The sequence below is a fragment of the Gadus morhua genome, chromosome 2 (genome assembly GCF_902167405.1).
Source record: "Gadus morhua chromosome 2, gadMor3.0, whole genome shotgun sequence".
In the NCBI taxonomy this organism is placed as follows: domain Eukaryota; kingdom Metazoa; phylum Chordata; class Actinopteri; order Gadiformes; family Gadidae; genus Gadus; species Gadus morhua.
In genome coordinates this window covers 28225528-28297257 of record NC_044049.1, presented here as the reverse complement: position 1 = coordinate 28297257, position 71730 = coordinate 28225528, and the positions used below count along the sequence as shown (strand labels likewise).

Sequence of the window (71730 nt, the reverse complement as noted above, 5' to 3'; positions counted from 1 at the left end):
TATATGATAGGGTATCTATCATTATATGTAGGGTATCTATTTGATAGGGTACCTATCATTATATGAAGGGTACCTATTTGATCGGGTACCTATATGATAGGGTACCTATCATTATATGAAGGGTACCTATATGATAGGTATAGATATACATATTCCCAGAGCACAACTGTAGCTGATGCAAGCATGTACATATGCACGTACACACTGCATAAGAGGAAGCAGTCGTTTAAAGGGAGGAAGTGGTAGCAAACACACACACACACACACACACACACACACACACACACACACACACACACACACACACACACACACACACACACACACACACACACACACACACACACAAACACCTACTCTTACTTCTTGAATTGCTTCAGAGTGCTTCAGGATTTTTCAAATCGTTCCCTAAGTTATCCATGTTAAGTTTTTATGTTGCTGACCAATGTTGGGTCATGGGTCATCAGCTCATTTAAAGGGTTAGGCTGGTTGGATGCCCCCCCCCCCCCCCCCCAACACACACACACACACACACACACACACTATGCACAGCGCTTTGCACTAAATAAATGCCAGTAATATGATTATAACCACAATGTCTTCCCACAAGATGTGGTGGACTGTGAGTGCGTTGTGGGGTTTGTTATGCCAGCAAGGGGTCACAACTCGGGAAAGCAGTCTGAATGTGGTCTGAATGTTTGTGAATGAACATCCTCCGCCACCAATGAGGAGATGGTAGAAACTTCTGGCTGGTGTCAAGTACCAAGTGGGTGCTACATATTGGTGGTGGTTAGTGAGGTCCCCCCTTCACTTTAGGCGTCTTTGAGTGTTATTAATTATTATTCTTCTTCATGTTTAACCTCTGTTTTCCTTTTATTCCTAGTCTGTTTTACATAGTTTTGAATGATGACTATATGCTCTGTAAGGTGACCTTGGGTGTCTTGAAAGGCGCCTCTAAATGAAATGTATTATTATTATTATTATTATTAAGTCTGTGTGTTGAAGCCATGCTGACACACACACACACATTCTGCATCTGCGTGAGTTTGTGCGCGTCATTTTTTGTTGGACAATTCTAACATACAGAATACATTTTTGGCGTTTACTTTTATTCTGTAATGCACTTTATAATATCTCAGCGTGAAACAGACAAAGAAAAGACGGGGGAAATAAATAAATAAAATAAACCACGGTGTAGAAATAATAATGACACCAATGATATACATGCAGACAGAAATTAAGACAAATAGACGATTAGTGTGTGAGTCACAAACAGACCAACAAATTCTCATACAGGCTAGACGGCACATTGGAACACAGCATCAACATCATCAATCATCATATTTACACACCAAGCCATTATATACGGCCATAGATTAATAATAATGAATAGGAGAACAAAGCTGGATGGACTCTAGCTCAGGAGGTAGAGTAAGTAACAGTCTTGTAACCGAAAGGTTGGCAGTTCGATCCCCAGCTCCTCCTAGCTGAGTGTTGATGTGTCCCTGAGCAAGACACTTAACCCTAACTGCTCCTGCAAGCTGGCTGTCGCCTTGCATGGTTGACTCCGCCGTCAGTGTGTCAATGTTTGCATTAACCGATGTGAGTCGCTTTGGTTAAAAGCATCTGCTAAATGTATGCATGTAGACGCCTCTAGATAAAGGGGAGGAGGAACAGGAACAGGAGGAACAGCGGTGCCATGAAGAATCAGAGCGATACAAATGAAAAGCAATGAATTCAAGCCTAAAAGTTGAATCAGTGTTTTGATTCAGATTATTGTTCTCATCATAAGTCATGTGTTGTCTGTGCAGGTCAGAGTGGCCTGGGGAAGTCCACCTTGGTCAACACGCTGTTCAAGTCCAAAGTCAGCCGCAAGTCCTGCTCTCCAAACTATGAAGAGAAGATCTCCAAGACCGTCCAGCTGCAGTCGGTCAGCCATGGTGAGTCAGACTCTACAAACCCTAAAGTCCCTACAAATCCTACAGACCCTACAAACCCTAAAGACCCCACAGGAACTACAGACACTACAGACCCTACAGACACTACAGACCCTACAGACACTACTGACCCTACTGACCCTACAGACACTACTGACCCTACAGACCCTACAGACACTACAGACCCTAAAGTCCCTACAGAAACTACTGACCCTACAGACACTACAGACCCTACAGACACTACAGACTCTACAGACACTACTGACCCTACAGACCCTAAAGACCGTACTGACCCTACTGACCCAACTGATACTACTGACCCTGCAGACCCTACAGACCCTAAAGACCCTACAGGAACTACTGACGCTACAGACCCTAAAGTCCCTACTGACCCTACTGACACTACTGACCCTGCGGACACTACAGACTCTACAGACCCTAAAGACCCTACAGGAACTACTGACGCTACAGACACTACTGACCCTACAGACACTACTGGCACTACAGACACTACAGACCCCACAGACACTACAGGAACTACTGACCCTACAGACCCTAAAGACCCTACAGACACTACAGACACTACAGACACTACAGACACTACAGACTCTACAGACCCTAAAGACCCTACAGGAACTACTGACACTACAGACTCTACAGACCCTACAGACACTACAGACCCTACTGACCCTAAAGACCCTACAGGAACTACTGACGCTACAGACACTACAGACACTACAGACCCTACAGACACCTCTACAGACCCTACAGACACTACAGACTCTACAGACCCTAAAGACCCTACAGGAACTACTGACGCTTGAGACCCTACAGACTCTACAGACAGACTTATAGACTGACAGGCCTTCAGACAGACCTACAGACAGACCTACAGACAGACAGACTTACAGACAGACCTACAGACAGACCTACAGACAGACCTACAGACAGACAGACCCTCAGACAGACAGACCTACAGACAGACCTACAGACAGACAGACCCTCTGACAGACATACCCTCAGACAGACAGACCTACAGACAGACAGACCTACAGTCAGACAGACCTACAGCTACAGACAGACCTACAGACAGACCTACAGTGAGACAGACCTACAGTGAGACAGACCTACAGACAGACCTACAGACAGACCTACAGTGAGACAGACCTACAGACAGACCTACAGACAGACAGATCTACAGACAGACTGATCTACAGACAGACCTACAGTGAGACAGACCTACAGACAGACCTACCGACAGACAGACCTACAGACAGACCTACAGACAGACAGACCTACAGACAGACCTACAGACAGACCTACAGACAGACAGACCTACAGACAGACCTACAGACAGACAGACCTACAGACAGACAGACCTACAGACAGACAGACAGACCTACAGACAGACCTACAGACAGACAGACAGACCTACGTGTGGCCCTGCAGAGTTCAGCAGAGGAAGGCTCCTTCAGCGCTCTTCAGAGGACGGCGTTCCTGCAGAACGGGGCGTCTGTCACAAACAGTTACTCTGCACTGTTTATCTGTGACATTACGTTTAACCCCCCCTCACCAAAAGCATGAACAAAATGTAAACATTTCAAAGATCCCATATGCTAATACCTACCGTTCAGTGAGAGCAGCCACACCGCTGGCTCTATGGCTAACTGTGGTTATGGCAGATTCAACTGAATCTAGTGGACTGGTCTAGAACCAGAGAAACCAGTCACCTGCAGGCTCACCCCTTATGGGTTTAGTGGGAAACGCTTTAGACAAAGTAAAGTGATTTGCGTATATTGACAGATCCATGGAAACCAGCTTTTACTGATGCATTCCAGACAGCAGTATATCTGGTCCATGTTTGATACCTTCATACTAACAACACTTCTGTACGTGATGACCGACTGGGCAGGGTCGTCTAGTGGTTGGGGTCCCAGCTGGAATGTTGTTGGTTCTAAGCCCGATGGAAGCCGTCTAACCCCAGCTGGTCCTCATGTCAGGCACTCAGCTAGTACAGTTGGCTTGTTGTTAGACAGGTGTGTGTGTGTGTGTGTGTGTGTGTGTGTGTGTGTGTGTGTGTGTGTGTGTGTGTGTGTGTGTGTGTGTGTGTGCGTGTGCGTGCACAGTGAGAGCAGACGCATTATTACAGGTTAGGGAGGCTCCTGAAGGTATTCTCTCACTCTTCCACTCAGAGGAGATTCCTGTGCTTCCACCTCGGGTCCACAGACAAAGGGAGTGCACTTCTGACACATTCTCCGAGAGGTAGAGGGAGACGTCTTCTCCTGTCCACCTAAAAGGTGTTCCCATGACCTCCACGGCGATCCGCCCTGAGCCTGAAGGAATATAAACACAGGAAGTAGGCTGAAGGCCTCGCTCACGTCCTCTGCTCAGCCTCCCGCTGAATCAAGATAATACTAATCATACCCAACGCCCAAGAGACCGGGGAGGCCGAGGAGCTGGAGGAGCAAAGACACATCGCTCTGTGTTCACATCCCCGAGAGTGCCCCCGCGCCTGGGGGCCCTCAGGACCCTCTCTCTGGTCCTCTCTAACCTCGTCTCCCCCCTCTCCCCCCTCTCTCTGGTCCTCTCTAACCTCGTCTCTCCCCTCTCCCCCCTCTCCCCCCTCTCTCTGGTCCTCTCCAACCTCGTCTCCCCCCTCTCCCCCATGTGGATCCAGTCATCGAGGAGAAGGGGGTGAGGATGAAGCTGACTGTCATCGACACGCCAGGGTTCGGAGACCAGATCAACAACGACCGCTGGTGAGCCAGGGGGGGGGGGGGCACGAACAGGGGCCACACAGCACCAGCCCAGGGGCCACCCAGCACTAGGCCAGGGGCCACACAGCACCAGGCCAGGGGCCACACAGCCCTAGGGTGGGGGGCCAGGGGCCACACAGCCCTAGGGTGGGGGGGCCAGGGGCCCCACAGCCCTAGGATTGGGGGGCCAGGGGCCACACAGCCCTAGGGTGGGGGGCCAGGGGCCCCACAGCCCTAGGGTGGGGGGGCCAGGGGCATCACAGCCCTAGGGTTGGGGGGCCACACAGACCTCGGGGTGGGGGGCCAGGGGCAACACAACCCTAGGGTGGGGGGGCCAGGGGCCACACACCCATAGGGTGGGGGGCCAGGGGGCACACAGCCCTAGGGTTGGGGGGCCACACAGACCTAGGGGTGGGGGGCCAGGGGCCACGCAGCCCTAGGGTTGGGGGGGGCAGGGGCCACACAGCCCTAGGGTGGGGGGGCCAGGGGCCCCACAGCCCTAGGGTGGGGGGCCAGGGGCCACACAGCCCTAGGGTTGGGGGGCCACACAGACCTAGGGGTGGGGGGCCAGGGGCCCCATAGCCCTAGGGTTGGGAGGGCCAGGGGCCCCACAGCCCTAGGGTGGGGGGCCAGGGGCCCCACAGCCCTAGAGTGGGGGGCCAGGGGCCCCACAGCCCTAGGGTGGGGGGCCAGGGGCCAGACCCTGCTGGGGTTGGGTGTTGTGGAGGCAGTGAGCACATTGACACCTGACACCCGGAGGAAGGCCCTCCTTCCAGGGGTCAGGGGGCCGGCTGACGCCCGGAGGAAGGCCCTCCTTCCAGGGGTCAGGGGGCCGGCTGTGGCTGATGTTCACAGACAGCGTGTCTGGCCCTCGTTGGTCCTAACACCTCCTCTATCCCCGCCAGCTGGGAGCCCGTCCTGAAGCACGTCAACGAGCAGTACGAGAAGTACCTGAAGGAGGAGCTGAGGGTGAACCGCCAGAGGAAGATCCCCGACACGCGCGTCCACTGCTGCATCTACTTCCTGCCTGCGTCCGGACACTGGTAATGAAATAACATCACATCACATCACATCACATCACATCACATCACATCACATCACATCACATCACATCACATCACACTGGTAATGACATCACACATTATACAACCCAGTCGCCAAGAAAAAACGTTGACGGTGTACGTTTCCATGAACACTGGATACGTAGAATTTCAACGTAAAAAATAGCGTGTTATACCTACAGTATCCACGTGTGCCGCTGTGGAGGCGGGTTTCGGGGTTTCGGTTTCACGGCTTTCGCGGCAAATTGTGGACACGATTGTTTAGGGGGGGAGGGGGGAGACTGTTGTTGACCGGGGAGGGGGGGGGGGGGGAGACGCGTTTGTTGAGGGGGGGGGGGGGGACACACGATTGTAGGGGGGGGGGGGGGGGGGGGACGACACGTTAGTTGAAGGGGGGGGGGGGGGGGGGGGGGGGCGGGGGGACACGTTTGTTGAGGGGGGGGGGGGGGACACGTTTGTAGGGGGGGGGCACGCTCGACAACGAGAGTTGGTTTTTATTGAACGCTCGACAACGAGAGTTGGTTTTTATTGAACGAGACTTCAACACGGAACAGCTGCACGACACGATGGTCACGTCACTCTCGGTGACGGTGTCGACAACAATGAACACACGAACAATGTTAATAGAACAACACACAACCACATAACATCCCGAACCCATTAACCCCACTTAATCCTAACAACAAAACAAGTTAACAAAAGCCCCATTTGTCAACTGAGAACCCCAATTCCCTGAATCCCCCGCGGCTCCGGAACACGGCGTAGCTTATATTAATCTTTATTATCTGAATGGGAAATGCAATATTTTAGGACAGATACACCATTAAACGCGTTTCTAATGACATTTCTAGCGAGAAATGTACATTTTCCTTACATAATCTTCAGTCAGTGAATGTGTATGATCTTTATTAATCTTTATTATCTGAATGGGAAATGCAATATTTTAGGACCGATTCGCCGTTAAACATGTTTCTAATAACATTTCTAGCGAGAAATATACTTTTTACTTGCATAATCTTCAGTCTGTGATTGTGTCTGATCTTTAGTTTTATAGTTATTAGGATTTGATCGGCTCGCTCGCATGTTTCAACGACGTCAGGTTGCTTTCGCTAAACTAGCAGCTCACGTGCTTCCTGCATTTGTGTTATTAAACTGTTACTTTATGTAACTTTTAATGATATCATCTTGTTAGAAACACGTATATCTGAGAGCCAACCCAGTCGCCAAAAGCATACCTACGTTGACAGTGTACATTTCGTGAACACTGGATTACGTCGCATTTCAACATAAAATAGCGTGTTATACACACACACACACGCACGCACACGCACAGACACACACACACAAGCACACACAAGCACACACACGCACCTAGCAGTAGTAGATCAGTGTGCGTGACATAAACACCTAGCAGCAGTAGATCAGTGTGCGTGACATAAACACCTAGCAGTAGTAGATCAGTGTGACATAAACACCTAGCAGCAGTAGATCAGTGTGCGTGACATAAACACCTAGCAGTAGTAGATCAGTGTGCGTGACATAAACACCTAGCAGCAGTAGATCAGTGTGACATAAACACCTAGCAGTAGTAGATCAGTGTGACATAAACACCTAGCAGCAGTAGATCAGTGTGCGTGACATAAACACCTAGCAGTAGTAGATCAGTGTGACATAAACACCTAGCAGCAGTAGATCAGTGTGCGTGACATAAACACCTAGCAGTAGTAGATCAGTGTGCGTGACATAAACACCTAGCAGTAGTAGATCAGTGTGCGTGACATAAACACCTAGCAGTAGAAGATCAGTGTGCGTGACATAAACACCTAGCAGTAGTAGATCAGTGTGCGTGACATAAACACTTAGCAGTAGTAGATCAGTGTGCGTGACATAAACACCTAGCAGCAGTAGATCAGTGTGCGTGACATAAACACCTAGCAGTAGTAGATCAGTGTGACATAAACACCTAGCAGTAGTAGATCAGTGTGCGTGACATAAACACCTAGCAGCAGTAGATCAGTGTGCATGACATAAACACCTAGCAGCAGTAGATCAGTGTGCGTGACATAAACACCTAGCAGTAGTAGATCAGTGTGCGTGACATAAACACCTAGCAGTAGTAGATCAGTGTGCGTGACATAAACACCTAGCAGTAGTAGATCAGTGTGCGTGACATAAACACCTAGCAGTAGTAGATCAGTGTGCGTGACATAAACACCTAGCAGTAGTAGATCAGTGTGCGTGACATAAACACCTAGCAGTAGTAGATCAGTGTGCGTGACATAAACACCTAGCAGTAGTAGATCAGTGTGCGTGACATAAACACCTAGCAGTAGTAGATCAGTGTGCGTGACATAAACACCTAGCAGCAGTAGATCAGTGTGCGTGACATAAACACCTAGCAGTAGTAGATCAGTGTGACATAAACACCTAGCAGTAGTAGATCAGTGTGCGTGACATAAACACCTAGCAGCAGTAGATCAGTGTGCATGACATAAACACCTAGCAGCAGTAGATCAGTGTGCATGACATAAACACCTAGCAGTAGTAGATCAGTGTGCGTGACATAAACACCTAGCAGTAGTAGATCAGTGTGCGTGACATAAACACCTAGCAGTAGTAGATCAGTGTGCGTGACATAAACACCTAGCAGTAGTAGATCAGTGTGACATAAACACCTAGCAGCAGTAGATCAGTGTGACATAAACACCTAGCAGTAGTAGATCAGTGTGCGTGACATAAACACCTAGCAGTAGTAGATCAGTGTGACATAAACACCTAGCAGCAGTAGATCAGTGTGACATAAACACCTAGCAGTAGTAGATCAGTGTGCGTGACATAAACACCTAGCAGTAGTAGATCAGTGTGCGTGACATAAACACCTAGCAGTAGTAGATCAGTGTGACATAAACACCTAGCAGCAGTAGATCAGTGTGACATAAACACCTAGCAGCAGTAGATCAGTGTGACATAAACACCTAGCAGTAGTAGATCAGTGTGACATAAACACCTAGCAGTAGTAGATCAGTGTGCGTGACATAAACACCTAGCAGTAGTAGATAAGTGTGCGTGACATAAACACCTAGCAGTAGTAGATCAGTGTGCGTGACATAAACACCTAGCAGTAGTAGATCAGTGTGACATAAACACCTAGCAGCAGTAGATCAGTGTGACATAAACACCTAGCAGCAGTAGATCAGTGTGACATAAACACCTAGCAGTAGTAGATCAGTGTGACATAAACACCTAGCAGTAGTAGATCAGTGTGCGTGACATAAACACCTAGCAGTAGTAGATCAGCGTGACATAAACACCTAGCAGTAGTAGATCAGTGTGCGTGACATGAACACCTAGCAGTAGTAGATCAGTGTGCGTGACATAAACACCTAGCAGTAGTAGATCAGTGTGTGTGGCATAAACACCTAGCAGTAGTAGATCAGTGTGACATAAACACCTAGCAGCAGTAGATCAGTGTGACATAAACACCTAGCAGCAGTAGATCAGTGTGCGTGACATAAACACCTAGCAGTAGTAGATCAGTGTGCGTGACATAAACACCTAGCAGCAGTAGATCAGTGTGACATAAACACCTAGCAGTAGTAGATCAGTGTGCGTGACATAAACACCTAGCAGTAGTAGATCAGTGTGACATAAACACCTAGCAGTAGTAGATCAGTGTGACATAAACACCTAGCAGTAGTAGATCAGTGTGCGTGACATAAACACCTAGCAGTAGTAGATCAGTGTGCGTGACATAAACACCTAGCAGTAGTAGATCAGTGTGCGTGACATAAACACCTAGCAGTAGTAGATCAGTGTGCGTGACATAAACACCTAGCAGTAGTAGATCAGTGTGACATAAACACCTAGCAGTAGTAGATCAGTGTGACATAAACACCTAGCAGTAGTAGATCAGTGTGCGTGACATAAACACCTAGCAGTAGTAGATCAGTGTGCGTGACATAAACACCTAGCAGTAGTAGATCAGTGTGCGTGACATAAACACCTAGCAGTAGTAGATCAGTGTGCGTGACATAAACACACCAAAGCAGTGAAGAGCGTACGACAGCCGTCAGATCCAAAGCCCTCTGCCAGCTCCTAGGTGAGCCTTGAGGCATGCGTTGTGCGATTATGTACCAGGTTATATTATATTATTACAAACACAGCAGCTGGGGGGCCTGTGATGGAGTGAATTCAACAGACAGACGTGGTGCTGTGGCTCCTGAATGAATGAATAGCATCCACATAGCATCCACATGCTGCCACAAGGGGGCACTGTTCAGGACAGAAGGTCATCGCGCATGTTTTTGTTCCAAACTTCCATCATCAAACTATATTTATTATGAACTATAACTAACTGTATTTCATCCAACAATTGTAACACAAGCATCAGTTATATTTGTATTGAACATTGAATTGGACCCTAAGTTCTGTTCAGTAGAACAGGGCTAGGGTTAGGGTTAGGGTTGGTAACAGGGCTAACCCTTTACCTTCAGTAGAGTCTAGCGGAGGCATTTTTAACGTGTGTGTGTGTGTGTGTGTGTGTGTGTGTGTGTGTGTGTGTGTGTGTGCGTGTGTGCGCGTGTGTGCGCGTGTGTGCGCATGTGTGTGTGTGTGTGTGTGCGTGCCCAGGCTGCGGCCGATCGACGTTGAGTTCATGAAGCGGTTGGGGAAGATCGTCAGCATCGTTCCTGTCATCGCCAAGGCTGACACGTTGACCCTGGAGGAGAGGACCGAGTTCAAACAGAGGGTAACACACAGGCACACGCACACAGGCACACACACACACAGGCACACGCACACACACACACATATACGCACTCACACTCTCAAACACACACACACAGGTGCACGCACACACGCATACGCACTCCACTCTCAAACACACACAGCCTTCAAAGTGGGTTAGGTTTCAAGAGGTTTGGATAGAGTTTATAGAGGTCTTTGAAGAGGGTTGATAGAGGGTTTAAAGAGGGTTTATAGAGGGTTTAAAGTGGTTAAAGAGGGTTAGGTTTCAAGAGGGTTGAAGAGGGTTAAAGAGGGGTTATAGACCACTTTAGAGAGGGTTTATAGAGGTCTTTAAAGAGGGTTTAAAGAGGGTTTATAGAGGGTTTAAAGAGGGTTTATAGAGGGTTTAAAGTGGTTTAAGAGGGTTAGGTTTCAAGAGGGTTGAAGAGGGTTAAAGAGGGGTTATAGACCTTTTTAAAGAGGGTTTATAGAGATCTTTAAAGAGGTTTCATAGAGGTCTTTAAAGAGGGTTTGTAGAGGTCTTTAAAGAGGGTTTATAGAGGTCTTTAAAGAGGGTTTATAGAGGTCTTTAAAGAGGGTTTAAAGAGGTCTTTAAAGAGGTCTTTATAGAGGGTTTATAGACCACTTTAAACAGGGTTTATAGAGGTTTTGAAGGGGTCTTTATAGAGGGTTTATAGACCACTTTAAACAGGGTTTATACTGTAGAGGTCTTTAAAGAGGGTTTATAGACCACTTTAAACAGGGTTTATACTGTAGAGGTCTTTAAAGAGGGTTTATAGACCACTTTAAACAGGGTTTATAGAGGTTTTGAAGGGGTCTTTATAGAGGGTTTATAGACCACTTTAAACAGGGTTTATACTGTAGAGGTCTTTAAAGAGGGTTTATAGACCACTTTAAACAGGGTTTATACTGTAGAGGTCTTTAAAGAGGGTTTATAGACCACTTTAAACAGGGTTTATAGAGGTCTTTAAAGAGGGTTTAAAGAGGTCTTTCAGTTTGGGCGTTTCTGATGTCTTTATCGGAACTCAACCTTCCCTAGCCGGACACTAAACGTTGGCGAGCTAACCTATTTCCCTCGGGGGGGTGGGAGGGGGAACCCTTGGGTGACCGTCCAACCTGAAGGCTCCAGTAATGACCGGTCTGTTGACCATCTGCTGTTCCAGATCAGACAGGACCTGGTGGCCAACGGGATCCAGGTGTACCCCCAGAAGGAGAACGACGAAGACGCGGAGGAGCGGCTCCTCAACAACACCATCAGGGTATGACCACGTCCACCTCGTGTTAATGAGCCGGGTCTAGAGGAGACTCTAATTATAGCGGAGATATGAATCATATGGTAACAAAAGTCTGGCTATGCTGGGCCAACTGGGTTATGGAATCACAATGAAATGAGGAAGGGACAGGATCATGGAGGCCACAGAGGTCATATGTGTGTGTGTGTGTGTGTGTGTGTGTGTGTGTCTGTGTCTCTGTGTCTGTGTCTGTGTCTGTGTGTGTGTGTGTGTGTGTGTGTGTGTGTGTGTGTGTGTGTGTGTGTGTGTGTGTGTGTGTGTGTGTGTGTGTGTGTGTATGTCTGTGTGTGTTTCAGGAGAGCATCCCCTTTGCAGTGGTGGGGACGGACCGGGAGCACCAGGTTAACGGCCACCGGGTCCTCGGCCGCAAGACCAAGTGGGGAATCGTGGAAGGTAAGGACCTCACACTGTTCCCTTAGTGAGTAATGAGTGTGAACCGTTCCCTTAGTGAGTAATGAGTGTGAACGCTGTTCCCTTATTGAGTGATGAGTGTGAACGCCGTTCCCTTAGTGAGTAATGAGCGTGAACGCTGTTCCCTTAGTGAGTAATGAGTGTGAACGCTGTTCCCTTAGTGAGTAATGAGTGTGAACGCTGTTCCCTTAATGAGTAATGAGTGTGAACGCTGTTCTCTTAATGAGTAACGAGTGTGAACGCTGTTCTCTTAATGAGTGATGACTTTGAACGCTGTTCCCTTAATGAGTAATGAGTGTGAACGCTGTTCCCTTAATGAGTTATGAGTGTGAACGCTGTTCCCTTAATGAGTAATGAGTGTGAACGCTGTTCCCTTAGTGAATAGTGAGTGTGAACGCTGATCCCTTAATGAGTAATGAGTGTGAACGCTGTTCCCTTAGTGAATAGTGAGTGTGAACGCTGTTCCCTTAATGAGTTATGAGTGTGAACGCTGTTCCCTTAATTAGTAATGAGTGTGAACGCTGTTCCCTTAATGAGTAACAGACATGGGGGACTCGAGTCACATGACTTGACTCGAGTCAGACTCGAGTCGCAAATTTGAGGACTTGAGACTTGCTTGACTAACACTGATAAAAGACTCGACTTGACTTTGACTTGGTCTTCATGACTTGAGACTTGACTTAGACTTGAGACAGATGACTCGAAATGACTTTTTTAAAGTTAGATTAAATGTTGGATATGGGATTTGCGATACGCCAGCCGATTTTAAAAATACGCAACTCAAATGGTCCTACCCCCTCTCGTTCAACGCTGACTCTGACTCCACCCATTCAAAGAACATGGACGCGCAATCACGCAAGAGCGCAAACACAGATGCGCGAGTGTGAGCCAGGCTAGCTAGGTTGGAGTTTAGGGTTGTCTTCTAGTGCTTGGTCCAAATGTTGATTAGCTAGTTAGCTAGCTCCAGTAGCTACCGCAGGATAACAACAAACAGAAGCTTGCTCTGCGTCACGAGCTTTGAGTACGTGCACGTGCACGAAGTGGTCACTCGCGGGGAGCGGGGGAGGGGGAGTGCATTACGATTTTCATGTCAGTAGGCTACTTCTAACTCAGTGGCTGTAAGTGGGTTATAATAATGATTTCAAGTAATTTTCAAGTAAAATTACACCGTCAGAGCCAGAGTGGGCTGTTCTCAGTATACCGCAAAAAAATTAAGAGGGTTCAAGTTCCAGTCCCAAAATTCAGTTGAACCACTACCTGGACATTTGTGATGGACAGAGCTGCTTTCAGTTTTGGGCCTATTCACATAATGGTTTTGGAATGTTTTGAATAGTTTGAGTTATTGTTAATGTTAAGACATTTTTATTGTTCATGTTGAAATAAAACTCAACTTATAAACCACTCACTCTACCGATTTTTAAATGTGGAAACTGGGTTAGATGATCAGATTTTTGTATGACTTGACTTGTGACTTGCTTGACCTGAGCAATGACTTGACTTGTGACTTGCTTGATTCTCACCGCAGTGACTTGGGACTTGCTTGAGACTTGAAGGTTATGACTTGAGACTTGCTTGTGACCTGCTCATGAGTGACTTACCCCCACCTCTGATGAGTAATGATTGTGAACGCTGTTCCCTTAATGAGTAATGAGTGTGAACGCTGTTCCCTTAGTGAATAGTGAGTGTGAACGCTGTTCCCTTAATGAGTTATGAGTGTGAACGCTGTTACCTTAATTAGTAATGAGTGTGAACGCTGTTCCCTTAATGAGTAATGAGTGTGAACGCTGTTCCCGTAATGAGTTATGAGTGTGAACGCTGTTCCCTTAATGAGTAATGAGTGTGAACGCTGTTCCCTCAATGAGTAATGAGTGTGAACTCTGTTCCCTTAATGCAGTCATAAGTGTGAACGCTGTTCCCTTAATGCAGTAATAAATGTGAACGCTGTTCCCTTAATGCAGTAATAAGTATGAACTATATTCCCTTAATGCATTAATAAGTGTGAACGCTGTTCCCTTAATGAGTAATAAGTGTGAACGCTGTTTCCTGTCTAAAGTTGAAAACGTGGCCCACTGTGAGTTTGCCAACCTGCGGGATCTCCTGATTCGGTAAGTTGTGTGTGTGTGTGTCTGTGTATGTGTGTCTTTGTGTGTTTGTGTTTGGAAGGCCAGAGGATCAAAACGATACCTAATTGTAGACATGTATTAATTCAAATTAGGGCCCGTCCGATATTGATTTTTGAGTGCAGACGCCGATGCCGATTATTTTCAGAGAAAAATTACGATTGCGATTTAATCGGCCGATTAAAAACAAAACAAAAAAAAGCCTATAAAACGTAGTTTTTGATACCTTAAATATACTTTAAACACTTTTGACGAATATGTGAATTGAATGCAGAACCTTTGAGGGTTTTAGAATACATTTACAGTCAAAAATGAGTGTAATGTAAAATGTAAAATAAATAACTAACTCCCAATGTGCTGCGCTCGTGAGCAGTGACTAACACGTGCGTGCTGAGCAGTATGGTCTCACCGTTAGAGTCTACAGTATAACAAAATAACATGGCCTGGGACCTAAAGAAAAACAGGCACAACATGCTCAAACAACACGTCTTGTGTACATTGGTGAGGTGAGCGCGCAGCTGCCTGAGCGAGCATGCTTTCATGTTGTACGGTAAATTTCAATCTCCTCTTTTTTACTCTAGCTAAAGTTGTTAGTTAGCAAGGCGAGTAGGAGCGCAATCTGCAGGATACTAAGCGCAATAACATTTCTAAAAAAAATAAAATAATCGGTTGTAATCGGCATCTTTTTGGCAGATGTCGATTATTTTCAAAAAGGCTATTCATCGGCAGGCCGATGAATCGGTCGGGCCCTAATTCAAATCGACCTAAAATGCACTGTTTTTGTGGGTAATAATGCTGTAAAATGCAGCCTTAAAAAAGTGGAGAGAGACAAAGTAAAAAATCGAACCCATTAAACGAGTCCTAAATAGGGTAAAGGTGTTTCCGTGTAGTAATGTGGAGGATATTGCGTATCGGGGAAAGCCAATTGAAGGCTTGTGTTGTTGACCCCGCCCAGGTCCCACCTGGAGGACCTGAAGCAGGTGACCCACGACGTCCACTACGAGACCTACCGCGTGCAGCGCCTCACCGCCGGGGCTGTCCACCAGGGGGGCCCCAACGGCAGCGACCTGGAGAGCCACCTCTAATGGGGGGGGATGTGTCTGTGTCTGGGTGTATATGTGTGTGTGTGTGTGTGTGTGTGTGTGTGTGTGTGTGTGTGTGTGTGTGTGTGTGTGTGTGTGTGTGTGTGTGTGTGTGTGTGTGTGTGTGTCTGTGTCTGTGTCTGTGTCTGTGTGTCTCTGTGTATGTGTCTGTGTCTGTGTGTGTGTGTCTCTGTGTCTGTGTCTGTGTCTGTGTGTGTGTGTGTGTGAGTGTGTGTGTGTGTGTGTGTGTGTGTGTGTGTGTGTGTGTGTGTGTGTGTGAGTGTGTCTGTGTGTGAGTGTGTCTGTGTCTGTGTGTGAGTGTGTCTGTGTGTGTGTGTCTGTGTCTGCGTGTGAGTGTGTCTCTGTGTGTGTCTCTGTGTGTGTGTCTATGTCTGTGTCTGTGTGTGTGTGTCTGTGTGTGAGTGTGTCTGTGTGTGAGTGTGTCTGTGTCTGTGTGTGAGTGTGTCTGTGTCTGTGTCTGTGTGTGTGTGTGTGTCTGTGAGTGTCTGTGTCTGTGTGTGAGTGTGTGTGTGTGTGAGGGTGAGGGTGCGTGGGCCTTTGCAGGCAGCCTCCGTTTCTATGACTGTGAGCTGAAGTTCTATTTTTTATATTTGGGAGAGAATTGCAAGAATGTTAGAACGAAAAAGTGGAGGAATAGATTTTCGTTTTTTATTTCCATTTCTTTGACAAATTTCTATTGAGGTAAATGCGTTAAAGGCAAATACATTTTAAGTATATATATATATATATATGTTATATATGTTCAGCAATGTGCACACATGTCTGGAAGGACGGACTCAAAGGCCCGTTGGTGAACACGCCGTTCCTAAGTATTTTGTACTATGAGTCTTACTGAGTACTACGTTCATTATTTAGTCTTACAGGTGAATATGATCAAAGATAACCCTAATTCTCAAGTGCTTTAATGAGAAATAAATATGGTTCAACTATGGTTAACTCAAAGCTACACTTTGGTCCAAGCTGAAAGCAACAAAAAGTTGCCCAAATAGTTAAAGTGGGCATAAGCGCTCCCTGCAGCAAAGTAACTCTTATAACCCTCTTTGTGAGAACATTGTTCTCTAAAGTTAAGCAACTAATAAGAATTTTTAGATCTGTCCTATTTTGATTGATTGTGTCTCGTAAATGATCCAATAGTTTTAATGATGAACAATGTACGAAAGATTGAATTTTTTGATAATGATTTGGCATATTTCGTCTGGAGAATTGGCTTATGTTATATTTTCATACTTCTATCATTAGCCACATATAAGTATACATTAATGTGCATGTGTATTTGTCATATTGTTACTTGAGGCAATCAATAGGAATACAATACCGATTTTGACACAAGCTATCAATGATATCGTAGGCTGTGTTAAACCAAATATACAAAGACCCGCTGAATTGAATTGATTTGGGGATATTCATGGTGCATACAGTATGTAGCAAGAATAACTGCCCCTGATTCTTGCACAACGTTACTGTTCAAATGAAACATTTGTTTAATCTTTTCTTTCTGTCATTACCGCCCCCTGGTGGCTCAGGAAGGTATGAGTCGAAATAATCAGATGTTCAAATGGTTTCTTTAAATCTGCTCTTTGTGACCAAAGGGAACAGAGCTCACCCACTTTCCACAAGTTATTTTCAAGTTTCATGTCATGGCCCAATTAAAACATGTTGATGTGTTAGAGCAGCCAAACGCAGTGTTGCTCTGCCAAATGCTCTGTTCTGTACCCTGAACGTTTGTATTGAATATGAACAATGCCTATGCTAACGTGATTCTTGCCTTTTCCTAATATTACCAATAGGCTTATGTTAACACTGATTTACAATTAAATGATTGTCACTTTCTTATTGTCTGTTTTCTAGTATTGTTTTATGCTTAGCGGTTCTGTTTAACTGGATTATAGTGTATATATCTTAATTTATAAAAGGTAATGATATGCTAGAGCTTTTTCCCAGTCAGCAAGCTGAGGGGTTAGGTTAGAAAGTATTTTCAAAACTGCTGCCAGAGATTGAGTTTGGGATATTTTGGAAATAACTCTGAATAGAAAACACATTACAAATACCATAGCCATCAAATCAGTGAATCCAACTGTGAATCCAATAGTTGGTGATGTTTCTTAATGCAAGTCATTGTATTACAATGTATTATTATACATATATATGTCATTGGATTAAGATACGAAAAGGAGTCACAACCGAAAACAGGACCTCAATTGGTTCAACTTTTAATTTATAATAGCAAGGAATGAAACCTCCATAAAGAGACTGGAAAGGAAGGAAATAGTTCCCCCTTGTAATTGCCTTCCAACTGTCAGGTGAAATACATCGATTTTCTCAAAGATACTTTTTAAGAAATGTATATTAGAGGCTGTACTACAAAAGTCAGTCTCTGATATACAGTATATATGTGACGCATATTTCAGAGCAAATATAAATAATAATAAATAAAAACCAGCTGGCGGATTCCTCTCGTTCCCCGGCTAGCCAACCTGTGTTCACGCTAATGGAGCCATTAATATTACTGTGCCCAAGATCCCATCACCCACAATACGGCTCACCTCTCTGGCAAGAAGCGCTCCAAAAGTCTCCCTGGTTACGTCCGTTTGACCAGTTACAGCTTGCATAGCGGCGCAACAGACGATAGCATCTGGCCTCACCGGGACAACAGATAACAGATGACAGAGTAGAGAGGACAGACAGTAGGACAGAGGACAGCGTCTGGCCTTTCACCGGGACAGAGGACAGACAGTAGGACAGAGGACAGACAGTAGGACAGAGGACAGACAGTAGGACAGAGGACAGCGTCTGGCCTCTCACCGCGACAGAGGACAGACAGTAGGACAGAGGACAGACAGTAGGACAGAGGGCAGACAGTAGGACAATGGACAGAGGACAGACAGTAGGACAGAGGACAGCGTCTGGCCTCACACCGGGACAGAGGACAGACAGTAGGACAATGGACAGGGGACAGACAGTAGGACAATGGACAGAGGACAGACAGTAGGACAGCGTCTGGCCTCTCACCGGGACAGAGGACAGACAGTAGGACAGCGTCTGGCCTCTCCCCGGGACAGAGGACAGACAGAGGACAGACAGAGGACAGCGTCTGGCCTCTCACCGCAACAGAGGACAGACAGTAGGACAGAGGACAGACAGTAGGACAGAGGACAGACAGTAGGACAATGGACAGAGGACAGACAGTAGGACAATGGACAGAGGACAGACAGTAGGACAGCGTCTGGCCTCTCACCGGGACAGAGGACAGACAGAGGACAGCGTCTGGCCTCTCCCCGGGACAGCAGGGGAGCCAGGTGAAATGCTCTGCGTTGAGCTCCATGGTGAGGTCTATAAGGACCGCAGGCTGGTCCCACCGTGACCTGAGGCCTCCCTGGAGGACGGGGGACCTGGCCCGCCCGGGTCCTCAGTAGAATACTGTTAATACTTATCGTCATTGTGTGTTTATCGTATCCAAGCACAGAGGAGTACATGAAGCATTGTACAGCCAGTTAAACACAGAGGAATTTGCATGGGAAAAATACAACTTAAAACTTGAAATTTGAATAAATACATATTCCTTATGCCTTGAAACAAAGAAAAGAATCAGCAGCATATCTTTCTTTGTTTAAATTCTTTAATCAGTGTGCAGAACATTGATAAACAAGACTTTGAGTCCTTTTTGCACACTGTCTGCACAAAACAAAACAGTTTGTTTTTACAAACGGACGTAACCTGGCCTATATTATTTGCAAGTCAAAAGCTTTCAAAATATGGAAAAATGGCACATCAACCAAAGCAACAAAAAGGAACGATTCACCAATCTGTGGCAGAAATGAGTCGCTGGGCCAATTCACCAAACATGAGAACGACAGCAATGCTTTGTGGGACAGGTTGCCAGCATAAAACGACCAGTGCTTTACCAATTTCAACATTGGTTGTTACTCCTGCTTGTGTTTCACTGTTAACCATCAGTGGGACGACATGTGGGACATGAGCAAGGGGAGTCCGGTTAAACAATGATGTCTTTGATCGGAAAGTCATAAGAGAACAATGTATATCTTTCTTTCATGGTGCATATTGTTATTCTTGTATTGGTTTACAGAAGTGAAGGACAGCTATTCCAAGTATAACTCCTATGTTTCACATTATCCATCAGAATACTGGAACATGGAGTTGAAGTCGTGGCCGACCACATGGATAACAAGCAATGTCTGAGAGAGCTTCAAACGCACACTTACTTCAACCATGCCTCAACCCACACAACACTGGATCACTTTTCTCTGCGGTTTATTCCATCATATTTTCATGAGAGCAATGGACTAGATAGAAAAGTGTTCTCTGTCTCCTGTTGCTGTTGTTGGACCCTCACACACAGCTGGAGCTTATGATGTGAACGCATTATGATGTGAACACATTATGAATGTGAACTCATTATGATGTGAACACATTATGATGTGAACACATTATGAATGTGAACTCATTAAAATGTGAACGCATTATGATGGGAATGCATTGTGATGTGAATGCATTCTGATATGAACACATTATGAATTTGAATTCATTGTGATGTGAACACATTACAATGTGAACACATTATGTCTGACATCACACAGCAGAACCGTATGATATGAACTCTCTCAATCTAGTCCAAAAGAGGGTTGTCAAAGAAACAAAACATCCAAATGATTCCACCTCATCAATCAATCAATCAATCAATCAATCAATCAATCAATCAATCAATCAATCAATCAATCAATCAATCAATCAATCAATAAATACATAAATAAATAAATAAATAAATAAATAAATACATAAATAAAAACAGCAATTATTAAATAGATATTGTTTGATTGAAATAAATAAATAAATAAATTAAGAGTATGTACATTATCATGACAAGCGGTTTTTTTTTCTGAAAAACTGCTGTTGGTCAAAAGACACACAGCTAACTGTGGCCAGCATTTTACAGCGCACAATAAATATTATGCATCCATTACAGTTACGTGTAGTGTCAGTGTTATGTCCTCTAAACCGACTCCTGGTGTGGGAACCAGAATAGGATGTGAACTGGGAATGTGGGGATATGGGGGGGCCTGGTGTCAACAGTGTGGTGCATTCAGCCCTCCAGAGTAATGACAGCTCCAGCATCATCATGATGCTAGGAGGCTAGCAGGCTAAAAGAGGCTAGGGGCTAAAAGAGGCTGAGAGGCTGAGAGAGGCTAGGAGGCTAAAAGAGGCTAGGAGGCTAAAAGAGGCTAGGGGGCTAAAAGAGGCTAGGAGGCTAAAAGAGGCTAGGGGGCTAAAAGAGGCTAGGGGGCTAAAAGCGGCTAGGGGCTAAAAGAGGCTAGGAGGCTAAAAGAGGCTAGGAGGCTTAAAAGAGGCTGAGACGCTGAAAGTGTGTGTGTGTGTGTGTGTGTGTGTGTGTGTGTGTGTGTGTGTGTGTGTATGTGTGTGTGTGTGTGTGTGTGTGTGTGTGTGTGTGTGTGTGTGTGTGTGTGTGTGTGTGTGTGTGTGTGTGTGTGTGTGTGTGTGTGTGTGTGTGTATGCATGTGTTGCTTGTTAGTATTTCCCAATTTATGCTCACTCAGGCCTGCCTTATTGGGGTCAGGTAATAGATGGTCCACAGGTGAGCTCACAGCGTCATCCTTGGGTCATCACCACCATTACCTTGATGAAGAGGATGAGTTCCCCCTGGGTTACCCCTGCCCAGCTGAACGAACTGTTTGCTTATGATCGTTTACATGTGCCTTTGAAAGTAAAGAGCACCTTGAGGCTTGAGCTGCTTTGAGCTGCCAGCAGAGGAGGGCTACAGAGAAGTTGTAATGTTAGTACAAGTACATGTCTAGTACAAGGGTCTGTGTTTAAAGCCTTACCTGTGACGGCTCTCACACAGAGCCCTCCACAATGGCACAAATCATTGCTGAGTCATTAGTGTGTGTTTGATTAACAATCACTGGCATAAAAACAAATGTTGCTTGGGTTAATTAAATAGAACTATCACCCAATCCAAAATATTTGTCATTTTAACATAGGAAAATAACTTGTATGTTGGCTAAAAAAAGACCCCCAAAATATTATTATATTCACCATGAGTCGCTAAATATTCATCAGAAACCTAATTATTGATTACAAAAACCTTACTGTCATTCTTTTGACACATGCCACAAATGGCTGAAAGTGGCCCTTTGGTCTTCAGACTCTGGAGCCATGTTATCCTCCAGTATGGCGCCTCCACTACGGGGACAGAGGGCTCCTGGGGGTTGTAGTTTCTTGATTTGCACATTGGTGTCTCCTTTAACAGTTGTAACCCTTGCTTAGTAAAACAAAATGAAATTGAAAATTAAAGAGAACAACAAGGCTTCTCTGGACATCAAAATAAAATTGATATATATGTTGAAGGATTAAACAAAAGATAAAGTGTATTCAAGACAAGTGAATAAAGCGTGCAACTCTTTTGAATTTGATATAGACATAGAAATGAACAAAGTAAACCCTGGTGGTGGATTCCACAGAACGGGGGTCGGCCCTCTGAGGGCCAGGAGAAGAGGAGAGGAGTTCTGTCCATGCTCTTTGCGTCAAATTAACCCATCCCTTGTTATCTGATCCTGATTCAGCTGCTCTTTGGTTCTCAAGAACAGCTGTCAGCACCTCGAGCACCCACCAATCATCTGGAGCTAGCATCACAACTCTTTCTCTCTCTGGGCGTCACAACTCCACAAAGAGAGAGGTCACCTTCTGAGAAAAATAATAGGAACTATATTACACCAAGTAATGGAAATATCAATGAGAGTACTAATTATCTGGAGAAGTAACATCTGTTTCATTTGTCACATAACATTATGTCTGCAATAGTCTTTAGTAGTCTATGAACATAGTTTCGTGGTGTCTTCGAAAGTCTTTCATTCTGCCTTTGCTGGTGCTATGTCCATGCCATGTTCAGCACCAAACCTTTCTTAGTATTTGAAACATTGCAGGAAAACACACTTCGGTCAATTAGAAAAGCTTTCCTCCAGCTTTCCATCTCCCTTTGTAAACGTTTCTTTTTCACTTAAAAAAAAAAATAATCAAGTCAGGCAAGAATGCCTCGCCAAGGATCTCCATCTCCCTCTGGCGCCCCCTCTGGCGCCTCAAGATCATAACGTCCATCACATCCCACCAGGAAAAGGGTTAGAGCCTTCGGTACCTTCCATCGCTTGTCACTCTGCCCGGCTGCAAGTCCAATTGATGATGAGGGGGGGTTGCTTCCAGGAGGAGGGGGGGGGGGGACTTTCAATGAGAGGCAAGAAAATAACAAGGACGAGGAGGTGGTAGGGAGTTCAAGTGTGGTTGGCGTCTCTCTGTGTGGTGTTCCTCAGGGCGTGAGGAGGAGCCCTACTCGATCACCATGCAGTGGGGCAGGTGCTGGGAGTAGTACTTGAAGAGCTCCGCCGTGGCCCCAGGGCAGTTGGTGAGCTCCAGCTCCTCGAGGTCCTGCAGCTGGATCAGCCCAGAGAGACCTGTGGTGGTCAGCAGGGGGCAGCCTGGGAACAACAGGACAAGGCATGGGTGACTGAGTCCCACTAACCTGCTGGGACACACCTTGGCCCTTTACCTGTACAGTCTGCACCTCAGCTTCTGGAAGTTACATCTAACGTACACTCAAGATACTAAAGCACACGACCCCGCCCTTAAGTAAGCACACAGCTCAACACTAAACTAATACACATGACTCATCACTAAACTAATACACATGACTCATCACTTAACTAATACACATGACTCATCACTAAACTAATACACACTTTTTATTTAACAAATAATTTTGTCAACATCCTCACTTGACCTTGAGGCCAAATCAACACTTGAACGTGTGTTTTCTTTACTATAAGTTTGTCTCTGAGTGTAGACACCCTGCCCATTGGTGCTTAGAGATTTCCATTAAAACAAGTGAACCACCTGTCTCTCTGTAGAGAGAGGAGCCCTCAGACTCCTAAAAGAGACCTGCCACAACCAACTATCTTCTAACGTGAAACAAGTACTTCATAACCTGTATGGAGAAGGGTGTAGATGATTATTTTATAAAACAAAAGAGTCAGTGGATGTGATGCAGTACCTGCGAGGGATAGGAGACGAAGACTTCTCATTCCAAACAAATGCTGGAGCCCAAAGTCTTGTACCTGAACACAGACACACAAAATCAGAATGAAAGGATCTTTAAGTAGTGAAGCACTGGGGGCCCAAGACCCTGGTGAAGGAATACACAGAGAAGAACGAGAGACCTACTGGAGCTGAAGCTACTGGAGGTGAGACCTACCGGAGGTGAGACCTACTGGAGGTGGGGCCTACTGGAGGTGAGGCTACTGGAGGTGAGACCTACTGGAGGTGGGGCCTACTGGAGGTGGGGCCTACTGGAGGTGAGGCTACTGGAGGTGGGGCCTACTGGAGGTGAGACCTACTGGAGCTGAGACCTACTGGAGGTGAAGCTACTGGAGGTGAGACCTACTGGAGGTGAGACCTACTGGAGGTGAGGCCTACTGGAGGTGGGGCCTACTGGAGGTGAGACCTACTGGAGGTGAGGCCTACTGGAGGTGAGACCTACTGGAGGTGAGGCTACTGGGGGTGAGGCCTACTGGAGGTGAGACCTACTGGAGGTGAGGCCTACTGGAGGTGAGACATACTGGAGGTGAAGCTACTGGAGGTGAGACCTACTGGAGGTGAGGCTACTGGAGGTGAGACCTACTGGAGGTGAGACCTACTGAAGGTGAGGCTACTACACATATAAACGGGAGCTTAACTTTAAAGAAAACATTTATTATAATGATTTCTCTCTAGTTGGCTAGGGGACAAAGCTACAAACAGCAGGAGCATGCAGCTGTGTGTGAGCGTGTGTGTGTGTGTGTGTGTGTGTGCTTGTGCGTGCGCATGCGTGTGCGTGTGCGTGTGTGCGTGTGTGCGCGCGTGCGCGCGTGCGTGTGTACGTGTGTGCGTGTGTGTGTGTGTGTGTGTGTGCATGCGTGTGCGTGTGCGCGTGTGCGCGTGTGCGTGTGCGTGTGTGCGTGTGTGTGTGTGTGTGTGTGCATGCGTGTGCGTGCTAATGGGTCACCTGACAACACCAGCGCAGGTAGAGACTCCTCAGTGTGGACATGGTTGACAGGTAGCCCAGGCCGGTGTCTGTGATCCGCACGCACCTACATGAAGAGAACAGAAACACACATCACCATCACCATGGTTACAAGACAACCATCGCTTGTCATACGTGACGTCACCAATCACCATGGTTACAAAGATCAACCATTACTTGTCCCTGACATCATTAAGTGGCTTTCTGCTGCTCTTCCCTTCCCTCTCCTCCTCTCTCCTCCTCTCTCCTCCTCTCCTCCTCTCTCCTCCTCTCTCCTCCTCTCTCCTCCTCTCCCCTCTCCTCCTCTCTCCTCCTCTCTCCTCATCTCTCCTCCTCTCTCCTCGTCTCTCCTCCTCTCTCCTCTTCTCTCCTCTCCTCTCTCCTCCTCTTCCCTCCTCTCTCCTCCTCTCTCCTCCTCTCTCCTCCCCTCTCCTCTCCTCTCCTCTCCTCCTCTCTCCTCATCTCTCCTCCTCTCTCCTCTTCTCTCTTCTCCTCTTCTCTCCTCCTCTCCTCCTCTCTCCTCCTCTCTCCTCATCTTTCCTCCTCTCTCCTCCTCTCTCCTCTTCCCTCCTCTCTCCTCCTCTCTCCTCCTCTCTCCTCCTCTCCTCTCCTCTCCTCCTCTCTCCTCCTCTCTCCTCCTCTCTCCTCTTCCCTCCTCTCTCCTCCTCTCCTCCTCTCCTCCTCTCTCCTCCTCTCTCCTCTTCCCTCCTCTCTCCTCTCCTCCTCTCCTCCTCTCTCCTCCTCTCTCCTCTTCCCTCCTCTCTCCTCCTCTCCTCTCCTCTCCTCTCCTCTCCTCTCCTCTCCTCTGTTTCCGTTTCCGGTGTGTGTGAGTGTGAGCGGCGCAGAGTTTTGAATTTGGCCGAGGGATCAGTGGTTGTGTCGGGAGGTTTTCGGGAGGAATGGCGTCCCTCGAGACGCCACCTCCGTCTATCCGGCAGGGAGTTAGGATAGTCCCGCCGGATAGTAGCTTTACTGTGGAGGAAGTTCTGTTGGCTGTCGGTGAGCAGGTAGGACATGATAAATTATCTTTTGCATCTAGAATGAACAAAGCATATTTATTATACTAAACATTATAAATCAATTATTGGCATATTGGCTCTTACACAATGTTTAGTGGGAAGGATCAACATCGGTTTATTATACGTGTGCAGAATATCTAGAAGCCTATCGTGGGAATGTTCTGAGGGGGCCGGTCAACCCAGAATGATAGTACTACCGACACAAGCTGTGGGAGTATGCTGCTCACAGGACTACACTCTGTTACACTATGGACGCTTCTGAAGGTTCTGCTTTTAAATATTAACAAAACATTTCAATTTTAAACTAGTAATTTTCCTTTAGTAGCATTATTACAATGATTATTGTGTAATCAAATACCTTGATTGATTCTGTATAATTTCTAAATATGAATTCATAACTTCAACTTTTTATTGCATAACCCATGAAAAGGCTGCAGTTTGAGTAGATTAGCTGGTAGAGTTTTAACCTCCGCTCAGCAGAAATGTGATGTGCGTCATCCTGCTACGACCCCCCCTTTCTGACTGCTTTCACCTGCAGTGATAATCTAATACTCAATAGAGTTACCAACATGACATATTGAAAAATGTGTGTGTGTGTGTGTGTGTGTGTGTGTGTGTGTGTGTGTGTGTGTGTGTGTGTGTGTGTGTGTGTGTGTGTGTGTGTGTGTGTGTGTGTCAGTGTGTGTGTGTGCGTTACATGCACCATCACACCAGGTGCTTTGCTGTAAGGATCACACACACCTGTCCAGGACCAGCTCCTCCAGCTTGTGCAGGTCGCAGGCGATGTACTCCAGGGCCATGTCGGTGACCCGCGGGCACCAGGACAGGTCCAGGCTCCGCAGCTTGCGCAGGTTCTCGGCCACCAGCTCCACGCCGTCGTCTGTGATCTTGGAGCAGCCGGAGAGGCTGAGGGCGGTGAGGTTGGGGAGGCTGTGCACCATGTTGACCACTCCGTGGTTGGTGATCTCCCAGCAAGAGTGCAGCCGCAGGGTGTGGGTGGTGTAGCCCTGGAGTAGGAGTGGACTTCATTAGTCTCTTCATTAAGACACAAACCATATAGCAACACAAAGACACGGCTGGTATAGACCACCTATAGACTGGTACGGACCTCCTATAGACTGGTACGGACCTCCTATAGACTGGACCTCCTATAGACTGGTACAGACCTCCTATAGACTGGACCTCCTATAGACTGGTACGGACCTCCTATAGACTGGACCTCCTATAGACTGGTACGGACCTCCTATAGACTGGACCTCCTATAGACTGGTACGGACCTCCTATAGACTGGACCTCCTATAGACTGGTACGGACCTCCTATAGACTGGTACGGACCTCCTAGAGACTGGACCTCCTATAGACTGGTACGGACCTCCTATAGACTGGACCTCCTATAGACTGGTACGGACCTCCTATAGACTGGACCTCCTATAGACTGGTACGGACCTCCTATAGACTGGTACGGACCTCCTAGAGACTGGACCTCCTATAGACTGGTACGGACCTCCTATAGACTGGACCTCCTATAGACTGGACCTCCTATAGACTGGTACGGACCTCCTATAGACTGGTACGGACCTCCTAGAGACTGGACCTCCTATAGACTGGTACGGACCTCCTATAGACTGGACCTCCTATAGACTGGACCTCCTATAGACTGGACCTCCTATAGACTGGTACGGACCTCCTATAGACTGGTACGGACCTCCTATAGACTGGACCTCCTATAGACTGGACCTCCTATAGACTGGACCTCCTATAGACTGGTACGGACCTCCTATAGACTGGTACGGACCTCCTATAGACTGGACCTCCTATAGACTGGTACGGACCTCCTAGAGACTGGACCTCCTATAGACTGGACCTCCTATAGACTGGTACGGACCTCCTATAGATTGGGCCTCCTATAGACTGGTACGGACCTCCTATAGACTGGTATGGACCTCCTAGAGACTGGACCTCCTATAGACTGGACCTCCTATAGACTGGTACGGACCTCCTATAGACTGGACCTCCTATAGACTGGACCTCCCATAGACTGGACCTCCTATAGACTGGTACGGACCTCCTATAGACTGGTACGGACCTCCTATAGACTGGTACGGACCTCCTATAGACTGGACCTCCTATAGACTGGTACGGACCTCCTATAGACTGGTACGGACCTCCTATAGACTGGACCTCCTATAGACTGGTACGGACCTCCTATAGACTGGTACGGACCTCCTATAGACTGGTACGGACCTCCTATAGACTGGACCTCCTATAGACTGGACCTCCTATAGACTGGACCTCCTATAGACTGGTACGGACCTCCTATAGACTGGTACGGACCTCCTATAGACTGGACCTCCTATAGACTGGACCTCCTATAGACTGGACCTCCTATAGACTGGTACGGACCTCCTATAGACTGGTACGGACCTCCTATAGACTGGACCTCCTATAGACTGGTACGGACCTCCTAGAGACTGGACCTCCTATAGACTGGACCTCCTATAGACTGGTACGGACCTCCTATAGACTGGACCTCCTATAGACTGGTACGGACCTCCTATAGACTGGTATGGACCTCCTAGAGACTGGACCTCCTATAGACTGGACCTCCTATAGACTGGTACGGACCTCCTATAGACTGGACCTCCTATAGACTGGACCTCCTATAGACTGGACCTCCTATAGACTGGACCTCCTATAGACTGGACCTCCTATAGACTGGTACGGACCTCCTATAGACTGGACCTCCTATAGACTGGACCTCCTATAGACTGGACCTCCTATAGACTGGACCTCCCATAGACTGGACCTCCTATAGACTGGTACGGACCTCCTATAGACTGGTACGGACCTCCTATAGACTGGTACGGACCTCCTATAGACTGGACCTCCTATAGACTGGTACGGACCTCCTATAGACTGGTACGGACCTCCTATAGACTGGTACGGACCTCCTATAGACTGGTACGGACCTCCTATAGACTGGACCTCCTATAGACTGGTACGGACCTCCTATAGACTGGTACGGACCTCCTATAGACTGGTACGGGCCTCCTATAGACTGGACATCCTATAGACTGGACCTCCTATAGACTGGTACGGACCTCCTATAGACTGGTACGGACCTCCTATAGACTGGTACGGACCTCCTATAGACTGGACCTCCTATAGACTGGTACGGACCTCCTATAGACTGGTACGGACCTCCTATAGACTGGTACGGACCTCCTATAGACTGGACCTCCTATAGACTGGTACGGACCTCCTATAGACTGGTATGGACCTCCTATAGACTGGTACGGACCTCCTATAGACTGGTACGGACCTCCTATAGACTGGACCTCCTATAGACTGGACCTCCTATAGACTGGTACGGACCTCCTATAGACTGGTACGGACCTCCTATAGACTGGTACGGACCTCCTATAGACTGGACCTCCTATAGACTGGACCTCCTATAGACTGGACCTCCTATAGACTGGTACGGACCTCCTATAGACTGGACCTCCTATAGACTGGTACGGACCTCCTATAGACTGGTACGGACCTCCTATAGACTGGTACGGACCTCCTATAGACTGGTACGGACCTCCTATAGACTGGTACGGACCTCCTATAGACTGGTACGGACCTCCTATAGACTGGTACGGACCTCCTATAGACTGCTTGTCTGCTCTGAGGACAGGGTTAGGTTAGGGTTAGGGTTAGGTTAGGGTTAGGGTTAGGGGGTTAGGTAAGGGTTAGGGTTCAGCGGTCACCTGTTTGGCGGTGAAGTAGGCCATGGCCGTGTCCGTGACGTGGTAGGCCTGCAGGCTGAGCTCCGACAGGTTGGGGAGGAGCTGGGAGATTGCGGCGATTGCGTCGTCTGCCACGTTGATGCAGTCGCTGACACTGAGCGAGGTGAGGCGGGCGTTGAGGCTGGACCAGAGGCCGGCCTCCGTGAAGTCGTTGCAGCCCGACAGCTCCAGGTGCATGAGACCCTGCATCTGCTCCAGCATCACCTGGGGGCGCAGACAGGACTGAGTGGGGGCACACACTTTGGATCTGTTTATAATTTAACTGCTCTGCTGTACTTTCTGCTTTTAAAACCGATGAACAAATAAACATCTTAACATCCCCATCATCATACATGTATCCTGGTGCCCAGAAATATCTGCCAACAATATCAGTGTTCCCAATGGCAAGGCAACCATGTACTAATCACATGTGAAGGCGTGAAAACACTGTAATTCATTTTTTATCGAATTGGAAAGTGTTGATAAGCACTTATAAATAACCCTAAGTAGATGCAACACGATCCCTGTAAGAGGCAAAGGATGTTATCTTAGATACATAAATATACCAATATACAAAGCTGCTTACAATCGCACTGATAAACATATAGCATTCATGAGAACATTCGTAGGTAACAGTGTATTCTGTCTCATACCTGATTCCGATCTCATTTGATTAAAATCGGTTCAAGTCCTACATATTTGTATCAGGTGCCTAACCCTAACCCTAACCTTTATCTTGTCCTTTATTCACATTATTCATTCATATATCTGTTGGGACTGAAGTACTTATTCATTTAGCCCTAAGTTACACATCCAGCCTGTTAAACACACTTCTAGCATTCAGATGATTATCAACTGGATCATGGAACATGTGACATTATGGATCGCATCCCCTCACCTCCAGGCCGGCGTCGGTGATGGTGGAGCGCTTCAGGCTGACGGAGCGCACGCCCTTCTTGGACAGGGGGTAGTTGTCGATGAACTCGCAGATGTCCAGGTCGGACACGCCCACCAAGCAGAAGGCCTGGAAGCCGCGCAGGGCGAAGGCCTGCAGGCTGACAAACTCCTTGTCCCCGCTGGGCTGCAGGGCATACAGCTCCTTGGCGTGCAGGATGGGCATCACGCCCTCCCAGAACTTGGGCTGGTACAGCACCTTACGCCACGTCTTGCAGACCTGCGCCAGCGCGCATTTCTCGGCCGTGGTGAAGAACCACAGCAGCCGGTTCAGCAGCTTCTCGTCCAGCACCAGCTGGCGCTCGGCCGGCAGCAGGGGCTTGGGCAGCGTGAGGGGGGGCAGCTGCAGCGGGCGGAGGGAGGGCTTCAGGGCCAGCGGGGGCTTTCCCGCCTCCAGGCCGTTGGGGCCCATCAGCAGGCCAGCCCCCAGACCGGGGTGGGGCCCGCAGCCCCCCTGGGGGCCCAGGCCGGCCTCCAGGTGCAGGAGGGGGTGGGGGTGGTGGTGCAGGTGGTGGTGATGGTGGTAGGGCAGCGGGGAGGGTGGGGGGGGGAGGATGGAGGGCACCGAGGCGGAGGAGGACTGGCACAGGCGGTTCTTGGCGGCGGGCGTGCCCTTGGTGATGCTGGCGCTCAGCATGCCGTTGGGCTGGGCGGGGGGCAGCTTCACCATGCCGTTACGCGTCACGCAGGGAGACTTCAGCTCGCCGGGAGCGGACATGTTCAACATCTGGAGCCTGGAGCGAGACACAGCAAACCTGCATCATTGATCCAGCAAAAGTGCATTACATCATTAAGACATTCAAAACATGACATGATCATCCAATAATATCTTTGGAATGCACCGGTGTTTACAACGATACATTGAACAGCGTAACAGCCCTGATGGCTAAGTGGGCAGAGATGTTGGAACCATATCATCTACATGCTGCCCTTCAAGTGGGACCCGACCATGAGTCCAGTAAAACAAGTTCCTTCCTAAACAGCTAAACTAGCTGTTCCTAAACTAAACAATCTACTCTTGTACTGAAGGTTTGAGGCGTCCCTTGCCTGGTTTCACTTTTGAGATGCTATTCCGGATAAAAAGTAGGTGTCCTCCTAATTGGTAAATTCTCACAATAGGAACATTACAAAAATGTAATATGCAGCGATTCTGAGACAGAACACCAGTTGTGGTCATATGGGAAAAAAACTAATATCAGATACTTTATGTTACAGACATTCTCTTCTACTCTCTTGCAACTAACCCTAACCCTACTGCAGCAATGTCATCATGTGACGAGTATCGGCAACAGCATTTAAGTTTAGCCGCGGCAAGGTAAAATACTCCACAAAACGTTTAACTAGCACCAAGTGATGTAGGCTTTATTACTCCTTTATGACCCCTCCAATGGAGTGGCGAAGTCACGCCCCTTCCGGTTTCGCCCATGGGACCTCTGAGATCGAAAAATATGAATGGGTTTCAATGGAGAGAAGACGACTCCATTCAGGCCTCCTCCAAAGCCACGCCCCATAAACACATGAACACGTGACCAGCATGCTAGCTTTGCTCGCTAGCTTTGGCAATCGCTGTCGAACCTTTAGAAGACTCCGCTCATGTGCAATGAGGTCAGGGACAGAGTGCACTCACCAGCTCTCTTCAAAACAAACTGGCTTTGTGCGAGGAGATCCGCAGTTATCCGCATTTATAACATTTTCATTGAAAGAATATAAAGACAGCAAAATGGCTTTGAACTCCTGGGGAGATATCGACAAAGGCTGGAGAGCTATGAGAGCCTAATGCGCAGGCTTTTGTCCGACGGTGGGTGTATGGGTTATTATTCTGCTGTATTTGTACTTTGTTTTGATGTGCTTTACATTGCATGGTATAAATTGCATGCTATGGGGCCATAGATTCATTGTTTTCACATTAAGCCTTTTAGGATATACTCATATATATATACAAAGCTTTGAATGTCAGGTTTGGTTTTACTTTGTTTTACTATTGGAACGTTAACTTTATGTTAACACGTTAACATGTTAACTTTATGTGAACATGTAACTTTATGTTAACATGTTCACTTTATGTGAACATGTTAATATGTTCCGGTCCCTCTGACTGCATCATCCCTAATAGAGAGGCGAAGGCACGCCCCTTCCGTTAGAGCCCATGGGGCCTAGGTGGGGGGGGGATTTGACGCGGAGTCCTGACTGGGGGGGGGGGGGGGGGGGGGTGGTAAGACGCAGAGTCCTAACGGGGGGGGGGGGGGGGGGTATGGTTGGACAAGGAGTCCAGCCAGGGAGGGGGGGAATTTCGCAATTGCTCATTCGCGTAATCGAGCAACCGTGCACAAAATACATTTCAAAGTGGGCAGGCCCATCGGGAGAGCCGGCAGAACGGCCTCGGGGTCTAGTGCTGCGTTTTAATATCCATCCGTCTCGGAGGTCCGAGGACGTTGCCTAGCGACACGCACAAACACGCCCCTTTTCCTCGGACGGCGAACTCGCCATCTCGGTTGAACTCAGTGGTGACCGAGTAAAATTCCGAGACAGAATTCAAGATGGCTGCGCCCATTGTGACTTCATTGTTTTCATTGTGCTTGGACCGCTTTGGTGGTTTAAATGGCAATTTCAATCACTCGTAATACTGCAATACCTTACTGCGTCCGGATCTCTGCCTATGGCCTATAGCCTACTTATTTTGGAGCGCCTGGTCCTCTGACAATGCTACCGCGACAACAGCTTTCCGGGTGGCGTCCATGTTTTCCTCCAACGACCGAGCGAAATAATAAAACGCTTGAAGTGTGGGCGTGGCGTCAGATCCGAGATCCGAGTCGGTTCGCAGAGAATACTCGAACGCAGCATAACACCGTCATATATATAAACTATAACCGCATTTCACATTAATCGCATTTATTACACAGGTCTTCTCAATGCCATGGAACGCTCTGTTCACTTGCATGGGCCCTTCACAACTTCCGGCGGTGAATTATATATGATAACTAGAAAATGCATTTCCTGCGGAAAATGCGCTGAGTGCTATAGTAGGCGCTGAATGAAAAGCACAAAGCATTCCAAAAAAATCCAGAAATGTGAAATGATTTGAACTGAAGAATCTGAAACGTCAATGTATTACCCTGCACTGTGTGTGTGTGTGTGTGTGTGTGTGTGTGTGTGTGTGTGTGTGTGTGTGTGTGTGTGTGTGTGTGTGTGTGTGTGTGTGTGTGTGTGTCTTTAAAGGCGCATTTCCACTGCAGGGTGCGGAACGGATCGGATCGCAAAGGTGCGGGTCGGATCGCGTTTCCACCGCCAAAAGTGGGCGTGACCCGGACTTTGCCGTACCCGTTCCGACCCCATTTTAGGGACTCCTCCGTTGCGGTACCCAAAACGAGACCAGACGCCTGAAAGGGTACCCTGGAATTCTAGCTACACCCCCCCTCCGTTGATTGGTCGACAGAATCGTCACTTCCGGGTGACGCGGGGATAAAAACAAACAAACAGTAGCCTCGAGGTATTATTCTTTACAATTAACATGTCGCGTAAAAAGCTTGCTTGGGCGAACAAGGAGGTGGAGACGTTCGTCTGCATTCTTGCGGAGGAAGACGTTGTTTACGATGTTTACGTAGCTGCCGCGGCGATCGACATCCGGCCTACCACAAAGGGTACTGTCGGCGGTGGAAACGCGACCTCGGAACTGAGCTGGGCTATACCGCCCCCTCCCTACCGCCCCTTTGCGATCCGATCCGTTCCGCACCCTGCAGTGGAAACGCGGCATAAGAGAATAGCGAGCCGGTGTGTGATTAAAAGTAGCTCAATAGAGTAGGAAAAGCCGCCCAATCTGGCAACACTGCCTGAACATCCTCCAAAAGTAGCCCAATCTGGCGGGGAAAAACAGCCCAATCTGGCAACACTGCTGAACGTCATCTCTCCTGCGACACCGTAAATCAATGAGACCAACTGAAAACCCGGTATGAAACTAAAACTGTGATTCTGATTTTTTTTTAAATGATATCGAAAATCCGTTTGGATGTTATTGAAGATACAATGTATAGATTTGTTAAATGGTTTGAACGAAGGTAAACGGTCGAAATCGACCGAGTTACGATGTCTTCAGAAATTAAGTGCCCGAATGGGCAGACGGCTGCAATGGGACCAACTAGAATATGACGGTTTGAAACTCAAACTGTGATTCTAAAGAAAGGGATATCAAAATTCTGTTTAGTTATTATTGAAGATCGTGTGTAGATTTGTTAAATGGTTTGAACGAAGATAAACGCTGGAAAATGGATTCAGTTACGTCTTAAACAGTTGACGTACCAGAGGACGGCTCTGACGTCCTCCCATTGACTCCCATGTTAAAAAAAGATAATATTTTAAAATTATAAAAAAAATATTCTGAAAAGAAACGCGCAATTCCAAGCTATTCTGAATGTTTTAAATTTTGAATGGTCTCTAGGTGAAAAATTGAGGAAGGAGATAGGTCCCAAAGTTTGTAGACAATAATAAAGAAAGAAAGAACGAAAGAACTAGAAATTAGGGATGCACCGAAATGAAAATTCTTGGCCGAAACTGAAACCGAATACACTGAAACAGTTGGCCGAAAGCCGAAACCGAATACCGAATGTGGCTTTTGCTTTTTCATTCATTTAGCTTTAATTTTTCACCATTGCGTAAATCAAACAATTAAATGTCCTTTATAAACTTTTTTGTCTTGCTTTTCAATAAAAAAAATCAATTACAAATTTGATACAAAATATTTATTTAACACTGAACGTTTTCTAACATTCCAGCAGACCTTATAGCAAGAATTTAAGAACAATGTACCTTTTAAATAAATTAGTAAAACAAAATATTTTTATTTGGCCATCTTTAAGCCCCCCTATATGCTGACTAGGGATGGGGATCGAAACCCGGTTCTATCAAGGACCCGGTTCCACTTTTTTCAAAATCCGAAAATCATTAACGTTTGGGCTAATCGATACCACTATCGAGACCCGTCGCTCATTTATAAAAAAAAATATCCCGTAGGTCCTGTAACGTAATGTTGCGTCCCTCGAGTCGCGTCACAGCAAACATGTATTACAAGTGAAACAAGTGAAGTCTGGCGGTTAACTTTGCTCGCGAGGGTGGCTGAACGGGCGAAAAGGGTGAAAATCATTTATTGTAAAGGGGGGAACACAACCTCAATGGCCAAGCACATTATCATTGTGCATCAAATAAAGGCCAAATGCAGTACCTTCGACTGTCTCCGAATTGAAAAGACTCCTCCCGTCTCCTCCGCCTCCTGTGGCACCACAGACGGGCCCGTCTTAATCATCCATTTATTCGTCCCGCATGTGAGTGTCAAACGTCCCGACTAGGCGGGGCGTTTGAAACAAATGTCAACTTACGTTCAAAGTTAAAAAACAGCTCGATCATTCAACATATCTAATAAATTACACTTGTAACTAAGAGCACACACATGTGAGTTGTTGATCACATGTTGAAATTATTTGTATACGTAACGCCATCTTTGAAAAAGATGTTTAACTGAAAAGTGTTTCAATCAACCTGGCTCTTCCCTAATTTGTTTTGGACAGGTGCGCTCGGCTCTTTTTTCATCTCCGTTTGTCATTTAGTTGTTTACAAGTACATGTCGACCTTTTTTCATCTCCCTTTATTGTCAGTTAGTTGTTAACAAACTTACGTGCGGCTCTTTTTTAGTCCAAGTAGTAGTATTAGCTCTTTTTTAATCCCTCTTTTTTTTTAGAAGTGCACCGGCTCATTCAACACTGGTTGCTTTTTTTTTAATCAATAATAAAAATGTTCGGTGTATTTTTTTCTGCCTTTTTACTCCTTCGTCCGAAACCGAAAATTATGGCAGGGTTAATGCATGTGTGTGCATGTGTCAACGGATATCAATGAGAGCAGCTGGAAACTGCTAGTTTGAAACTAAAACTGTGATTCTGAAAAAAGTATAAATGCTATCGAATTCGTTTCGGATGGTATTGAAGATACAAATGTGTCGATTTGTTTGATGGTTTCAACAATGGTAAACGGTTTAAATTTGACCGAGTTACGATGTCCTACGTAATTTAATTGTCCGAATGGGCAGATGGCTACAATGGGACCAAATCTAGAATATAACGGTTTGAAACTAAAACTGTGATTCTAAATAAAGTATAAATTATATAGAAATTCCGGAAATAATTATTTTCCCTCCATTGAAACCTATTCATATTTTTCGATCTAATAGGTCCCATGGGATGAAAATATATCTCATGATATATTTTTCAAAAGTAAAGGTTGTAGTGAGACCATATAGAGGACGTGCCTATTGAAATTGTTGCCAAACAAAAAATCCTTAAAAATAAGGGGAGATATATTTCTCAAAAGTAAAGGTTGTAGTAAGACTATAGAGGCCATGCCTATATGGAACACGTTTTGGAGCCCTAGATTCAACAATGGCGACGCTATTGAAATTGTTGCCAAATAAAAATTCCTCAAAAATATGAGGAGATATGTTTTTCAAAACTAAAGGTTGTAGTAAGACCATATAGAGGCCATGCCCATATGGAACAAGTTTTAGGGCTCTAGAGTCAATAATGGCGACGCTATAGAAATTTGACCATTGTCGTCGTCGTCGTTTTCAGTTTTGCCCTTTGCAGATGTTTCCTAAGCTTGCGGCTGAAAGCCGACAGCTCATAGAAGCCAATACAATTCACCGTTCTCTAAAGACGGCTCGTTTGGATGAAAACAAGGTTGTAGCTGGTTCTCTGGGTTATTTAGCTAGAGGTGTCATTTGTGTCGCAACGATGTTTCTGCGATGATCTATTGAACCGCAAACTCTGAATCTACTAATTTCTTTCCAACTTTACAGAAGTGAAATAACCATGGCAACCGGTCAAACAACTTTTTTTTGGCCATCTTCCTGCGTGCGCATCCGCCGTGTTGATAAACTAATCCTATCACCTTATCCCGCCCGTAAACAAGGGGGGCGCCATATTGGTTCCGTTTTGTGTTCGATCTTCCGGTTGAGCAACTCTGTCCATTATCGTACAGCATAAAACATTAGCAATTTTTGTCCAGATGACCAGCATTATTAATAGCTGACACAACAATACTGTGTTGTACACGGGAAAACCAGGGCAGAAGGTTGTGGGGCAACCTTCAATCTTCATCCTCCGCCGTCCAGCGATGAGGACCGGCATACGTGGTTAAAGACGCTAAAGGCGCTAAATTTGAAGAACCCTCCGAAAAAACCCTACGTCTGTTCTTTTCATTTTGTGGACGGCAGACCATCAGACCAACACCCATGCTCTGAGAAATGGTTGGGATATGTTATTCCTCCGGCGAAAAAGGCTTGTTGGATGCTTGTGACGCTCCAAGGTAAGATAACATTTTAACACTAACAGCTATCAAAATCACTAGTCGTTAGCCAGCTAGCGTCTAATGAGTATGATCAGCATATACCCGTAACCATGCCTTGATAAATGAACAGCATTACAAGATAAGATCAGGTCGAGGCTTTCTAATTTGGGACTGGTTACGTTGAAAGGCAGCAAAATGATTAACCTTATCGTTGATAACTTACTGATGTCTGATGCTGTTATTTCTACAGAACCCTCAACCAGCTCTGCAATCCAGGAGACTGATGGGATGACACACCGTGATGCTTCTACACAGGGGGAGTATACATTCATGGAAGATCACATCTATGCTGTCAGTGACTCACTCCATTGTCCTCTCCTCCATGACCAGGCAACACAGTGTCCTGAACAACATCTTGTACACACCGAACTTCTCCGGAATGATCGGCTGTGTCTACTGTACACTGGGTTGTCAGTGGATGCCTTTGAGGCTTTATCCGACGACCTGAAAGAAGGATGCAGCATCTCTCAGCTACATCCAAGGATCAACTGTTGATGACCCTGATGGAGCTCCGGCTGAACCTATTGCAGGACGACATCGCAGAGAGGTTCAGAGTGCCTCAGTCTGTGGCCAGTAGGATAATCTCTCAGTGGCTGGACTTCATGGAAGAGAAGATGAGGTGCTATGTTCCATGGCTGCCCAGCGAGACGATCCAGGCAACGATGCCACAGAGCTTCAAGGAACATTATCCATTAACCACATGCGTAATCGACGTTCTGAGACCCCTCTTCAGAAGGCTCACAATCTGGACTCAAGAGGCGAGTCTTACAGTCATTACTATGGACATAAGTCAGCAGGTCTATGTAATCTTCGTGGGGACATTATACAAGAAGATGAGGAATAAGATGTTCAATCAGTTATAAGTTCAATCAGTTGTAATGGTTACATGGTTAAAATGTTGTTTCTATTGTTGTTTGTATTGTTAATTTTTTTTTAAAGAGATATTCCTCCTTCTTGGTCCGACCGACCTTTCCACTATGTAAATATTGATACGCCTCGGTGCTCTTAAAGTTTTTCGTGGCCGACCCATCGACGCCCACCGACAGCACTAAATAATAAAAAATATCCCCATATGACACCTGAGGCCACCGCCGCATGTCATCCACCCACTCGGGGGAGTTCATTAACCTCGGGTGACGAAGTACAATCCCTCCATCCGAACTTTTGACATGTTTTTTTGTCACTACCCACGTTAGCCTCTCCATCTTAATTCGCCGGGTATTTCAATGTAGCTATCTAGCCGTAGCTAGCCGACCGGAAGTTTCAACACAAAGCGGAAGACAATAACATTTAAATAGGGGCGTGGCGGAATAAGGTGAATAGAGCTCGTAAGTCCGCCCCTTCTGGTAGAGCCCATGGGACCTTTGAGATCTTAAATATGAACGGGTTTCAATGGAGAGAAAGTAATTATTTCCTGGTCCCAGTCTTTATATGCCCTGGATTACACTGATGTTGTTTGTGGATTTAAAAGATAATTTTTCACTTCAAGAGTTTGACCGTTTATTGTGCATTTGTTCAATTAAAGGCTGTAGAGAAAACACAATGAGAAGACTACACGTCTCGTATGTGACCACATGCTCCCTGCGACTGGTGTGGGCAAGACCGACAATCTCCTCATCGGCATAACTGAAAATCTACACATGCCCTGACTTATAGTGGTTTTCACCTCTTTCAATGCTGTTATCCTCCCCTCGGAAAAGAGTGTTGAAGTGGAGCAGAGAGATCGGCATGTCTGTACCAGAGTGGTTGTGACGTATATCATTCGCGTCGAGAGCAGCGAGGGGCTGTAGTTCACAAAGCGGCCTGACGCAACACCTAACATTATCAAACTTCCTCGCAATTCTTTTTTGTTTTCTTTCCATGAAAAATTATAATCTATATCCACAACCAACCTGCGTGTAATCCAGGGCAAAGACTGGGATCAGAAATGGATTTCTCTAGATTAAAACCAATTCATATTTTAAGATCTCAGAGGTCCCATGGGGGTCTAACGGAAGGGGCGTTCTTACAAGCTCTATAATCTGCACCTTTTGAGCTCCTTTTGTTTTGACGGCCACTTCCTTTAAACCAATGGGACACGAGAGTACAGCGGAAGGAACCAATGATGTGAGGAGGAGGAACCCAACTGGAATACGGCAAAAAAAAGAACCGATAGTCATGTTATTATGACTCAAATTCTATGATAGTTAAGTCATTATGACTCTAGTTCTATGACAGTTATGTTATTATAACTAGTTATATGATAGTTAAGTAATTATGACTCTAGTTATATGATAGTTATGTTAGCATAACTCTAGTTCTATGATAGTTATGTTATTATAACTTGTTATATGATAGTCATGTTATTATAACTCTAATTCTCTGATAGTTATGTTGTTATAACTCTAGTTCTATGGTAGTTATGTTATTATAACTAGTTCTGTGATAGTTATGTTATTATAACTCTAGTTCTATGATAGCCATGTTATTATGACTCTAGTTCTTTGATGGGCTTATGGGCTTCTCCCATGGACTGACATGTCAGCTGTTCACCAGCAGCGTGGGCCCTGCCCCCACTCCCCGTGCCCCGTGTATATAACGAGACGCACAGCAGCCCACAAGAACTAAGACACAAAGATCTGAGTCACAAAGACCTAAGTCACAAAGCCCTCGATCACAAATACATAAGTCACAAAGGCCTGAGTCACAAAGACCTAAGTCACAAAGGCCTGAGTCACAAAGACCTAAGTCACAAAGGCCTGAGTCAGAAATAAATAAGTCACAAAGACCTAATTCACAAAGACCTGAGTCACAAAGACCTGAGTCACAAAGACCTGAGTCACAAAGACCTGAGTCACAAAGACCTGGGTCACAATGACCTAAGTTACAAAGACCAAAGTCACAAAGACCTAAGTCACAAAGACCTAGGTGACAAAGACATAAGTCACAAAGACCTGAGTCACAAAGACCTAGGTGACAAAGACATAAGTCACAAAGACCTAAGACACAAAGACCTAAGTCACAAAGACCTAAGTCACAAAGACCTAAGTCACAAAGACTGAGAATGAGTCACAGGGCAATTCAGACTCAGTATGACGAGGATTTGCAAAACACAACCGATAAATAAATAAAATAAATCACAGGCCTGGGATGGGTAGGCCTTCATAAGGGCCTATCACAGGCCTGGGACGGGTAGGCCTTCATAAGGGCCTATCACAGGCCTGGGACGGGTAGGCCTTCATAAGGGCCTATCACAGGCCTGGGACGGGTAGGCCTTCATAAGGGCCTATCACAGGCCTGGGACGGGTAGGCCTTCATAAGGGCCTATCACAGGCCTGGGACGGGTAGGCCTTCATAGGTCACTAATTAGTTGGTGTTTTTTAATGTATTAACTGCTGTCGGATGTAAAGGGAATTTCAGTAAATATGACAGAATGCTTCTGAAATAGATTGCCGACTATTTCTTTAATAAAAGGCATTACCTATCAGTCCTTCCTGACCATGTCCCAGCTGTAGAGCAATAAGCAGGGTTTTATAGATGATGACCCCTGGATCAGAGGATGCTTTAGTGTCTGATCACACTGAGGCAGCCTGCATTGTTCAATAGTCATGTCATCAGGTTCAACCCATGCATGTATAATAGGTTCAGCCTTCTACCGCCACTGGTTTAGAGAAAGGTTTATACACGTGAAACAACACGTGTTTTCATCACTGGTACGTTTGACCTAAAGTATAAAGTGGGCTCATGTCAAAATGCCTTTCTGTTCAAATGCAATCTTGCAAAGCATTGTGAGCAGGTCTATCAATGAGTGTCGACATACCAATTTTGACTCCCATTCATCAGTTACAACAAGGGAGCCTGCCAAACATTTTCTTTTGGTGTCGAAAATCATACTGGAGTTGGTTACAAGAAAGATGACTGAAGACAGTAAAAGTACAAAGACTCCAACTGTTGTGGTTCACTGTCTCTTCCACACATGGAAAGATGCAGATGGGGACTTAGGTCACTTACACGTCAGTCAACTGGGGGGCTTAATGTAAAAGTACTATTTTTATATGAATCATAAATTATGTATATATATATATATCATCAGAATAGGGTTAGGGTTACTTTCTATGACAGGTATATATGGTTTATTTTGCCTGGGACATGACGTATACAGCAGTAACCGGCTGTCCCCTTAGAGGAGAGCAGTAACCGTCTTTCCCTTAGAGCAGTAACCGGCTGTCCCCTTAATGGAGAGCAGTAACCAGCTGTCCCCTTAATGGAGAGCAGTAACCGGCTGTCCCCTTAATGGAGAGCAGTAACCGGCTGTCCCCTTAAAGGACAGCAGTAACCGGCTGTCCCCTTAAAGGACAGCAGTAACCGGCTGTCCCCTTAACGGAGAGCAGTAACCGGCTGTCCCCTTAAAGGACAGCAGTAACCGGCTTTCCATTAGAGCAGTAACCGGCTGTCCCCTTAACGGAGAGCAGTAACCGGCTGTCCCCTTAATGGAGAGCAGTAACCGGCTGTCCATTAGAGCAGTAACCGGCTGTCCCCTTAACGGAGAGCAGTAACCGGCTGTCCCCTTAATGGAGAGCAGTAACCGGCTGTCCCCTTAACGGAGAGCAGTAACCGGCTGTCCCCTTAACGGAGAGCAGTAACCGGCTGTCCCCTTAATGGAGAGCAGTAACCGGCTGTCCCCTTAACGGAGAGCGTCCAAAATAACCAGATGGCGGTCAGCCAATCCCATTCTCAGATTCAAAATCTCTGACTTCCATTTTGACACACATGAACATGCCATGAATCCCTGCGCCATGTTTACAGCAGGATCCTTTAACTAGCCTTAACAATGCAAAGAGAAAAAGATGTTGAGTTACAAGGTACACAGATACAGACAACTGAGTAACACACATACTGTAGGCTCCTAGTCTAGGCCCTGACTCATAGTCTAGGCCCTGACTCCTAGGACTATACTCCTAGTCTAGGCCCTGATTCCTAGGATTAAACTCCTAGTCTAGGCCCTGACTCCTAGGACTAAACTCCTAGGCTCTGACTCCTAGGACTAAACTCCTAGTCTAGGCCCTGACTCCTAGGACTAAACTCCTAGTCTAGGCCCTGACTCATAGGACCTGACTCCTAGGCCCTGACTCCTAGGACCTGACTCCTAGTCTAGGCCCTGACTCCCCCTAAGGGCCGGAAGCCTGACCCTACTAATGGCCCTAACCCCACTAAGGGCCCTGACCCCACTAATGGCCCTAACCCCACTAAGGGCCCTGACCCCACTAAGGGCCCTAACCTTACTAAGGGCCCTGACCCCACTAAGGGCCCTGACTCCCACTAAGGGCCCTGACTCCCACTAAGGGCCCTAACCCCACTAAGGGCCCTGACTCCCACTAAGGGCCCTGACCCCGCAAAGGGCCCTGACCCCACTAAGGGCCCTAACCCCACTAAGGGCCCTAACCCCGCTAAGGGCCCAAAGCCTGACCCCACTAAGGGCCCAGACCCCACTAAGGGCTCAAAGCCTGACCCCACTAAGGGCCCTGACCCCACTAATGGCCCTAACCCCACTAAGGGCCCTGACCCCACTAAGGGCCCAAAGCCTGACCCCACTAAGGGCCCTAACCCCACTAAGGGCCCTGACCCCACTAAGGGCCCAAAGCCTGACCCCACTAAGGGCCCTAACCCCACTAAGGGCCCTGACCCCACTAAGGGCCCAAAGCCTGACCCCACTGAGGGCCCTGACCCCACTGAGGGCCCTGACCCCAATAAGGGCCCTGACCCCACTAAGGGCCCTAACCCCACTAAGGGCCCTGACCCCACTAAGGGCCCAAAGCCTGACCCCACTAAGGGCCCTGACCCCAATAAGGGCCCTAACCCCACTAAGGGCCCTGACCCCACTAAGGGCCCTGAACCCACTAAGGGCCCTAAGCCTGACCCCAGGACCTTGCTGTGTAAACTTGGACCCTTCCAGCCTTCACCACATCTCACCTATAAAGCTGATCTCAGACCTTGCTGTGGAAACGTTTCAATACATTAGGAATAAAATGACAATACTTCTAGCAGTCTTTGTTTCACAAAGCATGACGTTTAAGCTGTAGCAAGTATATTTAGATATACAAGGCCAAGAGCCCTGCAATGCATAGAGTGCCACTTGTAGTCCTGTCGCATTCTTGAAGAAAGTAGTCCAATCCGGGTCGCTTTTAACTCACTTTATTTGTTAATGTATTTCGGTATGATAACTATGAAGCAAAAGGGGGGAATTGTATTTAACACGCGCAGAGAAAAGTACCGCAGAGCTACTTCAAGCCCCGGGGCTTCCCTCTTGGCTCTCGACGGGCTGCCTATGTTTCTGACCTCCAATCTGACTCCCGCTCTGGTTAGTATCAAGTAGGCGTGGCCTATGACGTATTGGCTCCGCCCTCGCCTGTCTAAATGTGCTGCCATCTGTGGCAGGAGTAGTTATTGCAGCTTATGTGTTCGATCCTGCTTCCTAGTGGCTATGTGAAGGTAATGCAGCTTGTGTGTTCGATCCTGCTTCCTAGTGGCTATGTGGGGGCAGCTTATGTGCTTAAAATACGTAACAGTCCATAGCAGCATGAAAGCCCTAACCCTATGTGCTAGTGAAGACCCACGATGAACACTAATGCCATTTCACAGAACACACTGTTCCTCCAATCACACAATCATCGTTATCTTGACTACGGCCATTGTTGTTGATTTGCCGATGAGGTCATAGGAGAGGCCAGAACAAAGTGCTGGTGTTGTGGGGCATGTAAGACCTCCAAACTCTGTGTAGAACGTAATCTGTAGACTCTGCAGTCTCAGGTGGATCTTGACCCTAGTTTCAGCTCATTTGTCAAACAGCTTGGATAATGAAATGCATGGTGACAATGTTTCTATGCTTTATACAACCTGTCAGCTTGTTTATATGGAATAAGTGAACTGAGTATTGGATTTACCTTCCAAATACGTGTCTTTGTTATACAAGCCTTTGTTGTTTCAGCAGTGCTGTACTGACAGTTTGTGGTAACAACTTCTATCAACAACTCTTTTCATCAATTAGCCCCATGTGAATGATTCAGATACTGGATGTTACATGATGATGCTGGAAGAACAACCACAATAAAGGTGGAACTATATTTGTACTACAGTCAAATCCTACATTTCACCCCTAAAAAAGATTCTATCATGTGTCTATTACAACTTACTTTGTTTCATATTTCCTGTGATGAGCAGTGATTGACAGTATTGGTAAGTAATACAATTGTTCATGGGGAAAAAAATCATGTGGTCATACCATGCTAGTTGTCGGTTGTACTGCTCTCTGCTCTATACTGTTTGAAAGACATGAAGGCGATCCCCTAGGAGAGCTAGCAGAGAGCTAGCAGAGAGCTAGCAGAGTGTGTGGGGTGGGGGGGGGGGGAGTCTCCAGGCAATGTCTACAATATCTAAACTCTGCCCTGAGAATGATTGAAATGTGAGGTTCTATTACATTGATATTGATATTATAAAATTGACATTGTGATGCTCAGAATATCCTGCCTCACTTACCCATATTGTGGACTTACTACTGAGAAGTGAGCTTCTGGTTTAGATGATAGGCAGGCCCCGCCCCACTGAGGCAGGGCCCGCCTAGGGGCAGAAGACTACAGGTTGTTGTTTTTGTGTTGTTGTTGTTTGTGTTATGTTAAAATGTAATTGCTGACTCATCAAACGGCGGCTTCAGTCCAACAACGTGAGGTCCTTATCTTCAGGCGGCCGTGTGCAGCAGTAGAGCACATGGCTCCTGCACGTGGAGGTCTACGGATGAGGTTATAATGGAATATTGATTTATTATATTCAGCCGATGGGGACCACAACACTATTCTGTCCCCCTTGAAGCGCTGTGTAAACAATACGTTGATGCTGTGATGATATGATCGCGATTCCAGTTCCCACCTGTGGCGCTTTAGGAATACAGGTCCTTCAGTTAGCCTCGCAGGGCTTCTGCTCGGTGCTCAGGAAAGCAGGTGAAAAGAAAGGAAGGAGCGCAGATGAGACGTCTGAGTCCACATCTGGCTGTGAGGTTGGATGAGGCCCTCGCAGCCCGCTTGTGTATTCCAGCTCTAGTCGGGTGTGGAGGTTCAGAGCACAGCGCAGTCCGGATTCACTCATGACCACCATGCTAGCAGGCTGCGGACGAAGTCCTGAGGGACACTATTGATGTGTTACTGGGGAACAGAATATGCTAATCTGTCCCAAGAACATTTAGCCAACAAGTTGATTATAAAATCAGAGCACACATTGCTAACCTGGGGTGCGTTTCCCAAAACAGTCAGGACGTTAGCATTTTGCAGACTTATTACTAAGCCCAGTTGTACTATGCAGCAGCCGAAGTACGAGTGTTTCCCAAAAATGTCCAGCTTACAAGCAATACATAGCTGAGCTCCTCGTTGATTAGCTGTACTTATCCGCTCATACAGGGAACAGATGTTTTCTGAATGCGGAGTTGGGAGTTGCTCTGAGGCGTTCAATCATTCACAGGTGGAAGCCTCACAAACTTTGATACTTAGACTACATGCTTGTTATACAGTTGTGGTTAATATTCGCCAACTTGATCGTGTATAGCCTACCTATCCTTTGCCATAGTTGCTGCAAACGGTTCATACGTTTATGGAAAATAGATAATTAGATAATAAGAAAATAGATAATTCAAACAATGAATTTGGTGAGAAATTTGCTTTGTCTACTCTATTTTTTTTTGGCCGCTTGCGTCTTGTTTCCTCAGTTCTAATGATGGATTATTGATGTTTAAAGTCTGTCGATCTCTTAACAGTACCTAGGCTGTATATTTCCCTTCTACAATATTTTGATAGCCTATTCATTTTGACAGGGGGGCAGAATCTTGTGTTGTCGCTGCAGTGGATGCATGTTTCTTGATTTATTTATTTTTTTAAATTGTAGGCTGTCAATGAATTCACTTCTCTAAAACCCACTGCCCGGAATCTTATCACATATTGAAAACTAACTGGGTTGTTGAAGAAAGTATTTGTGAGCCATTAAATATCCAGTGATGTTCAGACCCAAACATTCAGAGGCGCTACTGCTAGGGGTGTCAACGAATATTCGAAGTTCGAATATTCGTTCGAAATGTATCCAAAAACGCGAATTCGAACGTGAAAATTAATATTCGAATGTGAAAAAACACTCCCGCGGTACAAGCGCCTCTATCTGCTTTGTGAATGAGCCTCTGTCTGTTCGCGATGTCCCTCATAATATTCGAATGTGAAAAAACACTCCCGCGGTACAAGTGTAACAGACTAGTATTGTGAAGAGCGAATGTATTTTATCCCCTCGGGGTTTCCGTACTTGGATATAGGTATTCCAGCTCGGCTATGCCATTCAATAAGCATCCGAAGTAGAGCTCAGGGAGCTAGTAGTCTGGCTGGTGAAAGCTGCTATAACGCAATGTTCTCGGCAAAGTCCGAGACAGCTTTTTTTTCATGAATCCGAACGGTGCGTAGTGCTGGCCCTTTCGCTGGCATGGTGGAAGACGTAGGCGACATGCATTTTTTTCTTTATCGATTTTAATAGGCCTTCTCGATAAATGGTAAGCAAAGCAAGGAACGTTACCACTAGCATACTTTGTAACATTCAGAAGCGGGCGTCTTCTTCAGATTACTATAGTTTGCGCGCTTGCAGGTGTGGTGGTGAAATGCAAGCGATACAAAGTTGTGGCTTTTCATGATTAGGCCTCCACGTTACTGGGCTGTTTATATGATATATATATATCCCACTAATTTGAACCATGGTTTTGTCGCATTATTGACATATTGACGGCAACTGCGTAAAATAGGCAACCAGATATTCGAATAGTTCGAATTCGTGATTTTTTTCCAAACGAACATTCGAATGTCATTTTTGAGCAATTTTGACAGCCCTAGCTACTGCACTAACTCGGAATGCTGTTTGTGTAAAAAAGACAAATAAGACTGAAATCGGTCATGTGACCATGAATATCCAGGAAGAATGTGGCCTATGGACCTACAACAGCCCTAGAGCTGTTGTAGAGCTGTTTTTACCATGTTGGTAATAAGGACTCAGCCTGACTATCTTGTTGACTAACAGTCAGAGAGCCTTACCTTGCTAGTACAATGGAGTTTAATAACTTCCTCCATACTATGAGCTTACTTTGTAGGTGAAATGGTTTTGGGGAACACTTTCCTATTACTGTTGAGTCCCTAAGGCCCCGTTTACACGAGGACGAAACCACCCTCCAGAGTGGAAACCTTGAATACGCTCCGCCGTAGCGTTTCCGTCTGCACTGCCAAGACGCAAAACTCTGCTCAGATCTGCTCACGTCGCGTACGTTTTTACGTCACATACAGCGCCAGTACAGGGAAATAAACAAACATGTTGGATTATTTCCATGCGTCGGACCGTCAAGCTGCTCTGGCAGCTCTAATAACCTTACAGGAGTCTTTCCACGAAATGTACAGGATATGTACAAATGTATGTATGTGTGCAAATGTATGATAGTATTACTGCACAGAGAAGGATCTGTAATTATGTTTTGGTTTTCGCAGCGCAGATAAGAGAAGTAGGAAGATTCTACGCATGCACTCAGTCAGACATGGCGGTGTTGTGTGATAGTGTATCACAGCACCACCTAGCCGCCTGAAATGCATACCCAATCGAATTCCACTCACTTTTGCGTCACCGTATGCACGCAGATTTCCTCCCGAAAACGCTTGTCGAAACGCAGAATAAAAAGTGAAGAAGCGACACCACTTTTACGACTTCTGTTCAGACCGTCATCATGTAAACGCAGCCTCAGAGGTAGGTTGCTAAAGAAGTTAGCAACTATGCTTTTGGGAAGCTAACCCCTGTCCATTCCGTCCAATCAATGTTAAAAGGTAAATATGTAGCATTTCTGCATTAGAAGATCTAAAAACGACTCAATCTATGTTATATATTTTGTTGAGTTCTCTACTTTATTGAGGATCAGAGAACTCCATCTGTGAATTCACAGGTCCGTTACGTTTGTTCGCATGTTCCGCCTCCAGACCTCAAAGGAAAAACAAATTGTAAGCCGCTAGGGACCGCATCTATGGACCGCATCTATGGAGACCATATTTCAACAGCGATCTAGCTTACTACGAAGTGGTCATGCGGTCCTGTCTACCACCAAGCTTATGTCAATTTTCACACAGATAGACTAACATGAGTATGAGAAAGTTATATACTATAGGACAGCTGAATTCATAATAGAATCCATCCAGACTCAACAAATCAGTATTCTGTGGGAAACAAGCAATACGCTCATCAAGGAGTCTTACTGTGATTGTTTTGACCACTGATAAAAGTGTTAGCCTACCACACCTAACATCAACTGCATCTGTAGGTAAGTTAGCAAGTTAAAGTTATGTCACTTGCCGCAATTTTATATGAAGGAAATTACATGACATATTCACCAGCTGGTTCTAGAGAGGATAAGATCTCCAGCTGGTCCTAGAGAGGAGAGGTTCTCCAGCTGGTTCTAGAGAGGATAAGATCTCCAGCTGGTCCTAGAGAGGATAGGCTCTCCAGCTGGTCCTAGAGAGGAGAGGTTATGGCTGGTTCTAGAGAGGAGAGGCTCTCCAGCTGGTTCTAGAGAGGAGAGGTTATGGCTGGTTCTAGAGAGGATAGGCTCTCCAGCTGGTTCTAGAGAGGATAAGATCTCCAGCTGGTCCTAGAGAGGATAGGCTCTCCAGCTGGTCCTAGAGAGGAGAGGTTATGGCTGGTTCTAGAGAGGAGAGGCTCTCCAGCTGGTTCTAGAGAGGAGAGGTTATGGCTGGTTCTAGAGAGGAGAGGCTCTCCAGCTGGTTCTAGAGAGGATAGGCTCTCCAGCTGGTTCTAGAGAGGAGAGGTTATGGCTGGTTCTAGAGAGGCGAGGTTCTCCAGCTGGTTCTAGAGAGGATAGGCTCTCCAGCTGGTTCTAGAGAGGAGAGGTTATGGCTGGTTCTAGAGAGGCGAGGTTCTCCAGCTGGTTCTAGAGAGGATAAGTTCTCCAGCTGGTTCTAAAGAGGAGAGGCTCTCCAGCTGGTTCTAAAGAGGAGAGGTTATGGCTGGTTCTAGAGAGGAGAGGCTCTCCAGCTGGTTCTAGAGAGGATTAGTTCTCCAGCTGGTTCTAGAGAGGAGAGGCTCTCCAGCTGGTTCTAGAGAGGATAAGTTCTCCAGCTGGTTCTAGAGAGGAGAGGCTCTCCAGCTGGTTCTAGAGAGGAGAGGCTCTCCAGCTGGTTCTAGAGAGGATAGGCTCTAGAGAGGAGAGGTTCTCCAGCTGATTCTAGAGAGGATAGGTTCTCCAGCTGATTCTAGAGAGGATAGGTTCTCCAGCTGGTTCTAGAGAGGATAGGTTCTCCAGCTGATTCTAGAGAGGATAGGTTCTCCAGCTGGTTCTAGAGAGGATAGGTTCTCCAGCTGGTTCTAGAGAGGATAGGCTCTCCAGCTGGTTCTAGAGAGGAGAGGTTATGGCTGGTTGTTGTACCGGAGAGGTTCTATGTTCGACCAAAGAAGATAGGTTATATGTTCTGCCACAGAGGAGAGGTTCCAGATGGTTCTAGTAGAGAGGAGAGGTTGTAGATGGTTCTAGTAGAGAGGAGAGGTTCTAGCTGGTTCTAGTAGAGAGGAGAGGTTGTAGCTGGTTGTTCAAGCAGAGGGAAGAGGTTCTATGTTATACCATAAAGGAGAGGTTCTAGCAACAGACTCTCTTGAGTGTGAAATGGCGCACTGTCCTTTTTCGCCAAAAAGATCTGACTGAGATCTTGGAGGAAAACACGTTAAAGCCCGATAAAAAATTATAGTTTGTTGTCATTTGTCAATCCCTGTTGTGTAATTAAAATAATAAGCAACACAATTAAATTAACTACCAGAGCTTTGAAACACTTTCCCCCAGATTTGAATTATACTAAACTAAAACAAATGTACACCTTCAATCAGAATCACAATGCATTCATTATATCCAGTGGAGCTATAGGCTATATAGGAAGAATTATTATTGTCTGAAAAATAGTCATACATAAATGCATGCTTGAAATAATCCTAATATTTAAAACAACTACTTTTCCCTGCATTCATAAAGGATTATGTCTTCTGAAGTAAGCATCATGAGCAAAGAATTCAAACGCGTTCTACATGAAGATGGTCAGAACCTCACATCCTGTCTCCCAGGCAGGTCTGTATCCATAGCAACGGTCCTCTCCCGACAGGCGGACCGATGAGGAGACATTAGTAAACCAACCGTTCAGAGAGGGCCAGGGGATTGGGGATGAGGCGCCTCATCACACGTTCTGTTGTGACGTCAAATCACACACGTCTTCCTTTGAGGACCACATGAACAAATAAACATCTCATGACGGTAATACGGTGGGACCATGGGCCTAGCGGAACACGTCAGACAGAGCCGTCATCCCGGACCTCTGAGTCAGACCGCAGATCGCTCGGTGGGATCAGTGATGGACGCTGAACTGCTGCTCTAGGCGTCACAGGGAGAGGCCTGTGATGTGATGTTGATTTGATTCAGATAAACATCGTTGAGTGAAAACTCCATTGTCCTTAATATTTAGAGCAAACAACAAGTACAACCCGCCTCCCGTCGCTCTCGACCCGCGGTAACAGAACCAGTCGGTATATCTATATATACACACCAGTCTGTATTGTGGAGCAGAATGGAAGAGAATGGCGCTGACGTCATTGAAAGACATTCACGTCATTGTTCCCCTCCTACCCGCTCGATGCGGCTGATGTCCACCGATACACAACCACCCTAACAATACAACACAAAGCCCGCACTCCTAGGGTTGTGTCGTATGCGTTTGAGTAGCATCGGAGGAGCAGGATGGCCCTGGTGGGCGGATGGAGGATGGAGGAGGGAGGAGAGAGGATTGAGGATGCTCCAGAACCACAACCCCGCGCGTCATGGCCGGTGGTCCTTACCCGCTATAACCTGCCATCCTCTCCGGCTAACCCTCGCGGTTCACCATCGCTTACCTTTCTGAGAAGATAAACGTGTTTAATCCATGGTCATGTCGGTGTTCTCGCGGTATGTCTGGGTCACGTTCCGCAGAGACGGAATAAAGACGCGGTGCTGCCCGTCCGGACGGGAGGCCAGAGAGCAGCAGCCAATCCCGAGATCAGATCCTCTGTGTCCTGTATATGTATATATATATATGTATGTATATATACATATATATATACATACATATATATCCTCTCCTCTAACCCGACCCTGCAGCCGAGGACCGAGCAGTGTTCAGTATCAGAGAGCTTCTCTCTCTCTCTCTCTCTCTCTCTCTCTCTCTCTCTCTCTCTGCTATTCTGCGCTCCTGCAATAGAATATTCCTCCCCCACAAAAGAGCCGCCCTCTGCCTCGTAATGTCTCTCTCTCTCTCTCTCTCTCTCTCTCTCTCTCTCTCTCTCTCTCTCTCTCTCTCTCTCTCTCTCTCTCTCTCTCTCTCTCTCTCTCTCTCTCTCTCTCTCTCTCTCTCTCTCTCTCTCTCTCTCTCTCTCTCTCTCTCTCTCTCTCTCTCTCTCTCTCTCTCTCTCTCTCTCTCTCTCTCTCTCTCTCTCTCTCTCTCTCTCTCTCTCTCTCTCTCTCTCTCGCAAACAGACCGGTCCTTTTAAAGAGATATGATAGATGATCGTCGTTGTGGTGTGTTGTATTGTGTTCTGGTGTGATTTTTGATGTGTTGTGAAGTGTTGTGTTGTCAGGTGTGGCTGTAGTTGTTTGATTTGACATGTTACCTGTTATTTTCAAAAATGATCATTTAAATAGAGATATTATCTTATACATTAGAGATACGGGCATCCCCAGATAAATAAACAGTGAAATAATTGTTCATGCTTTTGTCCGCATATCGTTAGAGTCGATGTAAGACTCGGTTCACATCCAATCACAGGCCCTGTTGGCCCCGGCGCCTGGAGGCTAACCAGGAGCTTCAGATACCAGGAGCCTGCTCTAGACCAGGAGCCTGCTCTAGACCAGGAGCCTCCAGGAGCCTGCTCTAGACCAGGAGCCTCCAGGAGCTTGCTCTAGACCAGGAGCCTCCAGGAACCTGCTCTAGACCAGGAGCCTGTTCTAGACCAGGAGCCTCCAGGAGCCTGCTCTAGACCAGGAGCTTCAGATACCAGGAGCCTGCTCTAGACCAGGAGCCTGCTCTAGACCAGGAGCCTGCTCTAGACCAGCAGCCTGCTCGAGACCAGGAGCTTGCTCTAGACCAGGAGCCTCCAGGAGCCTGCTCTAGACCAGGAGCCTGCTCTAGACCAGCAGCCTGCTCTAGACCAGGAGCCTCAAGGAGCCTGCTCTAGACCAGGAGCCTCCAGGAGCCTGCTCTAGACCAGGAGCCTGCTCTAGACCAGGAGCCTCCAGGAACCTGCTCTAGACCAGGAGCCTCCAGGAGCCTGCTCTAGACCAGGAGCCTCCAGGAACCTGCTCTAGACCAGGAGCCTCCAGGAGCCTGCTCTAGACCAGGAGCCTCCAGGAGCCTGCTCTAGAACAGGAGCCTGCTCTAGACCAGGATTATTCAGGTCTGTGTTTGAACTATGTGAACACCCCTCTACCCCCAGTTTCTGAAACAAGGCAGATTAAGTTTTCTAGTGTGTGTGAGAGCGTCTGCGTGTGTACGTGTGTGTGTGTGTGTGTGTGTGTGTGTGTGTGTGTGTGTGTGTGTGTGTGTGTGTGTGTGTGTGTGTGTGTGTGTGTGTGTGTGTGTGTGTGTGTGTGTGTGTGTGTTTCCCTTGCTGGGTATCAGGTCTGGCAGTGAGGTGCAGCCGTGGCTGTTATGTATTCCACCACCAGGAGAGAGCACCTCCTCCTCTCTCTCTCTCCCTCTCTCTCTCTCTCTCTCTCTCTCTCTCTCTCTCTCTCTCTCTCTCTCTCTCTCTCTCTCTCTCTCTCTCTCTCTCTCTGTCTCTGTCTCTCTCAGACTCTCTCTCTCTCTCTCTCTCTCTCTCTCTCTCTCTCTCTCTCTCTCTCTCTCTCTCTCTCTCTCTCTCTCCCTCTCTCTCTCTCTCTCTCTCTCTCTCTCTCTCTCTCTCTCTCTCTCTCTCTCTCTCTCTCTCTCTCTCTCTCTCTCTCTCTCTCTCAGACCTTGGGAGCTGGAGAGATGCTATTTTTAGATTTCTACCCTCTTGTTCTGTCTTTCAACCAAACCCCTTTCAGCAGAACGGTACTCCCACATAGAAACGCACTCATGCCCACACAGACACAAAAACAAAAGCCTTCCGCATATAGCCCAACCCTGGGGATTTACATCCGTATATTATATATAGGATCTATGAAAAGTACACATTGGATTGAATACACAAAAGACAATGTTTTCATGCTCACACGATCATGTTGTTTTGGATTTTTCAGCAAATACCTTTCAGACAAACATAAAGCAGACACACAGACGTGTACCTCTATAGGACAGGTATATGTAACACAGATGTTTAACTCTTTAGGACAGGTATATGTAACACAGATGTGTACCTCTATAGGACAGGTTAGACAAATGCTGTCCCAAAACTCATCAATAAATCAGAATTGATTTTGTGTTCGGGAAAATAATTGAACAGCTCAGACTGGGATGAATTCTGAGGGGGGGGGGGGGGGGGGAGTTTATCTGTAACATAACAAAATGGGAGGAAGTGTTTTCTCACCACCTGGACTGGTAGACAGATCTGAGGCCAGTGGAATGTACAACAACAGGCATCACACACACATCTCCCCAGTTATATATTCATGTTTGCATATGTTATGTATATGTTGTTTGTGGATATGAGTCAACTATTAGAACACAGGTTCTGCATGCATTTAAATCCAATGCAACAGAATGCAGAACAGCAACACTAAACCCAACCTAACGGAGAACTGGGGACAACAAACAACATTAAAAGTCAATGTTGTTGTTCTGAGGATTGATAGTTGTAATGTAGGCCTATTGGTTCTTGTGTGTTTACTGATCCTTGAAAGATCCTTAAGTGTGGCTTTTTCTAAATAAAAAGAGTTTCATGATTTAACGAAGAAAACAAGCTTACGCTAAAAGATTACCGTACCGATCTCTTTATTGTCAATAACCCTCCCTGCCAAGATGACGGCAAAAATCGGCTAAATATTTACTTATCAACAATTGCTTTTAATATCTCTGTAAAGATTGACACACACATGCACACCACACACAAACAGTGCACTGGCATAAGGGCACACACTGCAGTGCAGATGACTCAGCCACCGGTGTTGCCATGGAAACCTTACCTCTTTGCAATCAGTCTCTTAGCAACTATAGAGGGAACTATGAAGGTACGTGTGTGTATGTGTCTGGCTGTGCGTGGGTGGTGGTGAGGTCAGGGTGGTGGTGGGGTCAGGGTGTTGGTGGTGGTGAGGTCAGGGTGGTGGTGGTGGTGGGGTCAGGGTGGTGGTGGTGGTGAGGTCAGGGTGGTGGTGGTGGTGAGGTCAGGGTGGTGGTGGTGAGGTCAGGGTGGTGGTGGTGGTGGGGTCAGGGTGTTGGTGGTGGTGAGGTCAGGGTGTTGGTGGTGGTGGTGGTGAGGTCAGGGTGGTGGTGGTGGTGAGGTCAGGGTGGTGGTGGTGGTGAGGTCAGGATGGTGGTGGTGGTGTGGTCAGGGTGGTGGTGGTGGTGGTGAGGTCAGGGTGGTGGTGAGGTCAGGGTGGTGGGGTCAGGGTGTTGGTGGTGGTGAGGTCAGGGTGGTGAGGTCAGGGTGGTGGTGGTGGTGGGGTCAGGGTGGTGGTGGTGGTGGTGAGGTCAGGGAGGTGGTGGTGAGGTCAGGGTGGTGGTGGTGGGGTCAGGGTTTTGGTGGTGGTGAGGTCAGGGTGGTGGTGGTGGTGGTGTGGTCAGGGTGGTGGTGTTGGTGAAGTCAGGGTGGTGGAGGTGGTGAGGTCAGGGTGGTGGTGGTGGTGAAGTCAGGGTGGTGGTGTTGGTGAAGTCAGGGTGGTGGAGGTGGTGAGGTCAGGGTGGTGGTGGTGGTGAAGTCAGGGTGGTGGTGGTGAAGTCAGGGTGGTGGAGGTGGTGAGGTCAGGGTGGTGGTGGTGGTGAAGTCAGGGTGGTGGTGTTGGTGAAGTCAGGGTGGTGGAGGTGGTGAGGTCAGGGTGGTGGTGTTGGTGGTTCAATTCAATTCAATTCAATTCAATTTTATTTGTATAGCCCTTAATCACCATTACAGTCTCAAAGGGCTTAACAGGCCAAATATTTGTGACACCCCCCTTTACCCATGCCCCCATACGGGCAAGAAAAAACTCCCTTGAATCAGCAAGGAAGAAATCTTGAGAAGAAACGCAGTGTAGGGTGGTGAGGTCAGGGTGGTGGTGGTGGTGGTGAGGTCAGGGTGGTGGTGGTGGTGAGGTCAGGGTGTTGGTGGTGGTGAGGTCAGGGTGGTGGTGGTGGTGAGGTCAGGGTGGTGGTGGTGGGGTCAGGGTGTTGGTGGTGGTGAGGTCAGGGTGGTGGTGGGGTCAGGGTGGTGGTGGTGGTGGTGAGGTCAGGGTGGTGGTGGTGGTGGGGTCAGGGTGTTGGTGGTGGTGAGGTCAGGGTGGTGGTGGTGGTGAGGTCAGGGTGGTGGTGGTGGTGAGGTCAGGGTGGTGGTGGTGGTGAGGTCAGGGTGGTGGTGGTAGTGAGGTCAGGGTGGTGGTGAGGTCAGGGTGGTGGTGGTGGTGAGGTCAGGGTGGTGGTGAGGTCAGGGTGGTGGTGGTGGTGTGGTCAGGGTGTTGGTGGTGGTGGTGGTGAGGTCAGGGTGGTGGTGAGGTCAGGGTGTTGGTGGTGGTGAGGTCAGGGTGGTGGTGGTGGTGGTGAGGTCAGGGTGGTGGTGGTGGTGAGGTCAGGGTGGTGGTGGTGGTGAGGCCAGGGTGGTGGTGGTGGTGGGGTCAGGGTGGTGGTGGTGGTGGTGTGGTCAGGGTGGTGGTGGTGGTGGTGAGGTCAGGGTGGTGGTGGTGGTGGTGGTGGGGTCAGGGAGGTGGAGGTGGTGGTGGTGGGGTCAGGGTGGGGGTGAGATCAGGGTAATGGTCGGAAAACACTGATGATGGAGGCTCCGCCCATCATCAGAATCCATTCATTCATTCATTCATTCATTCATTCATTCATTCATGTGTGCATCCAACCTTGCTATGAGATGCTAGGTTAGGCAAGCTGGAAAGCCCATCGATTTGATTGGGAAGAGTACTAGCTACGCCAGGCCCCTCCCCCTATTCGGAGGCCCCTCCCCCTCTTCGTAGGCCCCTCCCCCTCATCGTAGGCCCCTCCCCCTCATCGGAGGCCCCTCCCCCGCACGTTGACATCACAAGCCGTCTGGAGAGGCCAGCGACCAGAGAGGTCTTCATGCCCACGTTCAGAAGGAGATATTTTCAGCTGGCAGAGGGAGAATGGACAGAGAGAAGTGATGGGAGAGGAAAGGAAGGGATGGAATCGCCTAGCCTTGTTCCCTCTTCCCTCACGTTTACTTTATCCATCATAAAGCAACATAGTTGACAACTTCCACATATTTAACAAAACGAAGATTTATGTAGAGGATTGATAGTTAAATGATTAGTTTATTGTTTACCAGGTCGTATCTCAGTCAAAGTCCCCCCTCTAGTGGCCGCTTATTTAACCCTGTTTACACTTGTTAACAACACAGGATATGAACCACATCATAATTCCTTTGTGAGTGTAGTGCGCTCATGCTTCTGGTCTGTTGCCCAATACGATTACTGGATCTAGACATATTTAACTCTGGATTTGGTATATCTGGCTCTAGACATATTTAGCTCTGGATTTGGTATATCTGGATCTAGACCTATTTAACTCTGGATTTGGTGTACCTGGATCCAGACATATTTAGCTCTGGATGCCGTAAAGCCGTATATCTGCTGTGAACAGGTTCTCCTGCATGTGACGTCACCGTTTTGCACGACTCTATGACAGGGTGCACTTTCTAAAACTCTGGTCACTCATAAAGGGACACTGTGTAAAAATTACTCCCATCTAGTGGTACAATTGTATATTGCATTCAAACTAATAGTGCTCGCTTGTTCAAAAACTAGTGGGCAGTATGTGCCAAGAAGCTGTGTCATGACATCCAATACTACCTCATCGAGTGATGAGGTTCGTTATTTCAAACAAATTTCAAACTGCATTGAATCATTAGTGTAAGCTAATGATGCATGAGTAATTACTCCTCGAGCAAGATAGTGAATTATTTCAGTCATCATTCACGCTGGCTCAGAGTGAAAACGCGTTTGCATTTCCTGTACCACGTAGTGCTTTTTGTACCACGTAGTGGCAGTTCATAGACCGGAAGAACATGGAAGCCTCCATGAAGCTTACCCGTCCTATGTAACTACATATTAATTATTCTTCGCTCAGGAGGATAAGTTAGATTTTTGTCAGAGATCATTTTACACCAATGAGGACTTATTTATGAATGAATACGTTGATTTTAGGTAATAAATTACTTAAAATATTACACAGTGTCCCTTTAAGCATGCGTGCACCCATGTAACAGAGAGAACACACGTCTTCTGATGAACACATAGAGCTCACCTTTAAACGCTCACAGGTCAAATGACAGACTGCTTCTAACCCAATAGTTACTTTAATTCACACATCTATATTATACAACATGGCCACTAAATGTAGATTTCAGTTTACAATCGTGAAAGAACAAACACATTGGTGGCCTTCTCAGTGTGACCAGGCTATTTCTAAAAGGCTATAGCACTGGTGTGCGTTGTTAATGCCATTTAAAACTCCTAAAGTAATGCCTCATGTGAATGTGTTTCTAATGTGCTGCACTGGTAACACACATTATAATCTATTCTTATCGTCATTACCATTCATATTGTAAAAAGATAATATTCTCTGTGTAGTGAGAATACAAACAATAACTAGATTCTGTACACTTAATTACATTGTAGAAGGGCGATTGTGACAGCATGTAGAAAAAGCCAAACTAGGTAGGTATTGCTTATTAAAATATATGCATCAATGGACATTATGAAAGTGTGACTAGTGAATCAACATTGGATATTTTGATATTTATGTGGCACAAATATGGTGAGGGAAAGGGCAACACAAGATATAATAACCTTACAACATAATAAACAAACTCTTTTTTCTGTAAACCGAATATTGTAACCACAGAATATACAACTTATTTCCCTTTTGTAAACATTAAACATTAAATTGATCAAATGGTGCTATAGAGTGTGAGGAAATGCGTAATAATTACAATATGTACAATACTATTTGAGATCAAATATCAACTGCTGACAAAAAGTGTGAACGAGCCAATTAAGTATCTTTAAGTAAATGCATTTCACCATTTCCTCCATAATCCAAACATATCTCATGATCTCCGGAAGCAGACACGAGATGTGCATCATGTTCGTTGCTTACGGTTCTATTTTAAACTAATTGTGCGCCTTGTGCTTTCATAACATCCAGACCTTGTTATCTGTTAAAGTATACCAAGTTGTCCTTCTATTCTCATGGTGCTCAGTGTCATCAAGCTGTGTGAATGTGAATCTTCTGGTGAATAAGCTACTCAACGTGTGACCACACAGGAAGGCTTCTGGAAAGGTCTAGAGTTAAAGTGTTGGGAGGTGTTGGAAGGACTCAGGTTCCAACAGGCCTAGGAGGCCTCTACCTGTAGGCCAGGTGACCCACCTCGTCTGACCAGACCCGACTCATTTCATTATGTGATCAAAGGTTGGAGACATCTTGGAATGCCTTTGCACTTGGGAAGGCGAGCCCAGTGAGTCCATTAAAGAGAAGGTTGGTTCTGGGTTGGCATGGTAGGGAGTCAGTCATAGTGTGTCTACAAATGGATCTTTTTTTATTCCTTCTTGATCTCCAAGATGGAGGGGTTATGGTCTAGAATAGCCAGAATGATCTTATCCATGTACTGCCTTAAGCGGTAGTTGTTCTCTTCTTGTTCCTTCACAGCGTCCACCAGCTGACCGGAGAGAGGGGGAGAGAGGAGAAAGGATCTATTAATGTTATCCCAAAACCACTGAATGATGTCATACACATGACAATACTAACACATGAGTCCATCTCCTCCAGACATGAAGGAACAATGGTCTGTGTTCTTCAGTCTTTAAAATGCTGACTTGCATATAGTTTATGAACTATGACTAGTTTATGGTCGACGACCGCTGAGACAGCGGCCTCGAAGTGTCATAGATATATATATAGATTATATTATATATATTATATGATATGAACTGAAACCAAAGCAGCTCATCTGATTTAAGACAGCTGACGTGTCTGCCCTACCACCTGGAGATGGGGTCAATAGTATTAAGAACTTCCTGATTCTGCAGCTGGGGTTAAGGAGGCCAAAGAACCTCCTCAGTGTCTTCAGTGACCCTCAACCCTCCAGATGTAGATCAGAAAGTCTACGTCTGTAGTCCGAGCCCGGGACGCGGTCTATCTGTAGACCAGGACCAGGTCACCCACCTCGTCGCGGGTGGCGGTCTGGATCTCGGCGGCCAGGCACTGGGCCTTGGTGTGGGAGGCCAGCAGGTTCTTGGCCTCGTAGAGGCTGAGGCTAAGGATCTGGGCGTTGAGGTCGTCGTTCTGGTCCCTCAGCTTGTGGTTCTCCTGGGGGTCACAGAGACGTCTCCTTGTTTAAACCTCCCTGTTGGTTTCTTTCTGCTTGGCCGTCAGGAAGCCGTTGGAACAAAGGGTTAGGAAACAACCAATCACAGCCATGTATCTCATATGGGCAGGGTTAATATGATGGCGTACAGAGGCTCGCCCAATCGGAGTGCCAGTGAGGCATCTCCAGAAGCCAAAATGGCTGCTGCTGATGTGTCACAGCCTGCTCTGATTGGTCGATCCGGTATGGCCCTGATGGCTGATGAGCTCAGAGCTCCAAGACAAAAACGCATGTGAGGACCAGTACTGCCTCGCCAACAATGTATACATTCATATATGGAATAATATCCAGCGGATGTCATGGTTACCTCAACCGACTGCTGCAGACCAGACCCCCCAAGACCCCCGCTACAGACCGGACCCCCCAAGACCCCCCAGACCCCCGCTACAGACCGGACCCCCCAAGACCCCCGCTACAGACCAGACCCCCCAAGACCCCCGCTACAGAGCAGACCCCCCAGACCCCCCCAGACCCCCGCTACAGACCGGACCCCCCAAGACCCCCCGGACCCCCGCTACAGACCGGACCCCCCAAGACCCCCCAGACCCCCGCTACAGACCGGACCCCCCAAGACCCCCCAGACCCCCGCTACAGACCGGACCCCCCCAGACCCCCGCTACAGACCGGACCCCCCAGACCCCCTGAGATGTTCCTCATGGAGGCTGACCTGCTGCAGCCTCTTGACCTCCAGCTGCACCTCCCGCGCCCGGGCCTGGGCCCGCCCCCACCCCTCCCCCGGCTGCTCCACCTCCAGCCTGAAGAGCTGCAGCCGCTCCAGCTGGCGGCGGAGGTCCTCCGTCACCTGGGAACACAAAGGGACACCGTCACCGTGGAGACAGCGTGGAGACACCATCACCATGGAGACACCGTCACCAGGAGACACCGTCACCAGGAGGCACCGTGGAGGCACCGTCACCAGGAGACACCGTCACCATGGAGACACCGTCACCAGGAGGCACCGTGGAGACACCGTGGAGACACTGTCACCAGGAGAAACCGTCACCATGGAGACACCGTCACCAGGAGACACCATGGAGACACCGTCGTCACGAGACACCATGGAGACACCGTCTCCATGGAGACACCGTCACCAGGAGACACTATGGAGACACCGTCGTCAGGAGACACCATGGAGACACCGTCACCATGGAGACACCATCGTCAGCAGACACCATGGAGACACCGTCACCATGGAGACACCGTCACCAGGAGAGACCATGGAGACACCGTCGAATGGAGACACCGTCACCAGGAGACACCGTCACATGGAGGGACCATCACCATGGAGACAGCGTCACCAGGAGACACCGTCACATGGAGGGACCATCACCATGGAGACAGCGTCACCAGCGTCACACAGAGATGGAGAGACACCTGTCCGTGTGCGGACAGGAACATGGGATGCCTGCTGATTGGAGGAGATGGCGGAAGGGGCGGAGCTAACCTCCTGCATGGCCTCCTTCTCCTTGTGGAACTGGTGGCGGTGGAGCCACAGCTGGTCCACCACCTCCCTGTACAGCTCCATCTCGTCCTTCAGCTGCAGACTGCTGTCCTCCAGCTGGTCAGTCATCCTCTGCTTCTCCTGGAACACACAGCACCTCTGCTTTACAACGAGGCTAACCCCAACCAGAGAACCTGTCCTCCCCCACCCTGGGAGCCAATAGGATGGCTCCCAGGGTGGGAGCCATCCTATACATGCACACATGCACACATCTTTGCATACATGCACACATGTATGCAAACATGCATGTATGCATGTTCAGCGCTGGCTCACTTCCTGTCCCGCCCACCTGGTCCAGTTTCTCGGTCTGGGACTTGAGTCTGCACACGTTCAGCTTCATCTCCTGGTTGTTCTCCTCCAGCTGCTGCACCCTGCCAACAGATGTGATCTTGGTGATCTTGGGCCCAAGCCCAAGATCACCCTGGATCCTCACATACGGCTTCAGTTTGACAAGCTGGACCTGGTGAGTTCTGCTGTACCGCGACTCCCTTTAGGTCTATCAATATAATGACATTCATGTTCATCACACATATATCTCATGAATCATTTAGAATTGAATTGAATAGAATCATGTGACAAAAATACAGAATGTAGAAAAATATGTCAAAACTCTAAATTAGACTGCTGTGCGTGTGCGTCTGCTGTGCGTGTGCTTCTGCTGTGCGTCTGCTGTGTGCGTGTGCGGTGCGTCTGCTGTGCCTGTGCGTCTGCTGTGCGTGTGCGTCTGCTGTGTGCGTCTGCTGTGTGCGTGTGCGGTGCGTACTTGTTGCTGAGCAGCTCGATCTGGGCGCTGTGCTCCCGCTGCACGCGGCCGTAAGCCTCCTTGTGCCTCCTCAGCTCCTCCTCTAGACTCTGCTCAGCGCGGACCTCCACGTCCTTCACCTCCTCCTCCAGCTCATGCACCCTGACGGGTCACACCCCCCACACAGACACACAAAGGCACGCACGTTTACGCCCAAAGACTGTGTGTGCACACATTGGAGAGAATGTGTGTGTGTGTAAGTGTATATATAAATAGATTATATATATAAACATAAATACATATACCTACAGGTGTGTGTGTATCTGTGGACCAGTTGTGTTTGTGTGTACCAGGTGTGTGTGTGTGTGTGTGTGTGTGTACCTGTGGACCAGGTGCGTGTGTGTGTGTGTGTACTTGTGGACCAGGTATGTGTGTGTACCAGGTGTGTGTGTGTGTACCTGTGGACCAGGTGCGTGTGTGTGTGTGTGTACTTGTGGACCAGGTATGTGTGTGTACCAGGTGTGTGTGTGTGTGTGTGAACCTGTGGACCAGGTGCGTGTGTGTGTGTGTGTACTTGTGGACCAGGTATGTGTGTGTACCAGGTGTGTGTGTGTACCTGTGGACCAGGTGCGTGTGTGTGTGTGTGTACTTGTGGACCAGGTATGTGTGTGTACCAGGTGTGTGTGTGTGTACCTGTGGACCAGGTGCGTGTGTGTGTGTGTGTACTTGTGGACCAGGTATGTGTGTGTACCAGGTGTGTGTGTGTGTACCTGTGGACCAGGTGCGTGTGTGTGTGTGTGTACTTGTGGACCAGGTATGTGTGTGTACCAGGTGTGTGTGTGTGTACCTGTGGACCAGGTGGGTGTTCTCCTGTTTAAGTTTGGACTTCAGGTCTCCGTTGGCCGCGCGGTCGCTCTCTAACTCTGTTACTTTCTTTTCTAGAAAAATGACCTGTAACCAAAACAAGAAAAGGATGAATCAATAGACAGGATATACTGTAGTAAGTATCAAAGCAGAATACTTATTGTGTTTGGAAGTTATGTAAACCTTCTCTGTGATGTCACAGGGCTCCATGCTGTCAGCCAGCAGGTCCTCTGTGCTGCTCGCTGCACTGCCGCCAAACACCCCCGCGTTGGACTGGACCAACTGGCTGGACCGGGGGAGGGAGAGAGAGAGGGAGGGGGAGAGAGGGAGGGGGAGAGAGAGAGAGAGAGAGAGAGAGAGAGAGAGAGAGAGAGAGAGAGAGAGAGAGAGAGAGAGAGAGAGAGAGAGAGAGAGAGAGAGAGAGAGAGAGAGAGAGAGAGAGAGAGAGAGAGAGAGAGAGAGAGAGAGAGAGAGAGAGAGAGAGAGAGAGAGAGAGAGAGAGAGAGATTATAGTTAGTGATATAGAGCGTTCTATGGTTATAGTTAGTGATATAGAGCGTTTTATAGTAAGAGTTATTATTAGAGTTATAGTTGCAGTTAGTTATATAACTTTAGTTATAGTTGGTTATATATAGTTATAGTTATGGTAGTTATATAGAACCGATCAGCGTTATATAGTCATATTAGTTTTATATAGTTATAATATAGTTTTGTATAGTTATAATATAGTTAGTTAGCTATATAAAGCAGGTCAGCGTTCTATAGTTATAGAAATAGTTAGTTATATATAGTTAGAACATAGTTATAGTTAGTTATATACAGTTATAGTTATAGTTAGTTGTATATAGTTATGACATAGTTATAGTTAGTTATATACAGTTATAGTTAGTTGTATATAGTTATGACATAGTTATAGTTAATTATATAGAGTAGGTCACATACCGTCCAAAAGCTCGACTGGACATCTTCCTATTTGGGCTGGAAGACAAAGAATAGAAGTTTAGTACTGATGTTAGCACTAATAGTTAGTAGTACCGATGAAGAACGTGTGAATGACATGGAGTTGCTTCATTTCATGGTGATTGATTCCATAGAGAATTTGAAATTAAACAATAACTTCAATTATTGATAACAAGATATGTGTGGGGGGGGCTTTAACTTTTACATAACACATCCACCAATACACACACACACACACACACACACACACACACACACACACACACACACACACACACACACACACACACACACACACACACACACACACACACACACACAGCTGCCATGGGTCCACAGTGGGATGCTGTTTCTATGACAACAGCCCACACTCTGAGCTGCTTTCAGATCAGTATTACTGGGTGTCAACGTGTTTGTGTGAGGAGGCTATTCTAGTATTCCAGTGTTGGACCATATTCCAGTGTTTGACCACTACCACTGAGAGACAGTTCATCTTACATCAGTCATGCTCTCTCTCTTTTAATTATAAATATGTACAATCCATAACGTTAGCTCTGTGGCTCATAGCTCAGCGGACTAGAATACCTCCCGTTACCAAGTAGCCACGGTCCGTCCTATTTACGTGAAAAACGTTGTATTTGGATTGTAAAATGCGTGAAAATATAAATGAATGATCTTCGTTTCTTTTCCTTGGCAATTGACCATGCTATAAGCGGGATAATGCCCTTCGAGGTGTCAAAAACATGTTTGATCAATCGTAATTAAAGGGCACTACTTTTTGAGGGAGATTGTGACACTAGGCCACATATTTAATATTTTAGGATACACTGTAAAAATATTACCTGGTTTCAATGTGTAAAGAATTCACAGGTATAATGTGGTGATCCTAAAGTAATGTTCCTACCTTAATGTGTACCTGTGGCCATATATTTATATGTATTTATTTTATATTTATGACTGTTATTGTTTTCTGACCGGGGGATCGGTGTTCCGCAAATCAGCTGACGTGCCTGTCAGCTGACGGGATGAGGTTCGAGAGGTTTTAAATACAAGGAAATGAATGAATGGAGGGGCGCGTAATGAATGAATGGAGGGAGTCTGAGAGGGACCTCTAACAAACGCCAGTCCAACTGAGAAAGCTTAATAGTGGAAAAGCTGTAAGAACCACTGGACAAAGTCGACAACTCTTGCCGACTCTTTGGATACGTCGGTAAGAGCGATTTATATTTTTTGCTGGAGGTTTTTGTTACGACCTGGGTCATCTTGTTTTTCTTTGCCTATTTTTTCCCCGGACGTAAGAGACAGTTGCTGGCGGAGTTTTGTTCGGGGACATCGGGGATTTCGTTTGGATATTCTTTTTTGTTTTCTTTGAACTAGAGGGAGAACGCGCGAGTGTGCGCAAGGGGCACGCAAATGGAGGCCGCTTATTAACGCGGTTATCAGATCACAACGGCGGAAAAGACTTTTGGGGAATCTGGACTGTGGGTTTATTTGAGGGTTGTTTGGTGAATGTATATGGAAATATGAACAGTTTGAAAATATATGGGTTAATGTAATTCCCTGAGCTATATCCTCGTTATGTGTATTATTATTAAGTGGTCTCAAACAAACACAATCAATGTGCTTGGTTCTCAAATTAAGAAACTCGCGTTTCTATCGTAATAATTGGGCTAAAAGATTAGTCGAAGTGTTACAAGATGAACTCAAACAGAGTATACATTCAATAAGCATGCAATACGAATAAGAAAAAGGCAAGGCAAGGCAGTATTTGAATTGTTGTATCATGTTGGCAAGCAAGAAGTAGAATAAATGGGATAATCAGTCGTATTACAGTTTTTCTCAGTCGCTTTGGTACATTTCTCAGATCAGAATTGAAATTTGCAAAACAGTAAGTGCATTTCTCAAAACCAATAGCCAAACGTCTCTTTCTCAAAATCCTTAGTTTGTTTCTCAAAAGTAAATATCTGTGTCAATGAACATGTCAGTGCCATCACAATGACAAGTCCTTGTGTCATTGTGTACGGATAAGACAGTCAAATTGCTTAGTCATGTTGTCAATACAACAGTGTACTCTGGAGGGATGTTCTGATGTAAACTATGGCTAAAGTTTTGAAGACAATTATTGCAAATTGTAAGTTACACCTTAGTGTATGTGGGAGATTGATTGCAAGAGACTGGACAAGATTCACATTTACGCTTTGACTGTTTGTACTGTAATTTGTTGACAGACCATGTCATTGCTAGAAATGTGAACATAGTACAATCTCCTGAGGGTAAACTGTGCATGCATTGCTGTAGGAATTACAGTACAGTCTTCCTACACCTCCTGACATTCCTGTCTGTTGGGCCACAAATTGTCAGGCAGCCTCACTCCTCTTCCTCTTCTTCATCTCTCTGGCTGTTGACCCTGTCCAATTCCTTGTCCTTCCAATGTCAGACAATGTAACATTGTGTTGTGATCCAGCTATATACTGTATATACTTGCCAGTTCATGGTTCAGGAGATCCACCAAAGTCAAGATTCACCAGGTAGCAATTTACCAATTCAGGACAGATTTAGAAAAAAAGTCTAATGGAAATGTATAGAAATATGCTTGACATATTATGAAAACTTGTTCAACCATTTTGCATGTAAAGACTTATGCAATGAACTAATGGCTAAATGTTGTGGAGGTGAGACTATACAATAGAGACCCATTACAATACATTTTGATCAACATGACATAAGCAATTGATAATGTAGGAAAGAGCAGAGAATTGTACATAATCATTTGCATGAATGTACCAAAGCATTTGACACTTGTTCAAAGAAATGAGAAACTGCTTTTTTGATGTGCACAAGTGACACAATGATGTGAAGATTGAACAGGTAGTTTTGGGAAATTCAATTCTGATCTGAGAAATGTACCAAAGCGACTGAGGAAAACTGTAAAAGGGTTTGTGCAACCAACGGCACCACAAGATATGATTGCGGCTCTTGTCGCTCTCGTCTCTTTCTGCCAGCGACATGCGCGTAGAGCGGGGAGTGACGTAGAGTGACGTAGACTGATAATCCCTCTATAGAGCACAATGTTAGATTGAGGTTGACTGAAGTCACTCAGTGTGTGTATTTGTGCGTGTGCGTGCGTGCAATTGCGTGGTTATGTGCGTCACCTGCTGGCCTTGAGGTCTCTCAGGCGAGCTTCCAGGTCGTTCAGAAGGTTGACTTTCTTGCAGCACTGCGAGCAAAACACATCCAGCAGCTCGTTGTTGTCAAGGGGACGCATCTTTGGAGGGGTCTGGCCTGCACTGCTCACACACACAACATATAGACAACCAAGAGCCACCACAGGTAGGGGGGGGGGGGGGGGGGGGGGGGGGAGGGAGGGAGGGGGTGAGGGAGGGGGGGAGTGAGTGAGTGAGTGAGTGAGTGACTCACTCACTCACTCACTCACTCACTCACTCACTCACTCGTATGTGTATGTGTGTGTGTACCTGGAGGTCCCCCGGTGAGAGAAGCCGGTGTTGTGCGTCTCCTCGCCCCCGGGGCTGCTGGGAGTTAGGTCAACCCCCTCCCCGTAGTCCTCAAACTGCTCCTCGCCCAAGATGGCCGATGCTGGAGAGGAGCTTCATTTGCACACACGCGCACACACACACACACACACAAACCACACACACACACACACGCACACACACGCACATAGGATTTCCTGCACTGTAAGTAAATTAAATAAATGCGTAAGAGAAATGTACACAATAACAATACGATCTGGAATGAATCAGTGCGATCGACAGCCACTCAATGAACAAAGGCTTTCTAACATCTGTTGGTTAGAACTTGTGTAACGCGTGTAACGTGCCCCCTTGTGTCGGCCCCTGGGGCCCCTGAGGTCCCATTAAGGCCCCTGAGGGTCACTCACCCGTCCTCCAGTCCCGTATCAGAGTCTGCATGTTCAGCGCTGCTGTCCATCATGTCCCCGTCCCCTGGGACCTGGTAGGGGCCCCGGTCCTGGCCCTGGTAGGGGCCCCGGTCCTGGCCCTGGTAGGGGCCCCAGTCCGGTTGGGGCCGCGTGCAGACGGTGACTGCTGGGGCCCGCCGGCCCTCGCCATTCTACAAGTACAGGAGGGTTATACCGGGAGGAGGGTTGTACCAGGAGGAGGGTTATACCGGGAGGAGGCTTATACCGGGAGGAGGGTTATACCGGGAGGAGGCTTATACCGGGAGGAGGGTTATACCGGGAGGAGGGTTGTACCGGGAGGGGGGTTGTACCGGGAGGAGGGTTTTACCGGGAGGAGGGTTTTACCGGGAGGAGGGTTATACCGGGAGGAGGGTTTTACCGGGAGGAGGGTTGTACCGGGAGGAGGGTTGTACCGGGAGGAGGGTTGTACCGGGAGGAGGGTTGTACCGGGAGGAGGGTTGTACCGGGAGGAGGGTTATACCGGGAGGAGGGTTATACCGGGAGGAGGGTTATACCGAGAGGAGGCTTATACCGGGAGGAGGGTTATACTGGGAGGAGGGAAAATCTTTGAAATTCTGGGGAAATTAAACCTTTGTAGTCAAGAACAAGTTTGTGTGCAGTACCACAAACTTGGGTTTATGGGTACTGGGGGTTGGTAACCATACCTGAAAATGTCAAGAGTTTTCGACTGATGGTATAGGCTGCAGTATGACTTTTACAGAATTTGAGAGAAAAACAAACCGTTACAGAAACAATAGGGGACCAAGCAGCTTGCTGCTCGGACCCCTAATTATTATTAATCATATTTTAATGATCTCTTTGGCTGGGTGTTGAAGGAGAAACTATCTTCTGTGTCAAAACACGAAAATGATGAGGAAATGAAAAAACGAGGGTTGGAAAAATGTAATATATCCGTGTTCTGCATGAGGATGAACCAACAACCTTTCCCGCCATCCTCGTCAAACATGTGACTCAGCCGTTCTAGAGCGTTTCAAACGAAGAGCCCACGATCATTTATGATGCTGATGGTTTTGGGTTATTTTTGTATGCAAACACAACACATGCACACAGCAACCACCTCCCCATGCAGAACACACACACACACACACACACACACACACACACACACACACACACACACACACACACACACACACACACACACACACACACACACACACACACACGCACACACGCACACACACACAGATACACCATCACAACACACCACGCCACACACACCACAGGCGTCACTATGCGCGTCCGTGGCCGTCCATACTGTAGAATTGGCAACAGTTGCTGAGCACAAAGCCGCGCCTCCTTCATAGAACGCCTTCTGTCTGCAGTCCTTCAGTCTACCACCTCTCTGTCTGGTGGTTGCTAGGCAACTGCTCAGATGAGCCAGCCCCCTTGCAGAGACATCCGCCATGTCTCTCTCTCTCTCTCTCTCTCTCTCTCTCTCTCTCTCTCTCTCTCTCTCTCTCTCTCTCTCTCTCTCTCTCTCTCTCTCTCTCTCTCTCTCACATTGAGAATATTTGCAATTCATTTTTTTAATTTGAATTAGTTTTTGTTCATCTGAAATCGAGTTTTTGAAAAGGTAAAACTAGAATTTCAATAAATTTCATTAAAAAAAGGTGAATTTAAAAATGAATAAATTCAGTATACTTGTTTTCAAAATGTCAATGTTTGAATGAGGGGTATTACGAGTGTTTTATTTTATTATGATTTTATTAATCATGTGCCTATTCACTTTACCCACACATTCTCCAGAAATAGACCAACAATGCATAGGGTTACACGTGACGGGGATATTAATTATAATCAGGTAATAATGACAATAACACCATGTGTAAGGCGCGGAGCTCACCTGGTAGATGTAGCCGTTGTCTGTGAAGGAAGGCCGGACCTCAGGAACAAAGTAGGGGCCCACAGCCGCCTCAAACATGTCCTCACAACCTGCCCGGAGCAGGGACACCAAGTAAGAAGGTTCTGTGTGTGACACAGCGTGTGGAAACGGGTGCTACAACGTGTTCCCTCTCCTTATAAAGCCCAGGACTTCATCCTTTTAAATGTATGACTGAGAGCAGTGATATGAAAGCTCTAAATGATTTTAACCAACTCTGAGACAGGCTGCTGAGTTTTAGAATTCAAACTGATTCATCTTTTTTCTCTTTGCGGAACACAGACCTTTCAAAAATAGATTATAATATGATTATAATATATAATAAATCGAGTTAAGGTATCAATAATCACTTGGTGTTATCAAGCATCTATATCTGCCTTATTGAATAATGAATGGACATGAACACTTTGTGCTTTCCACAGCAGCATTATCATCAGTCTTTATTAAGAATTTTGTCATCATTCGAAATAGATCATTCTGAAGCATATTTTAGAAACACACATGATCACTTGTTCTTTTTTTATTTTATTTTACCTTTGATGGCAAAGACCCCATGACAGAAGTCCTTGAAGTTGATCTTCCCGTGAGCGTTAGGGTCCAGAAACTTGGTCAACGTCTTGACCTGTGATGAGGACCAGAAGGAGAGCTTCAAACGTCCTCCTCAGCGGAGGGTTAGGGTTCAGTCTAATACCCCCTGTTACTGTCTGTAGGACAATCTAATACCCCCTGTTACTATCTGTAGGACAATCTAATACCCCCTGTTACTGTCTGTAGGACAATCTAATACCCCCTGTTACTGTCTGTAGGACAATCTAATACCCCCTGTTACTATCTGTAGGACAATCTAATACCCCCTGTTACTATCTGTAGGACAATCTAATACCCCCTGTTACTGTCTGTAGGACAATCTAATACCCCCTGTTACTGTCTGTAGGACAATCTAATACCCCCTGTTACTATCGGTAGGACAATCTAATGGGTCGTATTAGTTGTGCTAGGTGGGTGATCATTAATTCTTGATAAAGTGTTCAATGGGACTGCGCCATGAAGCTGCTCTTCAGACTCAGACCGGCTCCTCCTATGAGGCGCATGATAAACATGAACCATCACCGTCAACACCCTAGCCCATCGCCAGCTAGCTAGCAAACTTCTAAGAAACAAGCCATTAGATAAATATTACATGACAGTTCGCTCAAACAGAAAGGCTTGGTTTTATAAGTAGCATTAAAAATGCAATGCATGGAGCGCTAACACCCCCCCCCCCCCCCCCCCCCCAAGGTAGCAGAACACATCTCTCTCTGCGCCACACAAATAGATTCCTTTGCGTCAGTTCGATTTATGTGCAAAAGGAACCCATGTGCCATCCAAGGGTCACCGAGCTGTACCGAGCGTGCTGAGCAGAACGGATCTGGTGTGAACCGTGATTCAAAGAAATGATCAACGGGGGAATGATGAGCAAGGAACAAGGTTTCGGCTTAGCTCAGGAGGTAAAGCAGTTGTCTTGGAACCGAAAGGTTGCTAGTTCAATCCCCAGCTCCTCCTAGCTGAGTGTTGATGTGTCCCTGAGCAAGACAC

The 71730-nt window shown here is 46.8% G+C and overlaps 3 protein-coding genes across 9 annotated transcripts in view; 1 reads left to right on the top strand and 2 right to left on the bottom strand.

The window, feature by feature from the left end:
• Window positions 1-15536, top strand: part of septin12 (septin 12) — a 51958-nt gene extending 36422 nt beyond the window's left edge. For all 6 annotated transcript variants that reach the window (XM_030381319.1, XM_030381327.1, XM_030381345.1 and 3 more), the window contains 8 exons: window positions 1812-1940; window positions 4615-4696; window positions 5599-5736; window positions 10384-10501; window positions 11664-11759; window positions 12089-12185; window positions 14257-14308; window positions 15279-15536. In XM_030381319.1, coding sequence (XP_030237179.1) covers window positions 1812-1940; window positions 4615-4696; window positions 5599-5736; window positions 10384-10501; window positions 11664-11759; window positions 12089-12185; window positions 14257-14308; window positions 15279-15408 — 842 coding nt within the window. In that variant the 3' untranslated portion in view covers window positions 15409-15536. The remainder of the gene's footprint in view (window positions 1-1811; window positions 1941-4614; window positions 4697-5598; window positions 5737-10383; window positions 10502-11663; window positions 11760-12088; window positions 12186-14256; window positions 14309-15278) is intronic.
• Window positions 15537-20311: 4775 nt separating this feature from the next.
• fbxl16 (F-box and leucine-rich repeat protein 16) lies at window positions 20312-51934 on the bottom strand. Its single transcript, XM_030381306.1, has 7 exons — window positions 51609-51934; window positions 30199-30988; window positions 29283-29525; window positions 26269-26534; window positions 24491-24575; window positions 23501-23564; window positions 20312-22928 (listed from the first exon to the last, which is right to left on the bottom strand). Exons 2-7 carry the CDS (start codon window positions 30979-30981, stop codon window positions 22780-22782), a joined length of 1590 nt encoding a protein of 529 aa, XP_030237166.1. The 5' UTR covers window positions 30982-30988; window positions 51609-51934; the 3' UTR covers window positions 20312-22779.
• Window positions 51935-58162: 6228 nt separating this feature from the next.
• rab11fip4a (RAB11 family interacting protein 4 (class II) a) overlaps window positions 58163-71730 on the bottom strand; it is a 14812-nt gene continuing 1244 nt past the window's right edge. For both annotated transcript variants that reach the window (XM_030347944.1, XM_030347952.1), the window contains exons 2-15: window positions 70690-70777; window positions 70120-70208; window positions 68214-68404; window positions 67789-67920; window positions 67468-67602; window positions 64298-64333; window positions 63539-63641; window positions 63339-63442; window positions 62513-62653; window positions 62039-62120; window positions 61693-61830; window positions 60916-61050; window positions 60047-60190; window positions 58163-59540 (exon numbers count right to left, since the gene is read on the bottom strand). In XM_030347944.1, coding sequence (XP_030203804.1) covers window positions 59421-59540; window positions 60047-60190; window positions 60916-61050; window positions 61693-61830; window positions 62039-62120; window positions 62513-62653; window positions 63339-63442; window positions 63539-63641; window positions 64298-64333; window positions 67468-67602; window positions 67789-67920; window positions 68214-68404; window positions 70120-70208; window positions 70690-70777 — 1638 coding nt within the window. In that variant the 3' untranslated portion in view covers window positions 58163-59420. The remainder of the gene's footprint in view (window positions 59541-60046; window positions 60191-60915; window positions 61051-61692; window positions 61831-62038; window positions 62121-62512; window positions 62654-63338; window positions 63443-63538; window positions 63642-64297; window positions 64334-67467; window positions 67603-67788; window positions 67921-68213; window positions 68405-70119; window positions 70209-70689; window positions 70778-71730) is intronic.

Coding starts and splice junctions, on each gene's coding strand:
- fbxl16 (XM_030381306.1), bottom strand. CDS start 30,981: ATGTTGAACATGTCCGCTCCCGGCGAGCTGAAGTCTCCCTGCGTGACG. Junction 26,535..29,282: donor CCTACTTCACCGCCAAACAG/GTGACCGCTGAA, acceptor CTCCTACTCCAG/GGCTACACCACCCACACCCT. Junction 24,576..26,268: donor GAGGAGCTGGTCCTGGACAG/GTGTGTGTGATC, acceptor CTCTTCATGTAG/GTGCGTGCGGATCACAGACA.